This window comes from Akebia trifoliata, chromosome 16 (assembly GCF_017979445.1).
Source record: "Akebia trifoliata isolate Shusen 1 chromosome 16, ASM1797944v1, whole genome shotgun sequence".
NCBI lineage: Eukaryota > Viridiplantae > Streptophyta > Magnoliopsida > Ranunculales > Lardizabalaceae > Akebia > Akebia trifoliata.
Genome location: NC_141390.1, coordinates 4,384,097 through 4,455,846, shown reverse-complemented (window position 1 = coordinate 4,455,846; position 71,750 = coordinate 4,384,097). Strand labels below are relative to the sequence as shown.

At 35.2% G+C, this 71,750-nt stretch overlaps 5 protein-coding genes and 1 long non-coding RNA gene across 13 annotated transcripts; 2 read left to right on the top strand and 4 right to left on the bottom strand.

Moving 5' to 3' along the window:
- Positions 1–10,353: 10,353 nt before the first annotated feature.
- On the top strand, positions 10,354–10,728 carry LOC147382375 (BAG family molecular chaperone regulator 3-like). The gene is made up of 2 exons (XM_086428540.1): positions 10,354–10,543; positions 10,589–10,728. The coding sequence occupies exons 1-2, from the start codon at positions 10,354–10,356 to the stop codon at positions 10,726–10,728; spliced, it is 330 nt and encodes a 109-aa protein (XP_086284666.1).
- Positions 10,584–14,378, top strand: LOC147382374 (uncharacterized). Of its 3 annotated transcripts, none has more exons than XM_086429213.1 (8): positions 10,584–10,740; positions 11,068–11,132; positions 11,224–11,291; positions 11,897–11,996; positions 12,081–12,412; positions 12,683–12,760; positions 13,334–13,385; positions 13,955–14,378. In XM_086429213.1, the coding sequence occupies exons 4-6, from the start codon at positions 11,919–11,921 to the stop codon at positions 12,696–12,698; spliced, it is 426 nt and encodes a 141-aa protein (XP_086285339.1). In that variant the 5' UTR covers positions 10,584–10,740; positions 11,068–11,132; positions 11,224–11,291; positions 11,897–11,918; the 3' UTR covers positions 12,699–12,760; positions 13,334–13,385; positions 13,955–14,378. The 3 variants fall into 3 exon arrangements, with proteins under 3 accessions (XP_086285339.1, XP_086285337.1, XP_086285338.1); XM_086429211.1 differs by having other exon boundaries at positions 10,584–10,891; XM_086429212.1 differs by having other exon boundaries at positions 10,584–11,132.
- A 16,251-nt stretch (positions 14,379–30,629) lies between these two features.
- Positions 30,630–32,044, bottom strand: LOC147382373 (uncharacterized). The gene is made up of 3 exons (XR_015173961.1): positions 31,897–32,044; positions 31,228–31,307; positions 30,630–31,145 (listed from the first exon to the last, which is right to left on the bottom strand). It is a non-coding gene; the product is annotated as an uncharacterized LOC147382373 (long non-coding RNA).
- Positions 32,045–41,851: 9,807 nt separating this feature from the next.
- On the bottom strand, positions 41,852–44,296 carry LOC147382372 (putative pumilio homolog 8, chloroplastic). The gene is made up of 5 exons (XM_086428539.1): positions 43,273–44,296; positions 42,683–42,851; positions 42,437–42,600; positions 42,089–42,338; positions 41,852–41,983 (listed from the first exon to the last, which is right to left on the bottom strand). Exons 1-5 carry the CDS (start codon positions 44,256–44,258, stop codon positions 41,852–41,854), a joined length of 1,701 nt encoding a protein of 566 aa, XP_086284665.1. The 5' UTR covers positions 44,259–44,296.
- Positions 44,297–51,380: 7,084 nt separating this feature from the next.
- Positions 51,381–66,476, bottom strand: LOC147382371 (lysine-specific demethylase JMJ13-like). Of its 6 annotated transcripts, XM_086428999.1 has the most exons (10): positions 63,672–66,411; positions 63,006–63,085; positions 62,646–62,923; positions 60,744–61,089; positions 60,022–60,132; positions 58,816–59,755; positions 58,495–58,553; positions 56,877–57,072; positions 52,717–52,894; positions 51,381–51,945 (listed from the first exon to the last, which is right to left on the bottom strand). In XM_086428999.1, exons 8-10 carry the CDS (start codon positions 57,039–57,041, stop codon positions 51,911–51,913), a joined length of 378 nt encoding a protein of 125 aa, XP_086285125.1. In that variant the 5' UTR covers positions 57,042–57,072; positions 58,495–58,553; positions 58,816–59,755; positions 60,022–60,132; positions 60,744–61,089; positions 62,646–62,923; positions 63,006–63,085; positions 63,672–66,411; the 3' UTR covers positions 51,381–51,910. The 6 variants fall into 6 exon arrangements, 4 of the variants coding, with proteins under 4 accessions (XP_086285125.1, XP_086285126.1, XP_086285127.1 ...); XR_015173876.1 differs by having other exon boundaries at positions 51,381–51,938; positions 58,495–59,755; positions 60,771–61,089; positions 63,672–66,414; XR_015173877.1 differs by lacking the exon at positions 58,816–59,755 and having other exon boundaries at positions 51,381–51,938; positions 60,771–61,089; positions 63,672–66,410.
- Positions 66,477–67,304: 828 nt separating this feature from the next.
- On the bottom strand, positions 67,305–70,070 carry LOC147382370 (putative pumilio homolog 8, chloroplastic). Its single transcript, XM_086428907.1, has 4 exons — positions 68,986–70,070; positions 68,395–68,563; positions 68,149–68,312; positions 67,305–68,050 (listed from the first exon to the last, which is right to left on the bottom strand). The coding sequence occupies exons 1-4, from the start codon at positions 69,969–69,971 to the stop codon at positions 67,738–67,740; spliced, it is 1,632 nt and encodes a 543-aa protein (XP_086285033.1). The 5' UTR covers positions 69,972–70,070; the 3' UTR covers positions 67,305–67,737.
- Positions 70,071–71,750: the final 1,680 nt, after the last annotated feature.

The following is a 71,750-nucleotide window of genomic DNA, read 5'->3' as shown; positions in this document are numbered from 1 at the left end:
TGAATCTGATTATTTATTTCCATGAAATCTATAAGGCTATGGTATTGGATTGTTGATTTGGTAATCCATTTGAGTTCAAGGACTCTTAGTTAAATTTGAAATCTTACAAAGTTGTAAGAAAAGTGCTTCTTTTCACAATACACATACCTCATCCAAGTCACAAAGGAGTTAGGAGATGAAGGAGAAATAAAAATGTTGGACAGTCCAGCGATTTCAATAAACGTTAAAGGATTAAACGTGTTAAATCATTTTTTGTAAGTTGTTAAAAATAATAATTTTTAATAATTAAATAATTTATTTTTAATCTTTCTTAGTTTTTTTCTCTAATTTTTATTATATCATATAATCTATAAACACCTAAAATTTGGAGCAAATTGAGCCCTTGAACTAATTCCAATCATATCAAGTGGCACCATTGATTTCTGACCATTTGATTCAAACATTTTACAGTGGGAGTTATGGATATATGAGGTTCGAAGGAAAAGATAGAAAAAAATTTTCATTAGGTTTGTTAGTCAACTAATTAATAAATGAAAATATTAAAAGATGGTATGTTGGCATTGTTGGATACAAAATCTTGATAATATATATCATAGAGTGGGACTGCTGTCCAATTGATATGTTGATGAATGAAATTTGTCATTCTCTTTTGAATTTTGGTAATAAGCTTGGAAACAATAAACCTCCTTAAATGGCTGAGCTTTGGGCCAGTTAGAAACCAATACTTGTATCGATTATGGGGTATATTTTGTAAAATTTTGAATGATCTTATTAGTTGGGAGTGAGTATTGATCAATAATTTTTTGATGTTTTCCTGTGCTTTTGTTTGTAATGTTGTACAAAGTAGAAGTTTCTTTCACCACAATTTATAAGATTGACATGTTATTCTATTAAATGGTTTGTATTTTATATTTCATCTCTGCATAACCTATTATTAATAGAAATGTTAATGGAATTAATAGACATGTTAATGGAATCTCTTTGCAAATCTTTGGATTCCAAATTTTTTTATAATACAAGATATTAGATTTCAATACCTATACTTCATATGATTATCTAAAAGTTATACATCTACAATATTTTGAGAAGATTGATCCTCTTATTGTGTCTTTTTTCGATCTATGATGATTCTTAGCCTACTCTCATGTAGTGTAGGAGTTAATACAGACTAGCGCAAATCTAAGATAGGGAAATGACATCTTTAGTTTCAAGACCCCCATATTTAAACCATTCCTTTTTAAACTAAATTGACAGAGCATAGGATGATCAATAATATTTCAATTAGAACTAAAAAAATAAAAGGGTAAATTACCATTTCTTGAGCCGAATTTGTTGAATTTATGATTTTGGGTAACTGTTTATTTTAATTACCAAAACATGAAAATGCAAAATCGTAGGTTTTTCAAGCGACGAGATCACAGGTTTGAAGTGAGAAACTCGTTAGTTTTTTTACCCCAAAGTGACAATCTCATTGGTTTTTATAGTGATAATCTCGCTAAAAGTATAACCTACAAGATAGTCACTTGGAACCTACTAGATTGTCACTATAGATAGGTAGGCTTCAAAACCTTTGGGGGTTTGAACTCGTCTATATGGGTTTAGGAGTCGACACCATTCAATTAAGGTGTGAATAAATACCATAAAAAATGTTTTAAAATCTTTTTTTTTTCTTTGGCTTATGGTGACTCTCATATCCAAATGGATAGGGAAAAGATCTTCCTAGAGTATTGAGGATAATGAAGTTCGGTAAGAAGATGTTAGACACTTTGTCCCTCCTATCCTAAGATGGTTACTAATATATGACCAAATGACGTGATTAGAAAATTTTGTTTCCGATTTTTGAAGATAAAAAAATATATAGAAAACTAGGGAAAATTAACTATAATTTTATTTTAAAAAATGAATAAATCAATATGATGATCAAGCTCTTACTAGAAGTAGGTGCTTGCTGGTATTTTTTATGAGCTTGGTACTTTGATAGAAACCCACATGGATCTCATTGTTTCGAGTCCTAAAACTTCAAAACAAATTTATGTGCTCCTTAGGAAGACTTTATTTATTGGTTTGATCCTCTGGTAAGGTTCATGATTTGAACTACACCATGTAAGAATTAAAACTATATGCATGTGATTTGTCCATTTTTGGATTATTTTTGTTGGTTCTTAAGGTTGAATATAGGTCCATAGGGAAGATTATATTCTTGTTTGTAGTCATTTTAAAAATGAGTGTGTGTATTTGATGGACTTATCAAGAGAAGATTGCCTCCAAGGAGGGTTTACTCTCTAGTTCTACTATCATCAAAAGAAGCAAGATAAAAGACAATTGTTCTAAAATTGAAATTGAAAAGAATTAAAAGTATCTATGTTATAAAAATTAAATTGCATAAGAGTAAATGGAAGTAAAGCAACTTAATCTAATGCTCTTAAGGAGTTTATTGAGGGAGATTACCTTAAAGAGGGATTACTCTCTCTCCCCAAGTCTCTAGATTAAAGATTTAAGAGACCATATGAAAAATTATGAAATTAAATTTGCCAATAGGAAAAGTATTTAAAATAAAGAAGAGGTAATAAGAAAAAGGAGATTAGAGGATTTAATCCCACCTTAGTCTTCTTCTTCTCTTCTTTATTATTCTTTGTATTTTTCGGTTGAGCTTCTATGAATTTTTAAAGGGGTATTGAGAGAATAGGAAGGTTTAAAGAAGTTTGGGAAAGATTTGGACAGAATTATAAATCACCAGAGCTCTTTTATTTATTTAGGAAAAGTCTCCTATTTATGGGATTTGGGAGACCCTTAGGGATAAATTGATCCTAATTTTTCAAGTGCCCAATAATTTCACTAAAACTTTTATGAAAAACATCACTTCCACCTTTAAACTTAGCTTTGATAGTTTTTATCCTCTTGATGGATCTCATCAATCTTGATCATCAATGGGTATATTGAGAAAATCCAAAGTTCGAGAGAATTCTTGATGAAGGTTAGAATGGTCTTAAGACCTTGACCTTGAGTCAATTGTGAAGGTACCAAGTCAAATGACATGTCATTAGATAGGTTTTTAGTCTCTTTGGTCATTTCTCTTGAGAAAATTTCTAATAAATTAAGGTTAGATTGACCACTAGGCACAAATTTTAGAGAATTCTCTAGGAAAGATAAAGTGTTCATGGATTTTAGAAATTAGTCAAATTCATGGACTTCAAATACCCAATAATTTCACTAAAACTTTCATAAAAGATATCACTTCCATCTTCTAACGTTAACCTTGATGGTCTTTATCCTCTTATTGGGTTTCACCAATCTTAATCATCAATGGGTATAATGGTAAAAATCAAAAAGTTCAAGAAAATTTGTGATGGAGGTTAGAATGATCTTAAGACCTTGACTTTGAATCAATTGTGAAGAAACCAAGTTAAATGACATGTAATTAGATGATAGGTTTTTGACATTTTTGGTCATTTTTCTTGAGAGAATTTCTAACAAATTAAGAATAGATTGATCATTAGACACAAATTCTAGAGAATTTTTCAAGGAAGATAAAATATTCATGGACTTTAAAAATTGGTCAAATTACATTGAATGCTATAAAAACTCTTTGAGTTTTGAAGAATATAGGAATGATAGAAGAGGGATTTGCCTTTGATGAATTTCAACAAACTAAGGTTAGCGGAGGTAATTGACCTTGAGTGAAACCAAGCAAGACTAAAAGTTTTTATTAAAAGAAAAAAAGAATTTACAAGAAGAACATGATGATGGGTTTGTTGAAGAATTAAATGGTGGCAAAAAAGTAAAATGAAGGAATTTTCTTGAAGAAAAAATGATTAAGGAGTGAGTTAAATGTTAATTATCCTTAACCAAATTCGAGCACACATGGGTTTATAACAAAATTAACCTTGGATGAACCAAGGCCTAAAAAAAAATTATAACTAGTCGTGGGTCACCCTTGGACTAGACAAAAATACTCTTAGACATGGGTTACCCTTTGCCAAGCAAAAAATATGCTTGGCCAAAGTTGAGGTACGACCAGGTTAAACTCAAAATCTGAAAAATGACCTTCAGACCTTGTGATTGCTTAAAAATAAGGTTTTTGAACCCTCTTGAAAATTACCTTGGATCAAACCCTTTTTCGAAAGATTTTTGGTGCTCTTGAACTCAGTCTAGCAAAAATGAGGTATCTACAATCACTTTAAAACTTTCGCTATCGTTATTGTTTGTATTTTGATAATTAAAATGACTAATAAATCGAAATCATAAATTTAGCAAAAGATGGTCACATTTTTGTAAATATCTCAAAATAAAATATTTTTTTTAACACAGGCAAGTATTTTTTGTGATTTCTTATTTATGAGGGCTGATTTACTTAGACTTGTTAATTCAAGTTGGAATACCAATTATAATGTAGTGTATCAAGGTGCATCAAGATACACCATATCATTATCTTATGATTAGAATGTCCAGTTAGACCGTAGTTATAAGGTTATCTAATTTCTGCATCTAATCTTTGATCTATATATAGGATTGGGAGATGTAATGCTCAGAAATTTTAGTTATCAAATCTTTCCACGGTATCAAAGCCATGACAGGCAGATCTTGAGATCAGGCCTTAGTTTCTAAACCCAATAAATTTGTCATCGAAGAGGAGATTTCACCTTGTTGGCCATAAACTTCAATGCACATCCACACACTTTGTTTCTCACATTTTCACTGAGATCATACAACAAACCCGTTCTGTGCATTTTGGATTTTTTTTTTTTTTTTTTTTTTAAATCTTCCACCTTTCGTAAAAATCATCCAACAACCAACGAAAGAAAATAAGAGGAGAAAGAAATAAAAGAGATCTCATAATCACTTGACGGATCTGAATCCATTGTTTTCTTCGTACAGGAAACTCCATTACCTTCAATTGCATGAGAAGTTATTGTGTAAGCATGGTGACCGCTAAATGAAACCAAAAAATTCACAGAAATACTTGATTTTTTACTTATACTTTGTGATGATCAAACTCTTTCAATCTTCACATCCCAATTGCCCTTTTTTTTTCGTTATTTAAGCCCAAAGCCCAACTGGGTTCCCACTTAAGACTATCAAGTCCTTATGCATTGTGTCTTTGATGGATGTTTTAAATAGATTAATGGGCCTTTCTTAAGCCCAAGCCTAAATCCTTTTCTAGTTCACATTAGAAACTTCTGCCATGCATCAAATCCCATAGACTCATGACTAGTGGGTCCAATGCCCAATTCTTTCTCTTCTTCTTTTGTGAGAGAGATTTAACAAAAAAAAAAAAAAGAAGGTATAAAGTGAAATGTTTTTGCCATTAATGCTCATGGGTACCATGAGTAACCCAATTTGGCCCATTGAGGCTATTCTCCTTTAAAGTTCCACAAAGACCATAGTCAATGATCGAGCTCATGGTAGAGCAACATTTGGCCTCTTAATTGGTCCATTTTAGACAATTTGTAATTCTTAGATTAAAATCTATCAGGTTTTGGTCTAGCCTAAATTGAAATTGGCCAAATTTAAGTCCATTTGAGTGGACTTAAATGCTCCTCGTCTTTATACACTTTGGCATATCATTCATCTTTTCTCTCAAGCAACAATCAAGAATACCTCTTCATCTCAATTAAGGACACACAATTGGGAATCAGATTCGTCAACAAATCGGTAGGCATTGATATTATGTTAATCGATAGCACATTCCTTCTTCAAAAGAATATGCGATTGCAGGAGGGTGATAGAATATCAATTATGATGTAGTGTATTAAGGTGCATTAAGATGCACCGAAACATTATCTTATGATTAGAATGTGTAGTTAGGATGTAGTTATACAATTAGGTAACTTCCCTATGTAATTTTATCTATTAATAGAATTTCACCTAAGATGTAATGATCCGAAAATTTCAGTTATCAAATCTTTTCATTGCCTTAAAAATGTTCCTTGTTGTGTATTTCTTTCTCACAACAAGAAACATAATTTATTGTGTCTTTTTTCGATCTATGATGATTCTTAAGTTGTGTATAAAAGTTGAATGGTTTTCTACAAATATTTCTGAAATCAATAGAGGCAAGGCTAACCAAATACAATTATGTACTTCCCCATATTATTAGAGAAATAAGTTAATACAGTAAATGTTATATCTATCCTTTCTTAATCCTTCTTCTTTTTTTTCGATAAGTATAATATATTTCAAGAGAAGAAGCAGAATACATAAAGAGTTCTCTCGTTCCATCTAAAGAACAAGAGAAAACAGAAAACACAAGGAAGCCGAGGAAGCCTCACAATAAACAATAGAGAAGAAGAGCAAAGAACATCAATGGTTACATAAAGAGTTCCATCTAAAAACAAAATCATCGAACGAAGTCCCCACGATCTCCAAAAAAACCTGCATAAGAATTTCTAATCTTGCCATTGAACACCCTGTTATTTCTTTCATTCCAAATTCCCCAAGCAATAGCCGAAGGTAGCATAGCCCATAAGTAACGTTTTCTAATGTGAAAGACATTACTAGTCCACTCTTCCAACAATGAGGAAAACTTACGAGGAAATACCCAAGTCATACGGAATAAACTAAGGAAACTTGACCAGATATTATAGGAAAAAGGGCAATTAATTAAAATGTGATCAATAGATTCCCCTTCCAACAAACAAATGGGACAGCAATTGGGAGTGATCCAACCCCGACCAATCAAATTATCTATCATAAGAATCCTACCAAGGGAAGCCAACCAAACAAAGAAAGAGATTTTAGAGGGCACTGACCTGAACCAAATGATGGGAGCCGAGATAGCTCGCTCAGCACTATGAGTGAGTCACTTATGGAAGGATCTAACAGAGAATCTCGAATCCTTAGCTCTAGTCCATTCCCACCTATCCTGTTTACTTACGTTGTGATGAAACGTATGCAGGAGATCAAGAAAAGATGTAACCTCAATTAACTCCCAATCATTAAAATTTCTCTTGAATCCCACATCCTAAGTAAAACCGAACTCGTTACGAATCAAACACTGCTGGATTGAATGATTCTTCTTAATAGAACAGGCGTATAAAGACGGAAATTGAGACGCCAACGACGATGATCCGCACCAACAATCTTCCCAAAATCTAATTCTGTCCCCCACACCCGCTTTGAATCTAATCCCTTGCTCAAAATCCCTGCTAACTTTCAGAATCCCTTTCCAAATGCTACACCCATACGAGGCTTTAAACTCGTCGCTATACCAACCTAAACTCCTCTCCCCATATTTAGTCATAATTACCTTTCTCCTCAAATTACCCCTCTCCTCGCCAAATCTCCAAGGCCACTTTCCTAGAAGCGCTCTATTGGCTAATGAAGACCCCTTATGCCTAGTCCTTCATTCTTCTTGGACATGCAAATCACCTTTTATCTAACCAAATAATATTTCTTCCTACCGCTCGTCATTCCACAAAAAGTTCCTCATCAGCCTTTCCTATCTAATTTCGACGGACCTCAATAGCGTGAAAAGAGAGAGAAAGTAGACTGGAATACTCGTTAAGGTACTTTTAATTAAAGTCACTTTCCCTCCCTTTGAAAGATAATTAGCCTTCCACATACTCAACCTTTTCAATCTCTCAATCACATCATCCCAAATTTTGGTACTATTGTAGGGTGCACCCAGCGGTAATCTCAAATAGGATGTGGGCAAAGTATCATACTCACAACCCAGAGTTGTAGCCATCAATTGAATATCATTAACCTCTCCTACCTCAAGAAGTTTGCTTTTTTGTAGGTTAGTATGTAAACCTAACATAGCCTCGTAGTAACACAATAACACTCGGAGCACCCTCACTTGATCCCTCGAATCCTTCAAAAAAGTAAGGGTGTCATCCGCAAATTGAAGGTGAGAAATCAAAGGACCGTCATTCACCCTAAAACCCGAAAGCTTACCTAAATCCACCGCTCTTCTAAACAATCTCCCTAAAGCTTCGGCTACAATCAGAAACAAAAAGGGAGATAAGGGATCCCCTTGCCTCAACCCTCTCGACCCTCTAAAAAAATCGGCCAGACTCCCATTGACGAGAATCGAGTAAGATACCTTCATAACACATTTTATTATCCAACTTATCCACCTCGAACCAAAACCCATCATCCCCATCATATACTCCAAGAACTCCCAACTCATATGGTTATAAGCTTTTTGTAAATCAATTTTTCCTATTAACCCCTTTTCCTTGTTTTTGATCTTAGAATCAAGACACTCATTAGCGATCAAAATGTCATCTAAGATCTGTCTACCCTTGATAAAAGTCCCTTACTCGTCCCCGATAAGATTAGGGAGAACAGTTTTCAACCACGACACTAGCACTTTGGATATAATCTTATATACCGAACCCACCAGACTAATGGGTCTAAAATCTCCTAGCTTATCCGCTTCGACTCTCTTAGGGATCAAAGTCACAAAAGTGCTATTAAGGCTATAATCCAAGCACTTCTTCTCTTGCAATTCCTTGATGACCTCCATAAAATCTCTCGAAACGATATCCCAACAATGTTTAAAGAACTCCATATTAAACAATGTTGCTCCCCCAATTGTAGAGAAGGAACAACAAAATTTTTGGTTGTTTACTTGTCAAGTAAAAAAATAAAAATAAAAATTAAGGATGCTTATGAGAGCAAAAACCTCGAATGAATGTTAGTTGGATGAAGGAACCTAAATCAATATGCCAAAAGGCCTATACCTGTTGAAAGGCATCAAATTTAAGTCCTTAACCACTTAGGCACATAACAAACTACCACTCCTTAGGAATTTCTCGAGGTTTTTCTCAAGGTTTTTTTGGTAGCCCTGTAGTCCGTTTAGGTAGCTTTTTTCCATGACTCAAACCCGAGAGGTGGGTTTGGCAATGATACCACATGCTAGGAACTTAAATGAATACACACCAAAAGGCCTAGACTTTTCGAAACGTGTCAAATATAAGACCTTAACCATTTAGGAATGCACCAGCTCATTGTTTATTTTTTAATGAGTGGTTTTTAAACTAGTTTAGAAAAAATTGGACAACCAGCGAGATTGTCACTTTGAAAAAAAATATTTGCGATCTAGCTATTTTATAGCTGTGAGAGGGTCTCTTGAAAAACCTACAATATTGCTATTCATGAATTTTGGGAATTAAAATGAATAGTGAGATGGATGGAATTTCATCAAAAGTTGATCACGTTTTGGAAAATTTCTCTAGATTTTCTCACTTCTAGGTTTTTTATTTATTAATAACAAATTCACACTCCTATTTTATGAATCAAACTTGAAAGGACCGTAGGAAATTTGGTCACAGATATTGACTCATGATTCATATTAACGTAAAAAAATTTAATAATACCCGCTATATTTTTTTTCGCTTTTATCCCCTTAATCCCTCTTAAACTTTATTGTCTTCAACCTGAAACTCTTGTACGTATATTAAAAACATGACTGTAGGGCGCATTTTTGCGGGAGAATAAAATTTGTTGGTCATTTGCTGATGGAAGTGGTATCACTAGTTCGATAACCACTCAAGTTTCAACCATAGACACTTAGCTTATCGAACCAGCAGAAGGCAATGTAGATGCAAATGTTAGATCCTTGTCTGATTTTGAAGGTTTTTCTTCATATTGTCTTTCCTTCAGATTAATGTGCACAAATTGTTTGTAAAAATTCCTATGAGAATCAAATCCATTACAACTAGTGCATATTCATTTAATCTAAACTTTTTTTTTTCCTGAATTGGTCATACCTGTAGTTTTGTTTTAACTTTGAATCATATTTAAGTGATTTGGGTGAAATGGAAGATAAATCTGAAAAAAAAAAAAACTATCCTTATTGATATATAATTAGTTAGTTTTTTCTGTTGAACCCAATAAACAGTCTAAGGTGGTCCCAACCTACTTGCATCAAATCAACTCCATCATCTGTAATTAAGCTATTCTTAATTTAACAACTATAATAGTGATTTTCAAGCAACCAAAACAGAATACATTGCTAAACACTTGCTATTTACAGATTTCTTCCTTTATCAATGGATGCTAGTCCCTTATATTGAATAACATTGGTGCATCAAGCCAGTATACTTAATTTTATTGGACCAAAAGATAACTATAACACATTTTACTCATAAGAAAATCATCTAATAACCCATGATCCAAAGCTACACTTAAGAATCAACTCCTCATTAGGCTCTAATGACTATCTGGATTTATACCTTGTCCACTTTCCTATAGCCACGAGGCATACTGGTGATTTCCTACTTGCCATTACATTTTCACATTTGTTTTTTACTGATAGATATGTTATATATTGATTTGTACATAACTTGGAAATTACTGATAGGATAATAGTCAAACAATGTTCTGCTTACTGAAGAATGCTTGCTTATGGTGGGTGTGAAGGACATGTCAAAGGTGGTACTCTTTGAGGATCCAGCAAGCAAGGAGAGGAAACTTGACGATATGAAGAAGGATCATGGCATATCGAAAGCCTGTGAAGCTGTCACAAAAGTTAGAACTGAGGTTGATAAACTTGCGGTGAAGGTAGACCCAAATATCCCAAACATCTACATTTGGCGTTGTTCCGTTTAGATTTGTGGGGTTTTTTATTTTTTGGTCCTAGGTCTCTGGCTTGGAGTTGGCTGTGCTGTGCACAATGGATACAAGGTTACAGAGAAGGAGTTCATTGCGTTGACAGAGTTGCTCATGTTGCAGTTGCTGAAACAGGACAACATTGAGGCTGAAGGAGAAGTGAAAGTGTAGAGGTGGATTGAGGTTAGTGATTGATTTGTCATCATTTCAAATTAACCAAGTGAAACTTGTTCGCATGGTGGGTAACGTTCAAACAATTTTCCTTGTTGGTTGGCGACTTTGCAAGCTTTATGAGTCGGGAAAGATGACAATAGGTCATGCTAGTCTGGGAAAGGTAACAAGGCTGCATCAAATACATACTTTTGAAAGTAATACTGATTCCAGTATCAAGTAATAACATATATCTTAATGTCTAGGCTTGGATTATCTTAATGTCTAGGCCTGAATAATGTTTATCTATCTTGTTAAAATATGGTTTTTGATGTGCTCACTTTTTGTGTTGATTCACAGACTATGGAGTGGATAGCTATGACATCGGAATAGGCTTCAGACATTTTGCAATTGCTACTCAAGATGTGTGTGTTGTTCTATAATTTAAGTTTTAGAAACATGATTATGGTTGTGTATTGTAGAACTTAAGGACTGTTTAACTTCATGGCTGTGCAGGTCTATAAAATGGTTGAAGACATTCGGGCTAAGGGGGAAATATCACTCGTGAACCTAGTCTAGTTAAGGTGGGTCATCAGATCCTTGCATTAGCACTACTAATATGTAATTTTTTTTCAGTTAAAATGCAATATCTCTATGGGGCAGTACCCAGGGCTAGCCCTTGGGAAATAGGTGATTTCAAATCCACCACTCATTCTTACGCTGTTAGGGTCTGCCCCATGAGTACCTTAAACTTGGTGTTTACTTATTAGGTGTAAAAAGGAAGTCTTGGGACTTCTTTAGTTCTGTTCACAGTTTGCACAGGATAACAGTGTCTTCATAGAACATTGTTCTTTGAAATTCAGGCAATAGTCATAAATCTTGCGAGCTTTCTCAACAAGGGACATTCAGAGAGAACAACTCCTTTTGAGTGGTTTTATTGAACAAATTATAAAAGGAATGAAGACATTAAGATTATATATTAATGATTGAGAAATGAAGTCTTTAAATCATGTATTTTTAATCATTAATTTAAAGTTTTAATCATGAGGAACTTAAAGTTTTATTAATATTTGAAGATCTCAAAATATATCTAGCCTTTCCATAAATGACGAAGTTAGTTATGAGTTATGACAAAAGATCCTGGGAAATATAGGACTGAATATAAGTTATATTGATGTGAGTTCATCAGGTCAGGATTAATCAAAGATTTCATGAAGACATATGGTGAACGGCTTCCCTCCATAGATACCAAGCCACCACGAATCCGTGATTCAGACGCAATCATAGAGGTAATCAAACCAATGCTTAAATTCCATTTATAATGCCTAGGTCCGTATAATAAGTATACCTAACTGAATGTCTTTGGTGAACAGATTGTCTTGCAGGACTCTGTGGATGATGGTCCCATCACAGCTAATGGTTCCCTTGAGAAACTAGGAGATCATCTTGAAGGAGGAGGCAATGAAGAAACTAGCGGGCTGACTAACACTGAAGGTTTTGACCGTTTTCCACAAACTTATAGTGGTAAGAAGAGAGAAATGGTGGGTAGAAGAGAGCCCTTTATGGATCCTGTTTACAATAATATGCATGAAGGAGATGGCATTTTGCCATTCCCTCCAGAAGCACCCCTTCAATATCATCCTGGCTCTAAAGGCCGAACCATCGTTTACCCTGGTGGGAGTTTTGGCACACCTCATGATGGAAGGTACTAATGCTTTAGAATAGTTTAATGAAATGGATAGTGATATATAGAGGTTCTAATGCTTTAGAATAGTTTGATAGATGTGTCTAATCGTTTGTATTTTTATATAGTTTTTCAATTTTAGTTTTGAAGGTGACAATATCTCGTAGGTAAAATGGCTGCTTTGATCTCTACAACTGAATTAGACTGTTCATATTGAATCCTGCATTGCAGCTTATGTGTAGCTTTCAAGTTGAACTTATTTATTTTTGTGTTTCATGGTGTACCTATCAGAATTGGACTACCGTAGCACAGTGTGTCCATGACATTCTTAAAGACTAATCACGTCTGCGTTTAACTCATGGGCAGAAGGTATTTTACTTAATGACTTGAAGATTGTCTTCTACTTCATGTTATTTCCCCCCTTCATTTGGCAATACTGTGGTTGCCAATAACAATATTCAAATGAAAACGGATAAAGTGAATGAGAAAGGGAGAGGAAAGCTTACACAATTTGGTAACTTCATCTTCCATGAAACTTCAAACCAACTACAGATGTCAAGAATAAAAAGAAGAGAGATCCAGTCAGATGGCACCCCCATTTGGATGTGTTGTGGAATGATGAGTATGGGAGTTATAGTGTGAAAGATTATCTTGATATAGCAAAGGAATTGATTAGGCTTGATGGTGGACCACCTAGGTGGTTTTGCCCTGTTGAGTGTGGGTGTCCTATAAAAGATTCTCCTGTTCTTCTTTTTTTGCCTGGTAATTGTTCCCTGGCCAGTAGTTGGTTGGCTCTGATGTTAGCTGCTAGTTTTTCATTGACAAGAGATGGATTCTATTTTTCTATTTGTTCTTCCTTTACATTTAATTTAATTAAATGTGTGTGTGTGGGTAAGTAGGAGATTTCATTATTGGGTTCTAATTGTCAATTGACTTGAGCAGGAGTGGATGGTGTTGGATTGGGGCTCATTTTGCACCACAAAACTCTAGGAAGGTAAGTCAGGTTTTGAACCTTGCAGAATTATTGAGTATTAAATCTTTTGGAGTTACACGACTTAAATATCTACTATGTTTTTTATGTGGCCATCATAGCAACGTACAGTGTCTATGTGGCACATTCTTCGGGCTGTATGCCATGAAGAGAAGAATGGCTTAGTTAGGAGTCCAATGTGTTTTAAATTCAAACTAAAATATGCCATGTGGACACCGTTTCTAGAATGGAACACCTTACCTGATCCTGATTCTTACTTATAACACACCCAACAATGGAAATAAATATGTCATCTGAGGTGCGGATAACTATTATATTGTTTTAATGACTGCTCCACCTTGTCATTTACTTCTCTCGAGAGGCTCTTCAGTTTGGATTTTCGAGCTCTAAATGTTGCCATTGCTCTGTTCTTCCTCTTTGTTTTTATCCTTTTTGTCTCTAATTGTTTGTTTGGCATGTTATAAAAATAGTTGGTGTGCCAACTATTTGACAAACACGATTTGTCATATATATGATACTGAGATTCATCACTTTCTCTGTCTTAAATTCAATTATGGGTGTCTGGTGAACAGATATTGCAAGCATGCAGGCCGGTGATGAAGACCATAGGGTTGTGGGGTTCTGTCAAAGCTCTAGCGAGGGGTTGAGTACGTGTTGGCATTAGTGATATTTACATGACTTGAGAGTGCAGGGAGCTGCTTCTTGTTGTCGAACTTATATGCGGATAATGGCGATTGGGGCGACGTTGAAAGGTTGAAGAAGATGATGAAGAGGAGGTTGAGAAGAAATAATGGGTGCAGTTGGATAGAGATTAGATAACAAGTGCAGAGAACATTATCTCCCTAATTTCTTCTATAGGAATCTGTACTCAACCTATTATGGAACCATTTTCATTAAGTGATACTCAAACTATTATAATCGAGGGGAAGTCATTGCCGTATCCCCTTAATTTGTTGTGACATTGTAGGATCTTCTATTGGATCTCACATTCTTTTTAATAAAAAAATTATTACATTGAAATCGATAATAGAAATGATGATGCAGCCTCAATTTGCACTTTTTAGATATTGAATAATTTTTTAATTAAAAAAAAAAAAAACTCGTATTGTGAAAAAACAACTGTTAAAGACCGTCGTTTTTCCCGACTGTCATTGACAGTCGTTTTTTCTTGACAGTCGTTTTTTGCCGACTGTCAAGGACAGTCGTTTTTTAAAAACCACTCCTTTTTAAAGGACTTTTTTCCCGACTGTAGGGGCTGTCGTTTTTTTCAAAAACGACTGTCTTGGACTGTCGGTTTTGACGCATTATGACGTAGTGGTAGTTTCTTTTGTAATCTGTCAGGGGTGTGCCTAAAGAGGATGCTCACTTAATCAACAAAAAATTTCTTCGTCTGAGATTAGGACCTTGAATGACTTCATGATAGTCTAGGATGAGCTGAACCCTCCAAAAAAATTCTATAAGATAAATAATGAAAATCATCTAATTAGGAAACTCATATCATACATGACTATCCAACGAATCTTCCTTGCAAAACAGTAGTATATATCACTGAATTTCAAATCTATTCAAAGTTTTAAAGAATTCCAGTACATTATGATCGAAAATATAACAACAATTTTTTTCTTAAAAGAAAAACATTTTTAAGAAAGTCCAACATAATAAAATTGGAGGATTCAAAGAACTACATAACAAGAACATCAGGAGCAACAGTTCCTACCCCACCCCAATCCCCAAATACCACATTCTACAATGAGGAAAACCCAATTTATAAGAAACGTCCCGTCGCTGTAGGGTTTCTTAAAAAATATATATATTAGGTATTTAGCTACGGTCATGCTGTCCTGCAAGAACTTTTGAAAAAAAAAAAAAATTGATTTTATAACTGCCCCCCTCACATGTTGCTGAATATTGGAGATACCCCTATGTTTTGCAATTGATGACCTAAACCCCAACTACCACCATGAAAAGACCCAAATGCCCCTTGTCTTCAACTTTCATAAATCTAATTGCCAATCCAAATTCTAGTCTACAATTTGAAACTCCTGCACTAAGCACTCCAAATGCCACACTCTAAGAAAACATGATTGACATGACAATAGTTGGGCTAAGATTGTTTTGGCGGTATATTCTAACACCACTTACATACAATACAACCTCCCTTCTTCGTTATCAAATTGCAAGTTCGTCTATTTTGATTAGTAGAATATAAGTAAGAAACTATCGGTATCGTGCCTCCCTCAAATCTGCAATACTTCGTCTTACCTGTTCACCACGATATTCAAGAACCTGGATACAGTCACAGAAACGGTGCACCCTTAAGGATTGTATTTCACTGTTGATGAACTATGAACTAAAACACAAAGAGGTTGGCAATTTAGTCATTTCACAAAGAACAGGAGAAAAGGAAGAGAGAATCTTGGGAATCTCTTTAGTTGTTCTACAATTCTTGTAAAAAAAAAAAAAAACCAAACCACACCTATGGTTGTCTTTCTCTGTGGACAAGAAATGCCCATTAATGTCTCACAGTGATGATGCATTTCTTAAGATCTTGCATGTCTTTTTCTTATTTAATTTTCTCAATGTGTATAAAAGGGCCATTCCAACGATAAACACAGATAAAGTTGAGAAAAGATCCATAACATCTGAAGGGACCCTTTTACTTTTGAGATGATATGGTTGTGACACTGTTGGAATACAAGGACTTGCTTTGGATATGCTGCAGTTGCACCAATATGAGGTTACTAGGCATATCTCAATAATTTGTTCCCTTAATGTAAGTTGTACAGGAACTATCTTGCGTGCATTTTGATTGATATGTAGGTTACAGTGCTGGAAAATAAGGCATTTTTAAGACTGGACAATGATAATGCTGATTAATTAGTTCCAAGTTACCACGACTTAAAAACCAAGCAGATGCCACTATCCATCCTAACATAAATGTGAGCAACAATTCTACCTAAACTATAATTCAAATAAAGACGGCATCACAGACTGGAAAAAGTAGAATTTTGATGCAAATTAATTTAATAAGGGCTGCACTTGAATAGTTGCTTTCCGTAATGTGATAAAATGCTTTCTAGCAATATATGCATATTTTCTGTTGAATACATTTGGCTGCATGCTAAGCACCTTTGCTCTCTGTGCATCTAACTCTGCCATCTGATCACCCCTTAAGAAAACCTTTGTTTTGCCAATCTGCAAACCATTTGGTGATCCTTTCAATAAGTAAAAGCATTTGCATTCACAAAATGTAACTAGATATATGAGAATTCATCAAAAAGAAAGAAAAGGTTGTGCATGGAACATGCATACAAACAACATTAACACGACTAAAAAACAGAAATTTTTAATCTCAAACATAAAATTTATGAACCCTCAGAAATTGGTACTTCAAACAGAAGCCATGCTGGATGGGCATCACTAACAAAAGAAATAATGGCAGAAAAACAATTAATTCAGTACTGCAGTAGACGTAGAAGACAATGGGAAGGAATCCAAGCATATGGTAGTACCTGAATTGGACGGCCGGTCTAAATTTGGATCATTATTGTTAGAATCATGGTTTAAATTATCATACGGTTTTAGAAAGTACTGACCAATACAAACAATTATTTGAATCCTCCTATGTGAAACCTATCTAGGATCAAATTTTCGATGAATGTTCTGTCTGTGTTGGTTTGTCTCGAAATGTTCTGGAAATGTCCCAGAATGTTTCAATAGAAACATTCCAAGACAAATCAAAACATAATGAAACTAAATCAAAAGAGAGGATCACTTTCTCAGTGACCCTCCTAATTAGAGTTTCCAACTGAAATTGTACCATGAATTCATGTCAATAAAAAGGCCTGAGCGAACAAAACAATATGCAAGTTCGCTGCACCCTACTAAAAAAATCGATGATAATGCTTGGATTTTTTCCCACCCAGTAAGTACCTACAATAAACTGTAATGATATTAGTTTGAAAGCCTGCATTATTATCCAAGAATGAAACTTAGACCAATTACAAAAAGCTGTTTCACCACATGAGTGGACATCCAAATAATATTTCAATTATACATTGCACATGTGTATCCAATGTTGAGAGAAAAAGCCTATTCTTATGCATTTCTTAGCAAGAATGCACTCAAAATGTCAATAAAATGTCACAAAAGAACACTACTCTCTTGCTCTAAGTATATATATATATATACTAGACAGTAAATGTGGCCACCAACTAGGGCCATCCAATCCCTAACTCCAAAATCAAAACAGATTGATAATCCTTGCATCCCAATAAGCCAGCGATGGTCAGCTGGTATGTGTAACTTATAAGTTATGACCATGCTATGTTTTCTTAAAAGGTAAATGATAATACCTCTGTACCACTGACAATAATTACTGGCAAAAATGGCAAGTTGTGTAACAGTTGTCACACATCCTTGAGAAAAGAAGTAAAAAACTTGAGCTTGGCGTGATCAAAGAGTTTCTGCCAGAAGTAAATGCAAAAAGAGGATTTAAATATGTTGGCAAGAAAAATAAAGATATAACAGGTACCAATGCAGACTTGTAGAGGCTCAGCAAAATGGCAGAAAAAAGCACTTTGACGGCACTCTCTTATGGAATTCCATAGAGAAAAATGGAACTTCAAAGCTTATATTGAAAAAAAAAAATCATGTGCAGATTACTAGTTAATGGACAGTGATTAGATAGAGGAGCAATACTCATATCAGTACAAGATGGTTGAAATGATTTCACATGCCTTTTCCATACACGAGGCTGAAAGCGCCCTCGATCCGCTGGGTGCGCGGATCCGCTTTTGACCCTTGAGGTTTGGGAGTCGCCACCTAGTTATTACGGTCTAGGAACCGATCAATGACTCTAAACGGATAAAAACTAATCTAAAACCAAAAAAAACTGAATTCGGGGAACAAGTTACGGGGTTGGAAGGTGTAAGGCACCAACCCCGCCCGGCCACAGCCGGTCTCTACTAAATTCCCAAGTAAATTACATTGCTAAAACCTAGATAAGAAAATAAATAAAAATAAAAGATTTACCTTTCCGATGGCAAGGACTTGGTTCCCTCAGATCTGACAAAAAGAACTCCTTGTACCGTGCTCCCTTGCTTCGTTCTGCTTCCGGATTTGACTTCGGATCTCCGAGGCAAGGTATCTCCTTGTTTTTGAATCTGAACTCTTCAAGTTCGTTGCGGATTTGAGGATGTTTTTAGAAGGTTTTTGGGTGTTTTCTAGACTAAAATTGAAGGAGGGATGTTAGCTAAGGACTTGGGGCTCCAAAACTAGGGTTTATGGGGGGCTAGGGGAGCTTCTAGACCTACTTCTCTTAGGGTTTATCATTTTATCCGAAAATAGGGTGTGAGCACCTCTATTTATAGATGTTTTTAGGGGTTGATTTGGATAGAGTTAGTGTTTAATTAGAGATCTTTTAATTAGAGTTGTGTTTTAATTTGACTTGTTTTAGGTAGAATTGTATTTTAATTAGAATTGTTTTAGGTAGAATTGTGTTTTAATTCAAATTGTTTTAGGTAGAATTATTTTTAAGTTAGAACTCTATTAGATAGAGTTATTATTTAATTAGAATTCTATTATGACTTTTGGTCTTATTTGATTGACTTTTAATGTTTTGACTTTAGTCTTAATTGATTGACTTGACTTCAGTCTTGCTTAATTGACTTTAATTTTGACTTCAGTCTCACTTGATTGACTTTAATACCTTGACTTTAGTCTTGCTTGATTTACTTTTAATGTTTGGAGAAGGCCCCTTTCATTATTTCTTTAATTCTTTGGACCCCCAAATTGAGGGGTTCTTAAAGAAATATCTCACGAACCCTCAACAATTTTGCCTGAGAACCCGATTGATCGATTTTTTAGGTTCAAAATTTTAAATTAATTTCATTAATGTTTCACTTTAATTATTTAATATTTATTTATTAATTTCGAAATTTTTAATTATGAAAATTGTGAAATTACCGTTTTGCCCCCGGAGAGGACTTTTCACGTTTCAAGTCGGTTTTTAATGTTCCAGGATGTTTTAGAATCGATTTTTCGTAAGGAATTCAATGGAAATATTAGTTTTTGTTATTTATGAAGTTTTTTTGTGTGAAATGGTTGTGAACTTTACGAGGGGCATTTTCGTAATTTTGTCAAATTCTGTTAAAATTGGTGAAATGATTTATTTGGTTCCGATTTGTTATTTTATGTGTTCGAGAGAGTTTTCCTAAGCGTAACGTAGGCTCTAGGGTTGTTTTGAGGTTAGGGATATTTTGGTAATTTGGTAATTTTTAGTGATTTTTATCGTGAAGTTTCTTTCTGGTCTGCAAGATGATGATTTCTATGTTTCTGGGGTCGTATTTTCCTAGCGTAGCGTAATTTCTAAGGTTTTGTCAGTTCGAGATACCTCATCCGGATTTCTGAAACATATCTGGTAACAAAATAAAGCATTGGAATACACATCCATCATTGGGAATCATTGCAATCGGGTTGACGAGTTGATTAATCAGGCGGATGCAAAAATGGGGTGTCTACAGATGCCCCTCTTTGGCAGAGGGTTGAAGCAAACTAGATAGCAAATCTATTTTGGTAGATAGTGCGATATCTGAATGCCAAAGCTAGTGACAGTTCATTTTGCAGCCTGATTTAGCAATTCGTCAGGGTGTTCGGATCCTTGAGCGTAAAACTCTTCCCGAACTAAAAGGTTGTCAGGTCCTCGAGCTTGAACTCTCACTGACGATGTCAGATCCTCGAATTTTAGAAGATTCTCCCTGACTGATGCAAAAGTGCACGTGTGTGCAATGGTGTGATGCTGTGTGAAACTAAGTAAAAATGTGCCAGGTCCTAGAGATCTTCTCTCACTGACAATAATGATTCAAAATTGAGATGCACTTATGCAACGAAAACAATCATAGCAAGGTTTAACAAAGGTAATTGGAGTTATAACATTGTAGGAACTTCGTTAAATCCTATTTGAAATTCTTTTTAGAGTTCGAAAAAGTTTGAGTCTCATTTATCGGACTGAAGCCTATTGTAGCCAAGCTTCTCAGGCTAAGGAACTTAAATAATCCTATTAATTCAATATGATTTCAAACAAAGCTGGAGTCTCGTTTCTCGGACTCTGGCTAAGGTTTGCAGGAACTTAAACAATCCTATTAAAATTGAAGTCTCGTTTCTCGGACTCGAACTAAGGTTAATAGGCACTTCAAAAAGCCTATGATTCAAAACGTTGGAGTCTCATTTCTCGGACTCGAACTTAGGTTTATAGGCACTTCAAAAAGCCTATATATTATTCAAAAAGTTGGAGTCTCGTTTCTCGGACTTGAACTTAGGTTTGTAGGCACTTCAAAAAGCCTATTCATTCTATGATTCAAAAATTGGAGTCTCGTTTCTCGGACTCGAACTTAGGTTTGTAGGCACTTCAAAAAGCCTATTCATTCTATGATTCAAAAAGTTGGAGTCTCGTTTCTTGGACTCGAACTTAGGTTTGTAGGCACTTCAAAAAGCCTATTCATTCTATGATTCAACAAGTTGGAGTCTCGTTTCTCGGACTCGAACTTAGGTTTGTAGGCACTTCAAAAAGCCTATTCATTCTATGATTCAACAAGTTGGAGTCTCGTTTCTCGGACTCGAACTTAGGTTTGTAGGCACTTCAAAAAGCCTATTTATTCTATGATTCAACAAGTTGGAGTCTCGTTTCTCGGACTCGAACTTAGGTTTATAGGCACTTCAACAAGCCCATTCATTCTATGATTCAAAAAAGTTGGAGTCTCGTTTCTCGGACTCGAACTTACTAAGCCACGTTTCTCGGGCTTAGATTTATAGGAACTTAAACAATCCTATTAATTGATTATATGATTCAAAATCGAGCTCAAAGTTTGAAAGATCAGGCCTTTATTGGCTTATCATGCATCTGGATTCGTAATTATCATTGGGTTTCGCCGGACTTTTAAGCTTTTGTATGATTTTCTTTTTATCATGTGATTAAGAACAAAAATTTTGGAATTAAATGACCTTCAAAAATGCCCCTAGTTTCAAGGTTGGCTTTAATTGGGACTTGACTACGAGACTGATGGAATGGATTACGCTTGAAAAATATGGACTCTGATGTATGATAGATAGAAGAACTGACATTCTCTTAAATTTAAGACTCTTAAGATTATCATATGTGCAATAAAGAATTGATCATTTTCTTTCGAATTTCTTTTGAAAAATGCTTGAGCTGGACTTAAAAAATCTTGATAAATATTAGAATAAAAGATCTTCCTCTTCAAAGTGGTTGATGATTCTACATCTTCCATTAGCGAACACTTGAACAAGTAAACATACTTTTGAAGATCCTACAATGTTCAAGATGACTTCTGATTTTTTCCGACTTCAATATTGTCTTTGTCGGATGTGAGCTCTTGGCTAAAAGACAAATATCGTGGCTTGAATGGTTCTGCAGTTTCTGCACAAGCTTCCTTCTGAATTTTTCTTCTTGACGGGACCTTTCCTCCCATTTGATGATGCCCTAATTTTTGCCTAGATCGCCTCTTTAGATTTTCAATCTAGCGGGCTTTGCTCTTTCTTTTTCTGATGATACCTTGATTTTTGCCTAGGTCGCCTTTTCAGGTTTTTCAACCTAGCAGGCTTTCTTTTTTATGGTTATGCCCTAAATTTTGCCTAAGCCACCTTTTTAGGTTTTCGACTTAGCGGGCTTCTTGATGATCTTGTGTAACCAAATCGACGATTTCTCAGTTTCCTGCACCTTAACCGAGTCAATTAGCCTTCAGGAGGACTTAATAGGTGGGCTTAGGATATGGTTTAGAAAGAAAAGGTATAAGGCTCAACTTCCCAAAATGCCCCTAGTTTGATATTCTCTCTTTTCTATCAATTATTTTGATTTTTTTTTCTAAATGCCCCTAGTTTGGCATTCTTTTCTTTTTATCAATTTTTCTGATTCTTTTTTCTAATGCTCTTAGTTTGGCATTCTTTTCTTTTGAACATTTCAATAGTAGATTTCTCTTTTGGATGACACTTTCCTTAAGAGAATACATTTTTCTTTTAATGACCGGGCCTGAAGTAACTTCTCAGGTTGCCTACGTACCCCAAATATTTCTTCTTTTCCTTTTAAGATCAGGTCAAAACGTAGTTCATACTAAGATTCCCTCCCAAGGTTGGTTGGTGTGATTTAGAAAGAAACAGGCTATTTGATTTTTTTAGAGGCTGCAAGGGGCTAAAGAAGATTATCTTTTTCTTGGTAAGACAGGAAAATGTTCGACCAATGAAGGCCTCCTTTTGTGAATGCTGCTTAACTCGGTCAAAGTTTTAGGAATTCGATATCTAGATTACTCTGTCAACTAAGATTTCCTTTTGGAGAATGAATATTCTTCAGTCTTATTCTACGGAGTTGAGTGAGACTGAGTTCTTTGTATTTGACATTGACTCGTTCAACTATTTCCAAACTTCAAAAGAAATCTCATATTCTTTTGTGAATGAGAACTTTCTTTACTTGAGTGAAAAACATGGTAGATCCACTTGTAAGTCTTAGCATCTTTGTTGATGCTTTTAACTATATCATCTTTGACAGATAATCTTTGACTTTGAAATCACTCTTGACTTGATCTATATTTTTGTGTAATTCATCCATATATCCTTATGAGATCATGCAAGAACGTTGTTGAATTTCTCAAGTAAATTTATTATTCTTCTCATGTTCTGCTAAGGAAAATGTAGTACCCATTTGCACTTCTTAAGTGTACTCTTTAATTCTAATATTTATTAAGTTTGATTAGTGAGCTCTAAGTCAATCCTCATGTTAGATATTATGCTCAAATCATTATTACACGTATGATAATCAGAAGCTTCTATATTTTATTGGAATTGAAAAACATTGATTGACAAACTCGACTACTGGATTTAAAGAATGACAAAAACTGGATTGAAACTCAAAGAAAACTCAGGGACAATTATCTACAAAGAGAGAAGGTCCTTTTGGGTGGATGGACTACTTGAACTTAACATTGGTACTTTGACTAGACGACTCTTTTGACGGACCCAAAATGACATAGATGAGGATTTAAAATATTTGGGACCAATTATCATCCGATTGGAAGTAAATCAAGGTTAACCATTGACTCTAAAGGTTTGACTCTTAACCACATGATTAAAGTTTCGATATAGAATAGTCCAAGTTCGATGGAAAATATCGAATGCAAATGCACTATAAGTCTATGGTGACCAAGAAAGTGAGAAAGATTAGGCACGGGTCTACCCCTGATTGGGATTGAACCTTTGATCAGACAAATTAATTTGATCTTAAGATCGAATCTTTCTATATAAAGTGGTCTGGATCTTTAAAAGTGAAACCAATTAGTCCAACTGATTTGGTATTGATCAGTTTGATCCATTTGTTAATTGGGCCAACTGGTTTAAGTGATTCAAATTAATTGGTACATTTCACCGATTGGGTTGGACCGATATTGCGAGTTCTGTTTGATTATTCTGGATCGGTCCGACCACTTACCTGTTGGTTGGATTGAATAAAGCAACCCAGGAATACCCATAGTCAGTTCGGGTCGTGACCTACAAGGAAGGTTTCTAGACTCTAAGCTTACTACGTGCAATGCATTTCATCTGGCCACCCTTACCCAAATACACCTATATACCTCTCAATACGTGGTGACTTGGTTTGATATACCGTATATGTGATAATCTAAAACCTCAACTCACTTCTCTGAAGCCAAAAATAACCAGTTTGATCTCCAGTTGAGAGGTGGCGCACAATGCTGAGCAAGGGCCCACTTAAATACCTCTCGTCTAAAATAGACGTAGTCTATCCCCCTCATACAGTAGGGTACAGCGGGGCAAGATCTTGCTTAGGCACCGGTTTTGACCAAGAAGTGCAATTGATATACTTAGATTATCTTTTTATACCTACGGGTACGAGTCAAGAGTTGTAGCTTTCATAAATGGTTTGGCATCCCACGAGGGGACCGACCACGTATTAGTACTACGTTGGCAATCGGGACATGTGACTGTGTGGCTTACAATAGGACAAAGGCTCAGGTTGCCCCAGCCTGGGTGCATCAATATATCTCTCAGAATCACCTGATCAGACGGTATTAATGCCCCCAGTTTGATATACCCTAAGGTACGTGACTGGAGTTGTGGGTTTCATGAATGACGTCGCATCTCCGAAGAGACCGGGCCACGCACTAGTGCCACGTTGGCTAAATGGGACGTATAAGTGCTCAAAACAGTAAACGTGCATGTGGTGTGTGCAAAACAGGGTGGGGTGTGCCCGGGACCTTTTTCAAACAAATGGGCCCATGGATCTAATCAAACCAATCATACATTTAATCAAAACCAAAATCATTCAAATCATATGAATATTCAATTAAGATCACATTATTCCCATCACATAAGCACATTAACATTACGATCAACATCAATCATGTATTTCAAGTAAGATCATAGTAAATTAATCAATAAATATGGCATATGATAATGATCAAACAAACATTGCAATAGGCATAATTTTTATAATTTTTAAGGTCCAATCAATAATCACTTTTGGGTGATCCAAAATAAATCGAGATTCCAATAGGTGTTACATTGATGATAGAATGACAATGGTTGAGATGAGCTCACTCTAAAGAACATTAATTGTGCCAACATTAGATAAATTCAGATTTTCTGTAAATTAGGAAAATACAATCTGAACTTGCATCGATGATATCTAAGGCTCCCGATAACGAAATCGAGTGAACTCAAGTTTTAAATTAATCTACTCGACGAGATCTACATTTTATTAAGAGGTTCCCAGACTTAATTCTCACTAGAATATTCTGTAAAAAAGTTTTAACGTTGCTGTCCCAACTTTCATTCAGAAATAATTCCAGATTTACAGATTGAACTTGCATCGATGATATCTAAGGCTTTCGATAACGAAATTGAGTGAACTCAGATTCTAAATTAATCTACTCGACAAGATCTACGTTTTATTAAGAGATTCCCAGACTTAATTCTCACTAGAATATTCTCTAAAAACGTTTTAACATTGCTGTCCCAACTTTCATTCAAAAATAATTCCAGATTTACAGATTGAACTTGCATCGATGATATCTAAGGCTTCCGATAACGAAATTGAGTGAACTCAAATTCTAAATTAATCTAATCGACGAGATCTACGTTTTATTTAGAGGTTCTCAGACTTAATTCTCACTAGAATATTCTGTAAAAAAGTTTTAACGTTGCTGTCCCAACTTTTATTCAGAAATAATTCCAGATTTACAGATTGAACTTGCATCGATGATATCTAAGGCTTCTGATAACGAAATTGAGTGAAATCAGATTCTAAATTAATCTACTCGACGAGATCTATATTTTATTAAGAGGCTCCCAGACTTAATTCTCGCTAGAATATTCTCTAAAAACGTTTTAATATTTCTGTCCAACCTCCATCATTCCATCATTTTCATAGGTTAATTTGAATCTTTCATTATTTAGGAGTCATAAAAAAGTGATCCTTAATTGGGAAAAAAATGCAATACCCAAAATCATCTACAATAAAGATAAAAAAATAAATAAAGAGAAAAACTAAATAAAATAAATCCAACTAAATAAAAAAAAACTAGGTCATCTTGGCAATGCTCCCATACTTGGGGTTTTTCAAGTTTGATCCTCAATAGTCCCCAGTGGAGTCGCCACTGAAAGCGCCCTCGATCCGTTGGGTGCGCGGATCCGCTTTTGACCCTTGAGGTTTGGGAGTCGCCACCTAGTTATTACAGTCTAGGAACCGATCAATGACTCTAAACGGATAAAAACTAATCTAAAACCAAAAAAAACTGAATTCGGGGAACAAGTTACGGGGTTGGAAGGTGTAAGGCACCAACCCCGCCCGGCCACAGCCGGTCTCTACTAAATTCCCAAGTAAATTACATTGCTAAAACCTAGATAAGAAAATAAATAAAAATAAAAGATTTACCTTTCCGATGGCAAGGACTTGGTTCCCTCAGATCTGACAAAAAGAACTCCTTGTACCGTGCTCCCTTGCTTCGTTCTGCTTCCGGATTTGACTTCTGATCTCCGAGGCAAGGTATCTCCTTGTTTTTGAATCTGAACTCTTCAAGTTCGTTGCGGATTTGGGGATGTTTTTAGAAGGCTTTTGGGTGTTTTCTAGACTAAAATTGAAGGAGGGATGTTAGCTAAGGAGTTGGGGCTCCAAAACTAGGGTTTATGGGGGGCTAGGGGAGCTTCTAGACCTACTTCTCTTAGGGTTTATCATTTTATCCGAAAATAGGGTGTGAGCACCTCTATTTATAGATGTTTTTAGGGGTTGATTTGGATAGAGTTAGTGTTTAATTAGAGATCTTTTAATTAGAGTTGTGTTTTAATTTGACTTGTTTTAGGTAGAATTGTATTTTAATTAGAATTGTTTTAGGTAGAATTGTGTTTTAATTCAAATTGTTTTAGGTAGAATTATTTTTAAGTTAGAACTCTATTAGATAGAGTTATTATTTAATTAGAATTCTATTATGACTTTTGGTCTTATTTGATTGACTTTTAATGTTTTGACTTTAGTCTTAATTGATTGACTTGACTTCAGTCTTGCTTAATTGACTTTAATTTTGACTTCAGTCTCACTTGATTGACTTTAATACCTTGACTTTAGTCTTGCTTGATTTACTTTTAATGTTTGGAGAAGGCCCCTTTCATTATTTCTTTAATTCTTTGGACCCCCAAATTGAGGGGTTCTTAAAGAAATATCTCACGAACCCTCAACAATTTTGCCTGAGAACCCGATTAATCGATTTTTTAGGTTCAAAATTTTAAATTAATTTCATTAATGTTTCACTTTAATTATTTAATATTTATTTATTAATTTCGAAATTTTTAATTATGAAAATTGTGAAATTACCGTTTTGCCCCCGGAGAGGACTTTTCACGTTTCAAGTCGGTTTTTAATGTTCCAGGATGTTTTAGAATCGATTTTTCATAAGGAATTCAATGGAAATATTAGTTTTTGTTATTTATGAAGTTTTTTTGTGTGAAATGGTTGTGAACTTTACGAGGGGCATTTTCGTAATTTTGTCAAATTCTGTTAAAATTGGTGAAATGATTTATTTGGTTCCGATTTGTTATTTTATGTGTTCGAGAGAGTTTTCCTAAGCGTAACGTAGGCTCTAGGGTTGTTTTGAGGTTAGGGATATTTTGGTAATTTGGTAATTTTTAGTGATTTTTATCGTGAAGTTTCTTTCTGGTCTGCAAGATGATGATTTCTATGTTTCTGGGGTCGTATTTTCCTAGCGTAGCGTAATTTCTAAGGTTTTGTCAGTTCGAGATACCTCATCCGGATTTCTGAAACATATCTGATAACAAAATAAAGCATTGGAATACACATCCATCATTGGGAATCATTGCAATCGGGTTGACGAGTTGATTAATCAGGCGGATGCAAAAATGGGGTGTCTACAGAGGCACACATCCAAGGTTGCCATTCAAGATCATATTGATCTTTGTATACAACTAACCATATGTACTGGAAAGAAGCATAATCTGTGATTACCGCTAATCAGAACAGTCGACTAATTTGCTTTGATATATGGCATTGACAGTGTATAAAATTATTAGATCAGCTGTTCAAAGCCAATAAAAGAACACCAAACAAAGTATAACTTTCAAGGATCAAAGCCAAATACAGTCATTTGAAATCAGCAAATGCATTAATTTCCATGCATCTAAAGATATTGATTATCAAAAAAGAAAAGAAAAAATGAATTTGAAAGCCTCTTCCTCACCATCTTAGCCATCACGTTTTCACTCACCATCTCCCTCATCTCAACCATGTTTTCATCCCCCATTCATCTTCATCTTCATCTTCTCCAGTCAATCGAACACCTCACCATTAAGACTAGCCCCCTCCATGATTCTCCTACCGCACCTCCTCGTGCTTAAAGCAGAATTTTCTGGTCTGTTAATCAATGGAAACCATGATAAATCAATGATTTGTTATGAGGGAGGTAATGTGGGTCTGCAAAGAGAAGAGCAGCCAATGAAAAAGCATCGATGGTTCCTATCCACTTTCACGTTAAGATGTGCAATATGTGGTCTAATCTTGGGTTCCTATCCACTTTCACCTGTTATGCAAAAGAGGTGTCAAAGATCTATAAAAACCGTCGCCACAGAAGAATTTAAAAAAAAAAAAAACATGTAAATTAATTAGAAATGAAATTGAAACATGGAATCATCAAACATGGAAACATATAAAAAAAATTCAAGAAGTCCCTTATTGGCTCCACCCCTGGACCTGGGCTCAATTCCCGCCAGCACTGAGTTACTGATCTCATTAAAATTTTCTTCTGTTGTGGATTGGCAGAAGAAAGAATAACTTATGTTGTTTCCGAAGATCGGTCTTCCCTGCTTACTTTTGTTTAGTTGCAGTTCTTTCAACTATTTTCCTTGAAAACTGATTGTTGCAGGATAATGCACCAACATGTGTGCCTAACATGTAAAAAATGCTGTTGGTGGCATTTAGGTGTATGTTATACCCTAAGATTTCATTTTTTATTATTTCCTTTTATTATTTTTTCGCTATGTCTCTTAGTTCAACACTTAAACAAACAGCAAGTCACTGAGGACTGTGCTAGCAAGCAACACTCAACCCATTGCACAATTCTTTCTCCATAAAACTCAAGAAAACCACCTCAAATTCCAAACCTTGAACTAAAATGTTTTTTGTATGGTCTTTTTACTGAGTTGCAACAGTGAAACTCCTTTAAGGGTTTCTTTCAAGAATTATTCTAAGCTGTTTTAGTTCAAATAGCAATTAAAACTTCGTTTTCCTACTTGCGAAACAGATCAATGTTTTATCATAATTTTTCATAATTTTATTTTAATTGCACCAATTCTATACTTGGCCTTTTTTTGTTAAACCATGCTTGGGAAGCTTATGCATATCTTAACCCATCAAAGTGCCTCACCCCATGCCTAAGCGATTAAAAACATTGCATTGACTACTTTCATTGTTAGTCTGAGTGATGGGTAACAGTTTTAACCTCAATCAATTCTTAATACATGGCATGTTGAGTTCAGTAATTAATCGTGACCTACAAAGACGATTGCAAAGTGAAAATTGATATGTTTGGGGGTCCCAACTCAAAACCAATTTGCAGTGAGTTTGTCAGTAAAATTAATGCCAAAGATCTCAGCTGCCGTTGCTAAACAACAACAGCTTTCCAGAGAGTGTTCCCAAACGCAGCCTATACGTGCATTTGAGCAAGGAAGTCACAATATAAAACCATGAAAGTCTTCACTTAATGACCTGAAAATTCAAGTCCTAAATACACAACCATCGGAATATCAAATAGACACAAATCTTACTTCTTTAGCATTTCAGGTTCTTGGAAATAAAATTGAAACATAAACATGAAAAACTGAGAAAAAAGAGAAAACCTGAAAAAATCAATCTTGAGAGAAGAAGCTTCCATTTCTCAGAAAGAAGATGGATTTCAATCAATATTTCCATGCAAATTCTCTTCCATAGCTACTAGACAGAACATTATTGAGAGATCAATAAAAAAAGGAACAAAAGAACACAATACAAGTAAATATTCAGATAAAAAAGAATCCAAAAGAGGAGAAAGTAAAAAGAGAAATGCTCAAACGAAACCTTCGAAGCCTGGCAACCAATGTAAAGTGTCATCTCTGATTCTGGTAAAGTGTTATCTTATTTCCAAAATCTCACATGTCTAGGTTGCACATTCATTGAAATCTATTTTGTAAAACTATGTCAGAGTTTGTTTGTTATAAAGAGTGAAATACATATTCATTCACATGTATCTTAGTTTAGTGAGACACTAAAGAAAACATATCCAAACATTCATTTTGAAAGTATGAATTTATTAATTCCAAATATGTGCAGCAGCAGTTGCACCAACAGGAAAGAACTTACAATACTCGGAGCTGGGGTAGTAGAATTTTAAACCATGAATACTTAATTGTGGTTTTGAAAATGGACGGCTATAGAACTTCCATGGAACTCTGAAAATTTAAAATTAAAGTTCAACAGTGAAAAATAACTTTCTAATTTTTTTCTGAAGTTCATAGAATTTTGTCCCCTAGAACTCTGAGACATCGGATCATGTTTTTGCACACCACAAGGTGAAGTTAATGACCCTTTGTAAGAGTTGAAATCTTATTAAATTAGTAAGGCTAGTTGGACTCCACGAATAATAATTAAAAAGGTAATGCTAAAGAAAAATACAAGATGCCCATACCATGTTGAAGGCAAATGGGATGCAAATGTATAGCAAATATAGCAACCTCTCTCTCTCTCTCTCTTCTTCCTCAGATTTTCCCCCTAATTTGTCTAGATGCGCCTACCCATTTTTGACTATCATTTTTCATGGATTTCAAATTCTATGTAAATTGACTTTCCATGCAATCAAACAGACCCTAATTGAAAATTAACGAACACAAGTTTAGTAATAAATAATAACAGAAGCATCTTTACCATGAGTAAATCCTGCATGATATGCTCGAGGAAAGGTGATCACAAACTCCCCAGGCTTTTGGACAGCCTTATAGAGAGGAACATCATGATCTAACAAAATATTTGGAGGGAACACATTTGTTTTTCCCAATAGTGCATCAAACGCACCAGACTCTCCCTTGGTCGATAGAAAATCACAAGTGTACACATGTTCCCAAACTACCTTTTCAAACTCGGGAGCTACATGACTTGGAATCCTGTACAAAGTTTTTAAAGCTCCACAGTGCTCATAATTTATACTGCCAGGTTGAAATGCACTCTCAGCACAAAGAACACAAAAATTAGGAATAGATGTTGAAACTCCATGGAGACCATTATTACCTATACAAGAAATGATCTTCCACATGCCATTCATACATATTGAATAGCATACCAATGTAAAGCATATGCTCTGTTATTCCCTGAAATACACCCAACAAAAGTCACATAGAGACTCAAAGCATGACAGTTAGAAATAATACAAATATTATTTAACTGGGGCATGTTTTCCATTTTTCTATAATATAATTTGTATCTATAACAAAAAGACTCTTTACACCCCTCAACACAAATGCTTGAAACCTTGTCTACCACAAAAGAAGCTGATTTAGTGAGAAACTTTAAGGGTATTACCTAATTATGCAAACAAGTGTCCACAACACAAACTAAAAATCATACAGAGAGGGTGGTTGAGACGATACAAGGAAGATATTGCATGACCACAAAATAAAATTGAATTTTAAAGCAACTTTAGTAAAAACAAATTTGATTGATTAAGAAACTCATTTGTTTTTTTTGTTCTCTCTCTCTTTTTTTAATCTCAAATTGGAAAAGAGGGCAGTATTAAATCATTGAAAATAAAACAAAAAAAAAAATTTCTACCAAAAGAAAACACAAAAAAAGGAAGTAAAAATACAAAAATCAACACCTTCAGGTTCCATTTGCTTTTCCCAAGTTGATCCTTGGGTGAAGATGAAAATGCACTACCCTCATTATCTTATGCATACTCACTAGATTTAGTCTTGCCACCAGCTATTCCATGCCAAAATTCCTTTGTAAACTTGAAAATGTGACTTTGTCATCCAAATCCCACTCAGCAAGTCAAAGAGATTGCACTCTAGTTGTAAGCTTTCTCCATCATCAATACAATGCCAACATGAACTGAGGAAACAATCTTGCATATTCCTGAAATTCAATTTGTTGTGATTTAGTCTAGAAAAAAAGGAAAACATACCCCAATCCATAGTCTAATGACCTTTGTGATTTATTAATGTAGTACTACAGTCCCAAGATCCAAGAGATGAGCCAAAATACACTCTTCTGTTTAATAAGAAGTTTCAAACACGACATTGATTGATTATGCAACATAACACAAATTCGGAAAGGACTAAGGTTTAGCTGCACAAATAAACAAGGCCCAATAAAATCTAGAAAATAAATGCAGAGAAAAAAAAATTATTTCACTAAACAAGGGAAAACAAAGGTCGTCATATCTGCAGTTGAAAGTCATACAGTTCGACTAAATCTAAAGTGCAATTAGATATATTTGTCCATTTGACTTAAGAATATAGACTTTGATTTGAAATACATAAGACATCCGTTAAGCATTCAAGACATGCCCAGGTGTAACGACCATAACATCTGTCACCTAGAGTTAGGTGTAAGCTCGCCTTGGAGCTACCCGAGAGCACCCATGTAACAGTATGTAAGGCTCAATACGAAGCCATGTCAGCCCCCGTACCAGGGCATATCTATTAGCTTAGAGGTACATGTCAGCCCTGTGCCAGGGCATATCAGTTAGTTTAGTGGCATTTCTGTAATAAGGGAGTGTGACCGGCCTCCACTTTTGATGTTTCCTTCTGGAAACCTAGGAAAGACTTAGCGTACTCTTTGTAGGAAGGGTGTCTAGTACTTCCCAATCCCCAGCCTACACCCACGTTGATTGAAGCCCGCAAGCCTAGCTCTGTGGAAGTCCCGCGTGTCATAGGATCATCTATTACTTTGTAACGTACCTTTATGCTTTTGTAACGCGTTACCCCGTGTAATCAATATTATATCAACAAAGTTGCTTCCGAGCTTTGTCTCGTGTTGCCTCGTTTACTTGCTTGCTAGCTACGTTTGGTGTGTACAATCATTTTACAAGCTTGCAAGTGGATTTGACCCCATTGCGCCGCATGACCTTGTTTCGAAAGAAATACGGCCGTGACAGTTGGTATCAGAGCTACAAGTTTTTGAACATAGTTGGTATTTCAACCACGTTGGTCCAAGTTCACGTTGGTTTTACCCCTAGCTCTTCCCCCAGTTTCTATGTAGTTCACGCGAACGATGGCAAGAGGAGCTACAAGTACCGCAGACCAACCCGCTCCAAACACACCACCACCACGTACAAACAAGGAACGTATTGAGGTATTAGAAGATAAGATGGCCATGTTATCCGGTCTCATTGATAGAATTACGCAATTAGATGGTCGCCAACACACGCTAGAAGAAGAATCCGTAACCTTCAGAGCTAGAGTAGATGACCTCGAGGAAGATACCCGAAGAACCCTAGCCACCTTACAGGAACAAATTACAGAGCTCACTACGAAGGTAGGTCTCCTAGTCCAAGCCATCGCTAATGATCGGCTTACCAGTAGTGATGCTTCTCCCTTACGCTTGCGAGTACCCAAGCCACACACCTTCGATGATGTTCGCCATGCGAAAGAGCTCGAGAATTTCCTGTTCGACATGGAGTAGTACTTCCGTGCAGCTCGACCGGATTCAGAAGAGGTAAAAGTAACAACTGCTTCTATGTATCTTGCAGGTGACGCCAAACTATGGTGGCGAACTAAATACATCGAGATGGAAAGTGGCCAATGTTCCATTGATACATGGGAGGACCTCAAGAAAGAGTTGAAGCGCCAATTCTTACCAGAGAATGTGGAGTTCATTGCCCGCAGAAAGTTGAGGCAACTCCAACACACAGGTACAGTTCACAAGTACGTTAAACAGTTTTTCGCCTTGATGCTTGATATCTGTGACATGTCAGAGAAAGACAAGCTGTTCTCATTCCAAGAAGGACTCAAGCCTTGGTTTTAGACAGAGCTCCAACGGCAACATGTGCAAGGTCTCGTGTCTGCCATTGCAGCAGCCAAGCGGTTGACTGATTATACTCCCACAGAAGGGAGCCAATAGTGTATACCCTCAGTCGAAGGGGTACTACTCGCAGCAACATGGGCACACAAAGAAGTTCTCGAATGGCAAGAATGGAGGGCACAGACAAAGTTCTAGTCCGGGATCCTCACGGAATTCCTCCCCTTCACAGAGTAGAAGTACCTCACCAGTCAAGCGTCGTCACAAACACGTATATATGTTTTGTGTGGTGAGCCTCACAAGACATTTACTTGCAGTTCCGCTTTATGAGTTCAAAGTTGTCATTGGGATGGATTTCATGCGATAGAACAGGGTTGTACTGATGCCATTCGCCAATACATTGGGCATGCTAGGTGAATGTCCAAGCTTCGTTCCCGTCTCCACAGGCAAGGAAGAGGGAAAGTTGATTTCAGCCATTCAGGTGAAGAAAGGATCGAAGAAAGGTAAGCAAACGTACATTGCTTCCTTGAGAGTTGAATCCGAAGAATAGGACCATAGTTCAACTCCCACACAAGTTATACATGTTTTAGCAGAAGTTGATAACGTGATAGCAAATGAGCTTCCGAAGACACTACATCCACGTAGGTCGATAGATCATCAGAATGAATTGCTACTTAGTGCCACACCTCCTACAGAGAGGCCTTTCAGGATGAATCCTCCAAGACTAGCTGATTTAAGTAAGCAGCAGTATAGGCCTTTGCGACATTGTGTCGATTTTTGAGCATCGACGAAGATCACCATCAAAAATAGGTATCCTATCCAGCAAGTTGCCGACTTGTTTGATAAACTTGGGACAGCCAAGTACTCTTCAAGATTGGGTTTGAGATCAGGTTACTGCCAGATTCAAGTTGCAGATGAAGCCCCGCAGTTACTTCGTTAGAGTGTCAACAAGAATTGGGATGTGCCCAGCAGTATTGTCAGCGTCAGAGATTCAGGAGTCACAAGGAAGTTATGGGACGGACCGTGCAGATTACTTGGATTTTAGCTTGACTTTCCAACCAGTGTACATCATCAATCAGATTGGCCAGTGGAGAGATTTAATTCTGTGTTGGAGTATTTCAGGCATTTTGCCAATGCCGATCATGAGACTTGGGCGAATTTGTTCAATTCCACCTTTCATAAGAACTCTTCCTCCAATAAGAGTACTTTTAAACTTATCATAGGCCAACAGTGTTTAACTTCTCACACTATTGTTTCAGGCTACAGGAGACACAGTCCAGGGACGTACAGGTTTGCTAAACTCTGATTATCGTACAGGTTACGCAACATTCACTCTGTCATCCATGCAAGAAGTCTCAAGCCGTATCATGCAGATCCAAGATATCCCGCGTGCAGCATTCCAACACGTACATCTTCTCATTCAGCTATTCAGCCAGAGCGTGTTGTCGACAAAATTCTTGAAGATGTCAATTCAGCAGCAGTTCCATCCAGCAACAGCAGCAGCAACACGTGGAATACTTCGTCACACATGAAAACATGCCAGAATTTGAAGCTACACAGGAGAGTGCAGAGAACCTACAACCTTTCAAGCAGAAGATTGAAGAGTGTGCCAGGTCAATGAGACGAGGATATCTGCAGAATAGTGGGGGAGTCTGTAATGGCCATAACATTTGTCACCTAGAGTTAGGTGTAAGCTCGCCCTGGAGCTACCTGGGAGCACCCATGTAACAGTATGTAAGGCTCAATATGAAGCCATGTCAGCCCCTGTACCAGGGCATATCTGTTAGCTTAGAGGTACATGTCAACCCTGTGCCAGGGCATATCTGTTAGCTTAGTGGCATTTATGTAATCAGGGAGTATGACCGGCCTCCACTTTTGATGTTTCCTTTTGGATACCTAGGAAAGACTTAGCGTACTCTTTGTAGGAAGGGTGTCTAGTGCTTCCCAATCCCCGGCCTACACCCACGTTGATTGAAGCCCGCAAGCCCAGCTCCGTGGAAGTCCCGCTTGTCATAGGATCATCTATTGCTTTGTAACGCACATTTATGCTTTTGTAACGTGTTACCCCGTGTAATCAATATTATATCAACAAAGTTGCCTCCGGACTTTGCCTCGTTTACTTGTTTGCTGGCTACGTTTGGTGTGTACGATCATTTTACAGGCTTGCAAGTGGATTTGACCCCCTTGCGCCGCATGACTTCGCTTCGAAAGAAATATGGCCGCGACACCAGGGATATCAACCCCATGGAAAATATACAACCATCACAATACAAAGCACAATGACATATCCTCAATGAGGCTAAAACATTATTATCTAGAACCTATGCTGGACAGTTATGCCACAGCCATGTAATAAACAACTTGAACGCCAATTATCCAAGGACTCACAAGGGTGACTTGAGTTTTCTTCCTCTTTTGTTCATTTTCTTTTTCTTGATATGCAAAACATAAACCATATGTTGAGAGTCATAGCCTTCTAAATATAGAGTTTTTATATGAAAACTTACAATAAATGTCAGATCACATAAAGGCCTACATATTCTGCTATATAACTTTATTACCATTTGTAGACACCCGAATTTGAGCGGGCCCTCGACGCCAAAATACCCAAAAACAAAAATAAAAACCGTATTGGGCCCTCAAAGCCCATACCTTCAAAAGTCTTGTTTTCCTCAAAATAAATGGGCCAATCCTATTCACGTGGCCCATGAATCCCAAAACCATCTATTCCACCCAAGCCCAATCATTCTTATTAAATCCAAGTCCATCCTCATTACCATTCAATTCCCTATCCAAGCCCACACCCAAACCCAAACTACTTTATCCAACATTAACCCAACCCAATCTAAACCCAACTCCTAACCTAAGCCCAATTCACTACCCAAACCCAATCCAACCTAGCAATCTCATCAAACCAATCACCAACTAAATACACAAAATGGACACAGTCATCAGCTCCTCCACCTCCTCATCTAATCAACTCAACCCATAACCCTACCCTAACCTAACCTATTCCCCATCCTCTCATCATCAACCATCAATACCACAACCCATACCCTACACACCCTAACCTATTACCCATCCTCTCATCATCAACCACCAACATTACAACCCATACCCTACATACTCTAACACTATCAACCACCCACATCACAACCCATATCTCCCACACCTCAACCATCACTTTCCCTTAAAACACTCCCATAAAATCACCTCAACCCATACCTCAACCCATACCTCCCATACTCTTCTCTCTAATCATCCAACCACCATCACCAATCAACTAATCTCTTCATCCCAACATTTGCCACATGTCATCATCCCTTCAATCCTCTCAAAATCAAACCAATCACTACTCATCTCTCTAAATCAAACACCATACCTCTTCAACCATCTCAACACTCCTTCTCCAAACAACTCCCTTACACCACCATTCCTCCCATCAACCATCACTCATCTCACCCCACCAAACACTCTACCCAAATGGATTTGGGTAAGATCCAAACCATTTGGGTTAAAACACAACCCATTTCCCTCATTACAAAACTACCCTTATTTCTCCCTCAAATTGCATACCCCTCTCCTCTCAAACCCATGCCATTATCCATTATTCTCTTCATTCACCCTATTATACCCTTAAAATAACCTCCCAACCTCTATAAAAACCCCTCCATTCTCCCCTCACCACAACTAATGAAAATTTGACAAAAAACCCTCTAAAAAATCACAACTCACCACAACTCTCTCTACTCTCAACACCTCACTCTCAACTCAACTCAATCTTCTACAACCTCAAGCAAGTCCAAGTCAACTCAAGGGAAGACATACTTGAAGATCAAGATTGGGACAAGGTGGGTTCAACAAAAGGAACACCCCCTCCACATCCCCTCTTCTACTTTCCCCCTTTCCTACACACTCACACACACCCCATGGGTTAAATCACCAAAGGGCCCCTTCTTCATAAGGGTGCCCTTAATGATTGAAACCAACATTAAAAGTCCCTCACACTTGAGGGCACACATCGAATTTTTCTTCAATTTTATTTTATTTTTATTTTAAAATACCGAATCCGAGGTTACCACGTTACGTGGATGGAGTAGGGTGCCTAACACCTTCCCTACTCCATAAATGGACCCCCTTACCTTTGAATCAAGGTTGGACCAAATATGTACCCTATCCATACGAGAGTCATCAACATGTCAAAATGCCATTTTTTCAAAGAAAAACAATTTCGGGTGACCATTCACACCCCTTTCCGAAAATGAATGGTGGCGACTCCAAAACACCCCAAAGTGGAGGGATGTTTCAAAAATATTAAAAATCCCGTGTCCACACCATTAAAAGGAAATAATACGTCTAATCTCAAAATGTTCATTAAATATTTCTTGAGAACTTTCAAATGATGCTCATTGTTGACATTTTGAGGTGGTCCACTATTTCTTAAGCCTAAACTATAAGACAAAAATGTAAATCACTCTTGAACATGCATTAATACCATGGCTTAGAATGAAATATTTTAGAAAATGTTGGCATTTATACTCATCAAGTTTTTTACAGCAATTTTCTTCTATTAGTTGAAGGTCAACACCTCCTATAAAAGCAAGAGGGGAACTAAAAGCTAAAAGGAGGTGTAATCTTATTATGGAATAATATCACCCACTTATAGGCCCGAGTAGATTGCCATATTTCATTACTGCTCCTCAATGACCCCAAAAGACATAAAAATGGATCATGTCTCAGACTAATTCCAAGATTACCCAATCTTCTTCAAAACATACCCAATGATCTGATTGAACATGAAAGTGATTAGGTGAAGGCTTATAGACCCCGGATTTTTGGGATAAGGTTCTGATGATCATAAAGGTAAAACTGAAGCATCTAATTCAAGCTTCTCAAGTTTTCATATAATATTGGAAGGAAATGTTCACTTACCATTAGGAAGAAACACCACTAGTACATCAAAAATTAAATCGCCATTGCTAACATCCAAGATTCATCAATGGCAAAAAGGGGAACGAATCAGAATCTTGATTGAAATATAATGGAGCTTGGTTTTGAAGTCATGAAATAGAACTCAAATCAATCCCCAACACCGACTCAAGAACTCCAAATCCACCAATCTTTCTATTACAATCTCTCCGAAACCTCACCCAAAACTCATCAAATACACTCTCTATTCCTTTTATGTTTGATTGCATGAAAAGTGACTTTTCATGGAATTTGAAATCCATGGAAAAATAGTTGTGGAAAATAGGTAGGGTTGGAAAATCAAATTCTATTGTTTGATTTTACTTGGATAAAATAATGGGAAAATTATGAGGAAAAAGAATGAGAGGAGGAGGAGGAGAAAGAAGATGAGAGGAGAGGGAGAGGAAGAAGTAGATGAGGAGGATGTGGTGGTGGCGGCGGTGGCGGTGGTAGTGGAGGTAACGAAGAAGAGGGGAAAACATGGTGGTGGAGGTGGTGGTAGTGGCAGTAGGGACGGTGGCGGCAGAGATAAGTGATGAAGAAGATGATGAAGAATATGAGGGGCGAACATGGTAGCAAAGGAGGTGAGAGAAAGAGAGAAGGTCACTAGAGATGGTGATGACAGTGACAACGACGGCAAGGTTAGTGTGATGGTGGTGGTGGTGGCAGGGAAGAAGAAGATATGAGTGGGAAAGAATTAGGGATGGAAAATATGGGTGGACTTTTTGATTGAGGTGAAAAATGAATTTTCATTTCCATGGGCAATCAAACACTTGAAAAATGTCATTTTCCATGGAAATTGATTTTCCACCTTATTTTCCATGTGCAATCAAACATACCCTAAATTTCCAATCAAGTAACATATGTTGCATACTGTACAATGTGTTTATTAAATAACCTTTCCACCTAAGAATATCATATATCAACTATACAGATTCATATGGTACAGATCCATCCAACCTACATTGTTCCAAAATAATATAAATTACAAAAGAAATGGAGTTCAAAAGAAACCCTAAAATAATCGAATTTTTATATAATGGATCTCTGATCTAGTTTAACTTAAAAAGAGCTCTTCCGAACTCCATATTAACATAGTTCAAAAATGGTCTGAATCTATTATAATTTACTCATAAAAAATCAAAAATCTACTATCACAATCATTTGAACTAAAGAGAACCTTTATCATCGAAGAAAAACAATGAAGAAATATAAATAAATCAAAGACAAGAAATTGATACTTAAAACCATTACTAATCAAGATAGATCTATCAGATCTAAGAAAACAACAAGATTTACCATAGAGAATAACTGCTAACAAGATCAAAGACCCACGATTTCTTTAGTATCCATCCATGGTGTTAGGGTTTGTGTTCTTTCTCTCTCAGAGGTGGGAAATAGAATGATAGATCTCTCTCTTCAAGCAATTTTTTGAACTTAGGAAAAATAAGAACCCTAAAAAGATTAAACCCTCAATTGAGTTTGATTTGAAGATTAGGAGGAGAAGTCGAAGACGATGACTGAATCCATAAATTAAGGGAAAAATATGATTAGATAGACAAATTTAAAAAAAAAAACCCTATGTTGAGGAGAAACGTAATTGGAGTGGAGATCTTTGGGGAAAACCCTCAACCTTGCTCGATTGTGCGTATTAGGGCAAAAACGATTTGGAACACCTTATGTTCGACAGAGTAAAACGATTGTCCAAATTTGTCTTCCACAGCGACAATAAAGTTGAACGAAAACAAAGTCATCTTTCATGGGACAACTGATGAAGGTTGTCGTTGCAGAACCACTACTTTGGTAAGTCGTTAATACCGCTATTTAGATGTCGCTATTTGCTTCTTATGACGTGGTGAATATTTAATGGTAAGGTCGAATAGCTTAAACTTGAATGGTTTGGGGGATAAAATTCAAAGATTTTCAATTAGAGATTGAAAAAATGGGCATTTAAGTCATTTTTCATTAGCCTGTGAGAGAAGACCCAAGTCAAGGGGCAATGCCATCGGTTCAAAAACATAGATTATCACAAATATTCACCAAAACGCTTACATGCCCCCCTCAACCTCAGTCTTATCCATTAAACAAAGGTAAGTGATCTCAGTACACTCTTCAACCTAAAACCAAAAACCTTTCTAGCTCAATCTCTTCCCAAAACCAGTCATTTCAATCTCTTCGGTAAACATTTTTTACTTTAAATTTCAAAAGTTTAATCTAGCTTAAGCTTCAAATTAAAGAACAAGATAAGAATTTTTGAAGTAGAAGATGGTGAGAATTTTTATAGAAAATTTTAGGGTTTTATATAAGGCAATGACCAAAACAATGGATTGAGGCTGAGTTAAAAAATAAAAATTAATTTTCTATAGAGGTTGAAGTGCTTGAATATGATTGATTTTAGGGAGGAAAAAAAAAGTTTAGTTTTTTGGTTACAAGTTGAAAATGAGGGTATTACTGTCAATTTTTTTTGTTTAGTCTATAAGAAAAGAAATGGTCAAAGGGGCGTGATATTAGTTTGAAAACAAATGTGGGGAATCTCAACTATTCACAGAAGTGTAGAGAGGTGTCTAATAACTATAAAATTGTTTGTAACTCGGGTTTTCAGTCAAAATTGTGAAAAAAAAAAAAAAAACACACTATATCATCACCAAGAAACACTGCCCAACAATAAAAATAAAAAAAAATTAAGAACAATAAGAAAGCTTTATACTAACAGCCGAGAATTACATAGTGAAATTCATTTCAAACTATCTATCCTTGGAAAAAAAATAAAGACCTTATCCTACACCTAACTTACTAATTGACACAAAGTGTCATTTGCACACACACACTGACACACACACATACCCAAAAAAAATATATATATAGTATAAAACAAAGAAATATAGATTATTCGACATGTTCTAAATGTACTTGATCCTTCCAGTGATTAAATTATACTAATAAGATTGTCTTTGTTGATCAACTTAAACACATTTCTCCCATTTGGACAATTCTGAAATGTACGCACATGTGGGATTAAGGCATTTACAAGTCGTTTGTAAAGATCATAACGTTCCATCTGGAAAAAAAAAGCAATAATAGCTTTTTCTTTAGAACTTAAATCAATGTGCAAACTTAAGAAGGGTAAATTGAAAAAACAGAATAGGAAGCGGAAAAAAATTACCTTTGTGATCTTTAGTGCTGTTTGGATCACATAGTTCCCGTATGGATGTCCAACTAATTGATCCAATTTTTCACTGAAGAGGAGATCCACAACCACAAACTCCATTCCCATATATGTTAAGCATTTCTCTACGACGTGGCTACCATGTTTCTGCGTGGAAAGCTGCGCAAAGTTTCCTTCAAGATTTTTGCATATAATTCCTATGATGTATGGGTTCTTGACATCAAGGACACTCTGCACTACATAATTCCTGTAGGAAAAAAATAATTAAACGACCAAAGAAGTCTAGGAAGAAAATCAAATTTATACTCGAAATTGAGTTTTATTTATAGGAAATGTGTTTAATACCCGTAAGCATCCTCCGAGAGAAACAAAGAGTTGTTTGATATCTCCATTAGAAGTTCTTCCCTACGGGGACTTGGTATGGTTTTGATGACATTGTTGAGGGTGATGCAACCCTGTTCATGTGTCGCCAATTCGATACAATTCTTGATTGCCACAATGTATATGTACTGCAATCAAATAAGATTGAGCTTCAAAAATTGGTTAATGAGACAAAAATGAGTGGTAAGAATATTAGGAAACTAAAATTACCTCGTTTTGTCTATAATCAAGGTGATTTAAGCAATACTCGATCAAATGGAACCCTGTTTTGCTTTTCATCAAACATTTCAGTCCAGGCACTAGGGACTCCATCACATAAGGTATTAATCGTTGATTTAGTGTTTTAAGCCTTTTGATGAGCTTCTGAACAGAACATGTTCTGTGTGAATGTGGGAAACCATTAGTATAACATGATCTCTACGCAAGTATTAGGTTAAAATATGGAAATAAATAAAAGTTTTGGTAAATATATGTAACCAGATGCAATTTAAAAATATTAGAATTTATTCGGTTACGCTAATAATTTTTTTATACAAATGAATACAATTGTACGGTTCAAGTTATAAATAAACCTTTGTACCCCTTTGGTTTTATTAGAACGAATGTAAGATATACAGATAAATTTACACTTCGATTTGTACAATTTAATCTGCTTGTGTAAAAAATTATTTACATAACAGGGTAAAAATTCTAACATTTTTATAAATATTTCACATCTTATTTGATTATGTAATTTTTAAACACTTTTATCAATCTACGAAAAAAACTCGTAGAACAAATAAGCTATATAGGATTCATACCCGTATTGATCATCTGCCACGACGTAAAGACCTTCTTGTGTTGTGAGTTTGTACACAATCCTTGTTATATCAATATAATTGCAGAATTCGAGTAGTTTTTGAAAGAAATAATTCCCGACTTTGTCACACATAATAACAAATATGTAATGGATAATTCCATCGATAATCTTCTCTATGCTTGAAGGGTATCTCTCAACCAAAATTCTCTGCAAAAATTGAGATCCGATTTGATTCTCAACCATCATGACTATGTCATTCCCTTGTAGTTCGTCGAATAAGCTCAGGTCTCCAAGTAGGAGTTTATAAACCTTTTCATACGACCAACCACCCAAATCCATCAGCTTGTACACAAGAAATCGATTACTTGAAACCTCCTCCTCAATGGATCCATTGGATTCAATTCGGGTAAAACCTCTATAATTCAAAAATCTAGTTGAATTCAAACTGTTTCGTTCCATGGTTGAATTCATGGGCCTAGACAAATTGGGTGTCATTGGAACCAGACCCGTTCTTTCTGTAATCCTGTTTCGATCAAAAGGGTTTGGTCGATTTCTGAAAAAATAGTCATTACCACTACTAACCCGATTCTCGGGACCACCAAGATCATATCCCATACTTAAAATCGGAGAATCTCCAACCGGATAAGTAAAAGTATTGTTTACAGAGTTACCTCTACCACGAATATTGTAAGTCATCGGAGCTGTCAATGATCCCTGAAATTGCCTATTTGGCATGATTTCATGCTCTACTGATGGAATTTGAGTCAAACCCGACAACCTAGTTTCTGAGTTTTGAGCCAAACCAGCTTCAGAACTTGAATCAAAATTGGTTGAATTGATCTGTAAATTAGTACCATGAGCAGGAACATTGTTGTGACTGCGAGACCAAAGATTTTGAAACATATGTAGAAGGTCGCTGTAGTCCCGAGATTGATTAAAGGTTCCTGACTGAGAAGACGAAGACGGAAGATGGCTATGGTCCTCCATGATTGTTGCAGAGAGGAGAGAACAGAAGAGAAGGGCGAGAGAAGTTGATAGAAGGCAAGTTTGAGAGGGAAGAATGTCTATAATTCTATTTATAATTCAGAGTTTGTTTTCCGTTATTTGGTGGGAGTGGGAAGCCTAGTACTACTGCGCTGCTACTTGCTGAATTCTACGGTACTTTTTTAAATTAAAAAGACAGAAATAACCTCTGTGGTTTAGCCTAAATTTTCTGAATTTAATGGTGTAAACCGACATTTCATTAGCAAAATTTGAACATAACGATATTGCTTGATTTTGTTTAAGTCTCTAAAAGCTTTCCTAATTTCATATTTTAGTTTCTTTAAACTATTCATTAAAGAATTCGGAAAGAAAGTATCGTATTATAGTGCAAGTGGCATTGAATGATGTTTTTGAGAATGGAATTTTAGTAATACCCCTTTAAAAAGTGATAATATTAGGCTTACCTCCTTGCAAATTAGGGGTACACATTGGAGCAGGTCAAACCGAGAATCGAACCGAACCAAAGCCTTTTGGATTAGATTGGATCAGTTTTAGCATGATTCGGTTCAGTTCTGGATTGTAAAAAAAATATCGATTGATTTGGTTTGATTCCGATTTAGAGGTATAATAGAATCAAACTTAACTGAAAATCGAACCAATATATGTATATTTATTATATAATATTTATATTTATTTTAAAATAAAATAAATCCAAAGACAAAACATCAAACCTATCTTTTTTTCATCTATTCTCTTTTCTTCAAGTACTATGAAGACATACCCTTGCCGTCGTCTCCCTCACCAACCGAGTCGCCACCTTGTTGGAAAATCGAAGAGGTAACCTAACTCTCTCTATCTCTCATTGATATGTCCAACATGTTAGGATTCTTTCAGATTTGAGGATGAAAAGGGGAGCTAGCCTAACTAACTTAGTAAGATTTGAAAACTTACTAAAGATTGTTAAACTCATCTTGTGGCATCCAAAAATATGGTCGACCTCAAAGATGTAGAGTACAAAATTCTATGATCATTCAAAAAAAGAAAAAATATATTTTTTTTTTATTGTTACATTTTAATTTTAAAATTAGGAGTTCGTGAGAATTTAGTAACCGCGCATCCATTTTAAAACCTTGGATCAAGCTCAAAGATCATTTTTTAAAAATATATTTTTATTGAATTTGATATTTTTTTTTTCTATGAAATCTATAAGGCAATGATATTGGATTGTTGATTTGGTAATCCATTTGAGCTCAAGGACTCTTAGTTAGATTTGAAATCTTACAAAGTTGTAAGAAAAGTGTTTCTTTTCACAATACACATACCTCATCCAAGTCACGAAGGAGTTAGAAGATGTAGGAGAAACCAAAATGTTGGACAGTCCAGCGATTTCAATAAACGTTAAAGGGTTCAACGTGTTAAATCAGTTTTGGTAATTTGTTAAAAATAATAATTTTTAATAATTAATTAACTTTTTTAATCTTTCTTAGTATTTCTCTAATTTTTATTACATCATATAATCTATAAACACCTAAAATTTAGAGCAAATTGAGCCTTTGAACTAATTTCAATCATATCAAGTAGCCCCATTGATTTCTGACCATTTGATTCAAACATTTTACTGTGGGAGTTATGGATATATGAGGTTCAAAGGAAAAGATTAAAGGAAAAAAAAATTCATTAGGTTTGTTAGTCAACTAATTAATAAATGAAAATATTAAAAGATGGTATGTTCGCATTGTTGGATACAAAATCTTGGTAATATATATCATAGAGTGGGACTGTTGTCCAACTGCTATGTTGATGAATGAAATTTGTCATTCTCTTTTGAATTTTGATAATAAGCTTGGAAACAATAAACCTCCTTAAATAGCTGAGCTTTGGGCCAGTTAGAAACCAATACTTGTATCGATTATGGGGTATGTTTTGTAAAATTTTGGATGATCTTATTAGTTGGGAGTGAGTATTGATCAATAATTTTTTAATGTTTTCATGTGCTTTTGTTTGTAATGTTGTACAAAATAGAAGTTTCTTTCACCATAATTCATAAGATTGACATGTTATTCTATTAAATGGTTTGTATTTTATAGTTCATCTCTTCATAACCTATTATTAATAGAAATGTTAATGGAATCTCTTTGCAAATCTTTGGATTCCAAATTTTTTTATAATACAAGATATTAAATTTCAATACCTATACTTCGTAAGATTATCTAAAAGTTATATATCTACAATATTTTGAGAAGATTGGTCCTATTATTGTGTCTTTTTTCGATCTATGATGATTCTTAACCTACTCTCATGTAATGTAGGAGTTAATATAGATTAGCGCAGATCTAAGATAGGGAAATGACATCTTTAGTTTCAAGACTCCCATATTTAAACCATTCTTTTTTGAACTAAATCGGTAGAGCATGGGATGATCAATAATATTTCAATGAGAACTGGAAAAATAAAAGGGTAAATTACCATTTCGTGAGCCGAATTTGTTGAATTTACGATTCTGGGTAACTGTTCATTTTAATTATCAAAACATGAAAATGCAAAATCGTAGGTTTTTCAAGCAATGAGATCACAGGTTTGAAGTGACAAACTCGTTAGTTTCTTCCCCCCAAAGTGACAATCTCATTGGTTTTTATAGTAACAATCTCGCTAAAAGTATAACCTCCAAGATAGTTACTTGGAATCTACTAGATTGTCACTATAGATGCGTGGGTTCGAAATCTTTGAGGGTTTGAACTCATTTATATGGGTTTAAGAGTCGTCACCATTCAATTAAGGTGTGAATGGATACCATAAAAATGTTTTAAAATCTTTTTTTTTTCTTTGGCTTATAGTGACTCTCATATCCAAATGGATAGGGAAAAGGTCTTCCTAAAGTATTGAGGATAAGGAAGTTCGGTTGAAGGTCAAGAAAGGTGTTAGGTACCTTGTCCCTCCCATCCTAAGATGGTTACCAACATATGACCAAATGACGTGATTAGAAAATTTTGTTTTGGATTTTTGAAGACAAAAAAAACTATAGAAAACTAGGAAAAATTAACTATAATTTTATTTTGAAAAATGAACAAATTAATATGATGATCAAGCCCCTACTAGAAGTAGGTGTTTGTTGGAATTTTTTATGAGCTTGGGATTTTGATAGAAACCCATATGGATCTCATCGTTTCGAGTCCTAAAAATTCAAAACAAGTTTATATGCTCCTTAGAGAGACCTTATTTATTGGTTTGATCCTCTAGTAAGGTTCATGATTTGAACCACAACATGTATGAATGAAGACTACATGCATGTGATTTTTTCCATTTTTGTTGGTTCTAAAGGTTGAATATAGGTCCATAGGGACTTACATTCTTGTTTGTAGCCATTTTAAAAATGAGTATGTGTATATAATGGACTTATCAAGAGAAGATTACCTCAAAGGAGGGTTTACTCTCTAATTCTATTGTCATCAAAGGAAGCAAGATAAAAGACAATTATTCCAGAATTGAAATTGAAAGGAATTGAAAGTATCTATGTTATAAAAATTAAATTGCATAAAAGTAAATGGAAGTAAAGCAACTTAATATAATGCTCTTAAGGAGTTTATTGAGGATTTATTGAGAGAGATTACCTTAAAGAGGGATTACTCTCTCTCCCCAAGTCTCTAGACTAAAGATTTAAAAGACCATATTAAAAATTATAAAATTAAACTTGCTAATAGGAAAAGTGCTTAAAATAAAAAGGGAGTAATAAGAAAAAAGAGATTAAAGGGGGAGAATAGAGGATTTAACCATATCTTAGTCTTCTTTCTTCTTCTTTGTATTTTTGGATTGAGCTTCTATGAATTTTTAAAGGGGTTTTGAGAGAATAAAAAGGCTTAAAGAGGTTTGGAAAAGATTTGGGCAGAATTTTAAATCATCAAATGAACTTCTCTATTTGTCTTGGAAAAGTCTCCTATTTATTGGGTTTTAGGAAACCCTTGGGGATAAATTGGCCATAATTCTTCAAGTGCCTAATAATTTCATTAAAACTTTTATGAAAAGCATCACTTCCACCTTTTAACCTTAGCTTTGATGATCTTTATCCTCTTGATGAATTTCATCAATCTTGATCATCAATAGGTATGATGGTAAAAATTCAAAAGTTCGAGAGAATTCTTGATGAATGTTAGAATGGTCTTAAGACCTCAACTTTGAGTCAATTGTGAAGGTACCAAGGCAAATAACATGTAATTAAATGGGTTTTTGGTATCTTTGATCACTTCTCTTTAGAAAATTTCTAATAAATTAGGGATAGATTGGCCATTAGGCACAAATTCTAGAGAATTCTCTAGGGAGGATAAAGTATTCTTGGATTTTAGAAATTAGTCAACTTCATGGACTTCAAGTGCCCAATAATTTCACTAAAACCTTCATGAAAAACATCACTTCTATCTTCTAACGTTAGTCTTGATGGTCTTTATCCTCTTATTGAGTTTCACCAATCTTAATCATCAATGAGTATAATGGTAAAAATCTAAAAGTTCTAGAGAATTCGTGATGGAGGTTAGAATGATCTTAAGGTTAGAATGATCTTAAAACCTTGACTTCAAGTCAATTGTGAAAAAATCAAACCAAATGACATGTAATTAGATGATAGGTTTTTGACCTTTTTGATCACTTCTCTTGTAAAAAATCATCCAACAACCAACGAAAGAAGATAAGAGGAGAAAGAAATAAAAGAGATCTCATAATCACTTGATGGATCTGAATCCATTGTTTTCTATGTACAGGAAACTCCATTACCTTCAATTGCATGAGAAGTTATTGTGTAAGCATGGTGACCGCTAAATGAAACCAAGACATTCACAGAAATACTTGATTTTTTACTTATACTTTGTGATGATCAAACTCTTTCAATCTTCACATCCCAATTGCCCTTTTTTTTTCTCCATTGTTACCGCCCAATGTGACCCATTCAGACCTTTCGAATTTCTTAATTCTTCTGTTCTCATTGAGTTGAAGTTGTGGTTGAATAATGAAGACTTGACTGTTGACTATTTTTCACAATCTTTTAGAAGGTTAGTGGCGTTATGAGTTTAAGCCCAAAGCCCAATTAGGTGCCCACTGAAGACCATCAAGTCCTTATGTTTTGTGTCTTTCATGGATGTTTTAAATAGATTAATGGGCTTTTCTTACGCCTAAGCCTAAATCCTTTATTAGTTCACACTAGAAACTTCTAACATGCATGAAATCCCATAGACTCATGACTAGTGGGTCCAATGCCCAATTCTGTCTCTTCCTCTTTTGTGAGAGAGATTTAAAAAAAAAAGAAAAAAAAAAAGAGAGGTGTGAAGTGAAATGTTTTTGCCATTAATGCTTATGGCTATTCTCCTTTAAAGTTCCACAAAGACCACAGTCAATGATCGAGCCCATGGTAGAGCTAACATTGAGCCTCTTAATTGGTCCATTGTAGACCATTTGTAATTCTCAGATTAAAATCCGTCGGGCTTTGGTCTAACCTAAATTGAAATTGGCCAAATTTAGGTCCATTTGAGTTGATTGAAATGCTCCTCGTCTTCTACACACTTGGGCATATCATTCATCTTTTCTCTTAAGCAACAATCAAGAATACTTCTTTGTCTCAAGTAAGGACACACAATTGGCAATCAGATTCGTCAACAAATCGGTAGGCATTGATATTATGTTAATCAATAGCACATTCCTTCTTCAAAAGAATATGCGATTGCAGGAGAGTGTTAGAATATCAATTATAATGTAGTATATTAAGGTGCATCAAGATGCACCGAAACATTATCTTGTGTCTTTTTTCAATCTATGATGATTCTTAAGTTGTGTATACTAAGTTGAAGGGTTTTCTACAAATATTTCTCTGAAATCAATAGAGGCAAGGATAACCAAATACAATTCTGTACTTTCCCATATTATTCGAGAAATAAGTTAATACAGTAAATGTTATAGCTATCCTTTCTTAATCCTTCTTCATTGTTGCTCCCACAATTGTAGAGAAGAAACAACAAAAATTTTGGTTGTTTACTTGTCAAGAAAAAAAATAAAAATAAAAATTAAGGATGCTTCTGAGAGCAAAAAACTTGAATGAATGTTGGTTGGATGAAGGAAATAAACAAGTAGACGCTCTGATATTATAGGCATGAATACGTGCTTCTTGGGTACATGCCCTTTGTAGCTGGAGGCTCCTCGTTCATGTCAGGAACCTAAATCAATATGCCAAAAGGCCTATACCTGTTGAAAGGCATCAAATTTAAGTCCTTGACCGCTTAGGCACATAACAAACTACCACTCCTAAGGAATTTCTCGAGGCTTTTCTCAAGGTTTTTTTTGGTAGCCCGTAGTCCTCTTAGGTAGCTTTTTTCCATGACTCAAACCCGAGAGGTGGGTTTGGCAATGATACCATATGCTAGGAACTTAAATGAATACATGCCAAAAGGCCTAGACCTTTCAAAACGTGTCAAATATAAGTCCTTAACCATTTAGGCATGCACCAGCTCATTGTTTATTTCTTAGTGAGTGGTTTTTAAACTACTTTAGAAAAAATCTGACAACCAACGAGATTGTCACTTTGAAAAAAAAATATTTGCGATCTACCTACTTTATAGCTGTGAGAGGGTCACTCGAAGAACCTGCAATATTACTATTCAAGAATTTTGGGAATTAAAATGAATAGCGAGGCGGATGGAATTTCATCAAAAGTTGATCATGTTTTCGGAAATTTCTCTAGATTTTCTCACTACTAGGTCATTTATTTATTAATAACAAATTCACACTTCTATATAATGAATCTAACTTGAAGGAACTTTGGGAAATTTGGTCACAGGTATTGACTCTTGTATATATAGTAAAACATGACTGTAGGGTGCATTTTTGCCGGAGAATAAAATTTGTTGGTCATTTCCTGATGGAACTGGTATCACTAGTTTGATAACCACTCAAGTTTCAACCATAGACACTCTGCTTATTGAACCGGCAGAAGGCAATGTAGATGCAAATGTTAGATGTCATGTGATTGAAGATGATGAAATTGAAGAGCTTGTTCGAATAGCATGGAATGTAAGTCTTTTTTTTTTTTTTTCACTTAATTGTTTGCATTCGTTTGATGAATGTTTTACTTTGCCCTTAGGATCATTGTTTTGAACAGTTCTTTTTATGACTAGGAGAACCAGATGGGGTAAAAATGTTTGAAGAAATCAAATGTTTGGTCTGTTTGTCAGAAAATTTTAGAAGTGTTTACTTTCTTTTGTAATCTGTCAGGGGTGTGCCTAAAGAGGATGCTCACTTAATCAACGAAAAATTTCTTCATCCGAGATTAGGACCTTGAATCACTTCATGATAGTCTAGGATGACCTAAACCCCAACTACCACCATGAAAAGACCCAAATGCTCCTCATCTTCAACTTTCATAAATCTAATTTCTAATCCAAATTCTAGTCTACAATTTGAAACTCTTGCAATAAGCATTCCAAATGTCACACTCTAAGAAAACATAATTGATACGACAATAGTTGGGCTAAGATTGTTTTGCCGATATATTCTGACACCACTTACATACAACACAACCTCCCTTCTTCATTATCAAATTGCAAGTTCGTCTATTTTGATTAGTAGAATATAAATAAGAAACTATCGGTAGCGTGCCTCCCTCAAATCTGCAATACTTCGTCTTACCTGTTCACCACGATATTCAAGAACCTGGATACTGTCACAGAAACGGTGCACCCTTAAGGATTGTATTTCACTGTTGATGAACTATGAACTAAAACACAAAGAGGTTGGCAATTTAGCCATTTCACAAAGAACAGGAGAAAAGGAAGAGAGAATCTTGGGAATCTCTCTAGCTGTTCTACAATTCTTGTAAAAAAAAAAAAAAAAAAAACCAAACCACACCTATGGTTATCTTTCTCTGTGGACAAGAAATGCCCATTAATGTCTCACAGTGATGATGCATTTCTTAAGATCTTGCATGTCTATTTCTTATTTAATATTCTCAATGTGTATAAAAGGGCCATTCCAACGATAAACACAGATAAAGTTGAGAAAAGATTCATAACATCTGAAGGGACCTTTTTACTTTTGAGATGATATGGTTGTGACACTGTTGGAATACAAGGACTTGCTTTGGATATGCTGCAGTTGCACCAATATGAGGTTACTAGGCATATCTCAATAATTTGTTCCTTTAATGTAAGTTGTACAGGAACTATCCCGAGTGCATTTTGATTGATATGTAGGTTATAGTGCTGGAAAATAAGGCATTTTTAAGACTGGACAATGATAATGCTGATTAATTAGTTCCAAGTTACTATGACTTAAAAACCAAGCAGATGCCACTATCCATTCTAACATAAGTGTGAGCAACAATTCTACCTAAACTATAATTCAAATAAAGACGGTATCACAGACTGGAAAAAGTAAAATTTTGATGCAAATTAATTTATTTAGAGCAAGAAAAGTAATTTGGATGGGCTACCTCTACATAAGGCCTGCACTTGAATAGTTTTTTTCCGTAATGTGATAAAATGCTTTCTAGCAATATATGTTTGTATTTTCCGCTGAATACATTTGGCTGCATTGCTAAGCACCTCTGCTCTCTGTGCATCTAACTCTGCCATTTGATCAGCCCTTAAGAATACCTTTGTTTTGCCCATCTGCAAACCATTTGGTGATCCTTTCAGTAAGTGAAAGCATTTGCATTCACAAAATGTAAGTAGATATATGAGAATTCATCAAAAAGAAAGAAAGAAAAGGTTGTGCATGGAACATTTATACAGCATTAACACGACTAAAAATAGAAATTTTTAATCTCAAACATAAAAATTATGAACCCTCAGAAATTGGTACTTCAAACAGAAGCCATGCTGGATAAGCATTACTAACAAAAGAAATAATGGCAGAAAAACAATTAACTCAGTACTGCAGTAGACGTAGAAGATAATGGGAAGGAATCAAAGCATATGGTAGTACCTGAATTGGACGGCCGGCCTAAATTTGGATCATTATTGTTAGAATCATGGTTTAAATTATCATATGGTTTTAGAATGTACTGGCCAATACAAAAAATTATTTGAATCCTCCTATGTGAAACCTATCAAGGATCAAATTTTCGATGAATGTTCTGTCTGTGTTGGTTTGTCTCGAAATGTTCTGGAAATGTTCCAGAATGTTTCAATAGAAACATTCCAAGACAAACCAAAACATAATGAAACTAAATCAAAAGTGAGGATCACTTTCTTTGTGACCCTCCTAATTAGAGTTTCCAACCGAAATTGAACCATTAATTCTATGAGTAACATGTCAATAACAAGGCCTGAGCAAACAAAACAATATGCAAGTTCACTGCACCCTACTAAAAAATCGATGATAATGCTTGGATTTTTTTCCCACTCAGTAAGTACCTACAATAAACAGTAATGATATTAGTTTGCACACCTGCATTATTAACCAAGAATGAAACTTAGACCAATTACAAAAAGCTGTTTCGCCTAGGGACAAAAGCAAAAATTAGATACCAAGGGATATACACATGAGTGGACATCTAAATAATATTTCAATTATGCGTTGCACATGTGTATCCAATGTTGAGAGAAAAAACCTAATCTTATGCGTTGCTTAGCAAGAATGCACTCAAAATGTCACAAAAGAACACTACTCTCTTGTTCTAAGCATCCCAAACACCCCAATCCTTCAAACTTAACCAATAATATTATGCACAAAACCCACAAACACAACATCATAGAAGAAGGCCTTATCCTACTACTGTCCATGGTATATAAAAAATAATGCTTGATTGGTTTTAAACTGAAAATCTAACTAAACCCAACATCCCTTTTATAATGTTTTCTTTTCCTTGCTTACACAGTGCTGATGTGGTAGTGGACAGAGAACCCTTGATTTAAGTTTATTTGTTATAATCTCAAAGCAAAAAAATCTATGGTTATTCTATAAAAGTGAGTCAACTTGCCATAATATGGATAATTAAAGGAATTTATTTGATCCGAATATCCGTTTTGCTATTATTATACATACATTTTAGATATCTAATGAAGATCTATCCATTGTAAAAGAAGCTAGTTGTTTTAAAAATCATCATAGTCAACCTTGACACTTGAACTTAGCCCTTGCAGCTTGGATCATCAAAAGTTATGCTCTGATCCAATTCCAATCTTGGTCAGAGTATAACTTTTTTTATCTTCTTGATGTTGCCGATTTTTAAAAGCTTAAGCTGCTTTTCTAATGGATAGATCTTAACAAAAAACCTAAAATGCATATATAATATTAGTAAATTAAAACGGACACTCGGATCAAAAATTATATCTAAATATTCAAAATTATAAGTATGTTCGTTGTCATATATAAATTCTAAGAATAGATCCAAGTTATATAAAATTACTTCTTTAAAGAAGTAAAATGTTCTAACTTCAAGTGATAAAAACATTGAATCTAGATACAAAGCAAATTAACCTCGTGAAAACTTGTAAAAGTTGGAGCATATTAAACATTCAAGGAATATCGCATAACTGGATAAATAGTGCCATGTTGTCAACAAGGACTGAAGGTTATGACCCATTGTAGATACCTCATTTTTGCACTCGCCTGATTAATCAACTCGTCAACCCGATCGCAACGGTTCCCAATGATGGATGTTTATTCCAATGCTTTATTTTGTTACCAGATATGTTTCAGAAATCCGGATGAGGTATCTCGAACTGACAAAACTGTAGAAACCATGCTACGCTAGGAAAATATAACCCCAAAACCTTAGAAATCATCATTTTTCAAACAAAAAGAAACTTCACGATAAAAATCACTAAAAAATTATCAAATCACCAAAATACCCCTAACCTTAAAATATCCCTAGAGCCTACATTACGCTTAGAAAAACCTTTTTGAACACATAAAACAACAAATCGGAACTAAATAAATCATTTCGCCAATTTTCATAAAATTTGATGAAATTACAAAAATACCCCTCATAAAGGTCACGATCATTTCACACAAAAGATTTCATAAATGATACAAACCAATATTTCCATTGAATTCCTTACGAAAAATCAATTCTAAAACATCCTAGAACATAAAAAACTGACTTAAAACGCGAAAAGTCCTTTTCGAGGGCAAAACGGTAATTTTACAATTTTTATAATTAAAAATTTTGAAATTAATAAGTAAAACATTAAATAATGTAAAGTGAAACATTAATAAAATTAATTTAAAAATTTGAACCAAAAAATCGATCAATCAGGCATTCAGGCAAAATTGTTGATGATTGCTAGGATATTTATTCAAGGACACCTCCATCTGGGGGCCCAAAGAATTAAAGATATAATAAAAGGGGGTTCTCCAAAAATTAAAGTCAATCAAGTAAGACTAAAGTCAATATATTAAAAGTCAACCAAGAAAGACTAAAGTCAAAGTAATCAAGTCAATCTCATAAGACTAAAGTCAAAACTCTAATCTAAACTAATCAAGTCAATCTCAATCTCATAAGACTAAAGTCAACACCCTAATCTAAACTAATCAAGTCAATCTCATAAGATTAAAGTCAAAACCCTAAATTAAAACCCTAAAGACTAAGTCAATCTCATAAGACTAAAGTCAAAACCCTAATTAAAACCCTAAAAGAAACCCTAATCAAACCCTAATTCTTCTAAAAAAAACTATATAAATAGGAGCCTCCACACCCTATTTTCGTATCCAAGAAAAAACTCTAAGAGAAGTAGGTCAAAAAGCTTTCCTAGCCTCCCATAAACCCTAATTTTGAAGCCCTAACTCCTTACCTAATACCCCTACCTCAACTTTAGCTCAAAAAACACCTAGAAACCCTTCAAAAATACCCAGAAATCCATAAACAAATCCGAAGAATCCAAATCTAAGAAAGAGATACCTTGCCTCGAAGCTCAGAGATCAGATCCGGAGACAAAACAAAGCGAGGAATACTACATGAGGAGCTATTCTATCAGATCTGAGAGAACAAAATCGTTGCGTTCGGAAAATGTGAGTATTTTTATTTTTTTTATTATTATTTAGGTCTTGTTAGCAATGTAATTTTATTTGGGAATTAAAAGAGACCGGCGTTTGCCGGGCGGAGTTGGTGCCTAACACCTTCCAACCCCGTAACGTGATCCCCGGACCCGTATTTTTCTTTCGTAGATTAGTTTATTTGCCTTTTAGAGTCAAAGTTCGGTTCCTAGACCGTAATAACTAGGTGGCAACTCCCAAACCTCAAGGGTCAAAAGCGGATCCGCGCACCCCGCGGATCGAGGGCACTTTCACCCATATGAGATATAGAGCTCTCAGCTTGAAGGTGTCAGCTAGCTTAGTTGGGAAAGTCCATATAAGAAAACTACTTAGCTTCCTTGTTTTCCAAAATGAAAAGGTTCATGTAAACATAAATAGTGGAAATAATCATGTTTGTTAGAAGCTTAGAATCACTTTAAACCAACCCTAAATTTTTACGATGGTTAATATTTTCTTATGAAGAATTCAACCACAAAACAATATCAAGCATACTACATTCACAAACAATGTAAAGTATAAAAAAAAATAATGAAATAAAGAAATACAACATAACAAGCCAGAAATTTTTTCAGGACAGATCATTTAATGAGAGTGTCTTAAAAAAGATAGCACCTCATAAACTCCCGGGTTCATTAGCAAGAGATCAAAACTTCCAGAGATCAACTGCCAAACAAGACCCCTTAAACAATCAGGAATTCCCTTTCTTATACGCCTTTTGACCACATGAGGTTTCCTTCTGGCATAGAGCTTCCAATCACTTCCACCAACACTAATCATTTTCCTCCACTTTCTAACCCTTTTTTCCTTCCTGAGAATTTCAACAAGCGTAATGTGAACTAAATGAAATACACATAATGTATGGGGGAAAGGTACTCCAATAGAAAAAATAATATCCCTTGAAGAATTTTTATCAATCAAACAGAATAGAGTTTCTCAAGATGATTAAACTCCGAGATTTTCATCGTTTTGATCACAAAGGGAAGTGCTAAAATAGGTTGGTTGGTCATACCAAAACAAAATGAAAGTACCTATAACAAAAAAAAAAAGTAATTTTCTAATACACATTAGGGATATTAGTAGACTACAATTAAAAAAGTTCTCCTGAAATACTGGATGAAAACCACAAATAGAGGAAAGGAATTAAAATTAGACAACGTAGAGAATGGGGAAGAGGAATGGAATTAAAAAATTTACAAATAGGAAATATGTTAATATCCAAAAATTATAGTACTACACAAGGATAAATTGGTGGTACCAAAGGTGAATCAAATGCAATATGAGATATTAGGACTCTGGTTTTGAAGCAGAATAGGAAGCAAAGATGAGATTTTGAACTAGAAGTGGCACCTCGGGTAAGGCCATTCCTATATCTTCAAAATCAATGTCTAATACTAGCATGATTATAACATATTAGTAGCCACCAACTTCATCATTTAAAATTTTAAGATACATATAACATCAAGATCAACACCAAGAAAATCAGTATCTAATTGTTACCAAAGTATTGCTGAAAATCTAGGCAAAGATTAACACCAAGAAAATCAGTATCTAATTGTTACCAAAGTTATTGCTGAAAATCTAGGCAAAGATTAATACCAAGAAAATTATCTATCTCATAAAATCTAGTCAAGGGTCACTCGCATTCACTTAACGGGTTATTTTCGTCAAGTTCTTGATTAGATCCATTATATCAATTCCTAGTATACACACATTACCAGCTATCTTGAGATTCCAATGATGACGGGTTTCATCCCTTTTGGATTTATTGGTCTTCATCTTATATCCTTGTGAGCAACATACGAACCAGTGAATATTTTGCAAAAGAGTGTTATTATATGACATATATGACAATTTTCAAGTTATATGGAATGAAATGTTGGAAAAAATCCAACCTTCAACTATGAGAAATCAATTGAAGAGAACAAACAAGAAAACAATAACCAAGAAATCAACCACAACACAAGCCACACTGATTTCACTGTGTTCAAAAGCCAAAAATGAATTACAATGTTTCTCCCATAGGAAAATGGTAAAAATACCCCTAACAAATTAGGGTTAGGAAACTACTAACAGAAAAGTATGGTCATTTGATGGTTTGAATAAGAACACTAGAATCTTAAAAACATAGACTTGAAGAGATTGGAGAGAAACAATTTTTAGAAGCCAAAGCTAACAACTAATATAACTAAAAACTATTTAACCAATACATGACAACACGAATCAATGATACCTTAGTAGAAGAACTTTGGATCGTATTTGCTAAGGGCAACCAAATCTGATTATCTTCATCTGTATTCAGTACATTTCCATCAATAACAATTCAACTGGAATGGAAAATTAAACAAAAAAAGGTGCTATAATTTCATCATAAAAGCAAAGAAATTTGCCACATTCAGGTGTCCAAAGCAATCTCCTTTCCGCATTTTGAAACACAACCAAATTGTCTCTCTGTCCCTTTCTCTTCCTAAAATACGTCCTAACCACATCATGCCATAATCATTTTGGGTCCAGAAACCCTAAGTTTGATCCGTGGCACAAAATTAATAATCACCTTCGATGTAAACTCTCCAAGAGAAGAAATTGCAGCCAAAGAGATTGTCACGAACATATCATCCATAAAAAACAGTGGATAATCGGGGATAGAACATAGAAACACAACAAAATTTGGCGACGCTTTGAACAAGCCACACCTCGTGGTGAGTTCTGTAAAACGAGATGCCATGCTTTCTCTCTCTCTCAATCTCACTAACAGTCTAGTATTCTGAATATGTGAGGTAAGTTACCGTGGCGTCTCTCTTTAATCGAATTCACTTCCACTGAAAATTAAAGATGGGCTGAGATCAAGATTCCTTCATGAAAATTAGCGGATTTTTAATCCAATTCATTTGGTTTTGAGGTCCATAGAGAATGATACCAATCTGAATTGGGAACAAAAGGAGCAAATTCGGTTTTTTTGTTGATTGCAGAGTGCAGAATGACAATTAGGTTTTTTCAGAAATGTTGCAAAGAGGTTTACTAAGGATTTGGGAATGTATTTGAGCGATTTATAGAAAACTTAGCGAGACTTAGGAGGTTTTTTTGTTTGAGAGAGAGAGAGAGAGACACTACATCATAATGTGCAGAAAACAACAATCCAGAACAGTCGTTTAAAAAAAAAAACGATTGCTCTTAACGTCGCAAAAGCAGTCGTTTTTCAAAGGAGTGGTTTTTTAATTCTGACAGATGAAAACAATCGGAAAAAACGACTGTCTTTGACAGATGAAGGATGCTCTGTTATAATCTGAGCATCAGGGACCTTGGTGGTTGACCTCAGAAAATGAACCAAAGGCTGACCATATGTGTGAGGAAAAGACCGGCTGATGGTGTGGGCACCAGAGGGATCAGCAGCAATAGTTGCATCACCGAATTCTACCGACTGTAGTTCCCTATGTTCCACAACGTGAAAAAATCCTATATTTAACGGGGCCAAATGTCCAACTGTCTTTAGCTTCCTGTTTAAAAAGAACGTTCAATCAATTGGATTGGATCTTCAAACCCAAATATCTCTATATATATATATATATATATATATATATATAGATACATATATATACTAGACAGTAAATGTGGCCACCAACTAGGGCCATCCAATCCCTAACTCCAAAATCAAAATAGATTGATAATCCTTGCATCCCAATGAGCCAGCAAGGGTCATCTGGTATGTGTAACTTTTAAGTTATGACCATGCTATGTTTTCTTAAAAAGTAAATGATAATACCTCTGTACCACTGACTACAATTACTTGCGAAAATGGCAAGTTGTGTAACAATTGTCACACATCCTTGAGAAAAGAAGTAAAACACTTGAGCTTGGCGTGATCGAAGAGTTTCTGCCAAAAGTAAATGCAAAAAGAGGATTTAAATATGTTGGCAAGAAAAAGAAAGATATAACAGGTACCAATGCAAACTTGTAGAGGCTCAGCAAAATGGCAGAAAAAAGCACTTTGATGGCACTCTCTTATGAAATTCCATAGAGAAGAATGGAACTTCAAAGCTTATATTGAAAAAAAAAATTCATGTGCAGATTACTAGTTAATGGACAACTATTAGATAGAGGAGCAATACTCATATCAGTACAAGATGGTTGAAATGATCTCACATGCCTTTTCCATACAAGAGGCACACATCCAAGGTTGCCATTCAAGATCATATTGATATTTGTATACAACTAACCATATGTACTGGAAAGAAGCATAATCTGTGATTAGTGCTAATCAGAACAGTCAACTAATTTGCTTTGATATATGGCACTGACAGTGTATAAAATTATTAGATCAGCTTTTCAAAGCCAATAAAAGAACACCAAACAAACTATAACTTTCAAGGATCAAAGCCAAATATAGTCATTTGAAATCAGAAAATGCATTAATTTCCATGTATCTATAGATATTGACTATCAAAAAAGAAAAGAAAAAAAGGAATTTGAAAGCCTCTTCCTCACCATCTTAGCCATCACGTTTTCACTCACCATCTCCCTCATCTCAGCCATGTTTTCATCCCCCATTCATCTTCATCTTCATCTTCTCCAGTCAATCGAACACCTCACCATTAAGACTAGCCCCCTTCATGATTCTCCTTCCGGACCTCCTCGTGCTTAAAGCAGAATTTTCTGGTCTGTTAATCAATGGAAACCAAACAAAGGATAAATCAGTGATTTATTATGAGGGAGGTAATGTGGGTCTGCAAAGAGAAGAACAGCCAATGAAAAAGCATCGATGGTTCCTATCCACTTTCACGTTAAAGATGTGCAATATGTGGTCCAATCTTGGGTTCCTATCCACTTTCACCTGTTATGCAACAGAGGTGTCAAAGATCTGTAAAAACCATCGCCACAGAAGAATTTTAAAAAAAAAAACATGTAAATTAATTAGAAATGAAATTGAAACATGGAAACATATAAAAAAAAATTCAAGAAGTCCCTTATTGGCTCCGCCCCTGGACCTGGGCTCAATTCCCGCCAGCAATGAGTTACTGATCTCATTAAAATTTTCTTCTGTTGTGAATTGGCAGAAGAAAGAATAACTTATGTGGTTTCCGAAGATCGGTCTTCCCTGTTTACTTTTGTTTAGTTGCAGTTCTTTCAACTATTTTCCTTGAAAACTGACTGTTGCAGGATAATGCACCAACATGTGTGCCTAACATGCAAAAAATGCTGTTGATGGCATTTAGGTGTATGTTATACCCTAAGATTTCATTTTTTATCATTTCCTTTTATTATTTTTTCGCTACGTCTCTTAGTTCAACACTTAAACAAACAGCAAGTCACAGAGGAATGCTAGCAAGCAACACTCAACCCATTGCACAATTCTTTCTCCATAAAACTCAAGAAAACCACCTCAAATTCCAGACCTTGAACTAAAATGTAAATTTTTGTATGGTCTTTTTACTGTGTTGCAACTGTGAAACTCCTTTAAGGGTTGCTTTCAACAATTATTCTAAGTTGCTTTAGTTCAAATAGCAATTAAGACTTCCTTTTCCTACTTATGAAACAGATCAATGTTTTATCATAATTTTTCAGAACTGTATTTTAATTGCACCAATCCTATACTTAGCCTTTTTTTGTTAAACCATGCTTGGGAAGCCTATGCATATCTTAACCCATCAAAGTGCCTCGCCCCATACCTAAGCGATTAAAAACATTGCATTGACTACTTTCATTGTTAGTCTGAGTGATGGGTAACAGTTTTAACCTCAATCAATTCTTAATACATGGCATGTTGAGTTCAATAATTAATCATGACCTACAAAGACGATTGCAAAGTGAAAATTGATATGTTTGGGGGTCCAACTCAAAACCAATTGGTAGTGAGTTGCTCAGCAAAATTAATGCCAAAGATCTCAGCTGCCATTGCTCAGCAACAACAGCTTTCCAGAGAGTGTTCCCAAACGCAGCCTAAATGAGCATTTGAGCAAGGAAATCACAATATAAAACCATGAAAATCTGCACTTAATGCCCTAAAATTCAAGTCCTAAATACACAACCATCGGAATATGAGATAGACACAAATCTTACTTCTTTAGCATTTCAAGTTCTTGGAAATAAAATTGAAACATAAACATGAAATACAGAAAAAAAAAAAGAGAAAACCTGAAAAAATCAATCCTGAGAGAAGAAGCTTCCATTTCTCAGAAAGAAGATAGTTTTCAATCAATATTTCCATACAAATTCTCTAGATGCAATTGAACAATGGAAATTAATTTTCCAACCCTACCGATTTTTGACCACCATTTTTTCATGGATTTCAAATTCCATGTAAATTGACTTTCCATGCAATCAAACAGACCCTAATGGAAAATTAACGAACACAAGTTTAGAAAGAAATAATAACAGAAGCATCTTTACCATGAGTAAATCCTGCATGATATGCTTGAGGAAAGGTGATGACAAACTCTCCAGGCTTTTGGACAGCCTTATAGAGAAGAACATCATGATCTAACAAAATATTTGGAGGGAGCACATTTGTTTTTCCCAATAGTGCATCAAATGCACCATACTCTCCTTTGGTCGATAGAATATCACAAGTGTACACATGTTCCCAAACTACCATTTCAAACTTGGGAGCTACATGACCTGGAATCCTGTACAAAGTTTTTGAAGCTCCACTGTGCTGATAATTTATACTGCCAGGTTGAAATGCACTCTCAGCACAAAGAACACAAAAATTAGGAATAAATGTTGAAACTCCACGGAGACTATTATTACCTATACAAGAAATGATCTTCCACATGCCATTCAAACATATTGAATAGCATACCAATGTAAAGCATATGCTCTGTTATTCCCTGAAATACACCCAACAAAAGTCACAGAGAGACCCAAAGCATGACAGTAAGAAATAATACAAATATTATTCAACTGGGGCATGTTTTCCATTTTTCTATAATATAATTTGTATTTATAAAAAAAAGACTCTTTACACCCCTCAACACAAATGCTTGAAACCTTGTCTACCATAAAAGAAGCTGATTTAGTGAGAAACTTTAAGGGTCTTATCTAATTAAGCAAACAAGTGTCCACAACACAAACTAAAAATCATACAGAGAGGGTGGTCAAGACCATACAAGGAAGATATTGCATGGCCACAAAATATAATTGAATTTTAAAGCAACTTCAGTAAAAACAAATATGATTGATTAAGAAACTCGTGTTTTTTTTGTTCTCTCTCTCTTTATTTAATCTCAAATTGGAAAAGAGGGCAGTATTAAATCATTGAAAATAAAACCTAAAAAACATTTCTACCAAAAGAAAGCACACAAAAACGAAGTAAAAATACAAAAATCAACACCTTCAGGTTCCATTTGCTTTTCCCAAGGTGATCCTTGGAAGAAGATGAAAATTCACTACCCTCAATATCTTATGCATACTCACCAGATTCAGTCTTGCCACCAGCTATTTCATGCCAAAATTCCTTTGTAAACTTGAAATGGTGACTTTGTCATCCAAATCCCACTCCGCAAGTCAAAGAGATTGCACTCTAGTTGTGAGCTTTCTCCATCATCAATACAATGCCAACATGAACTGAAGCACTCAAAAGGGAAGCAATCTTGCATATTCCTAAAATTCAATTTGTTGTGATTTAGTATAGAAAAATGGAAAACATTCCCCAGTCCATAGTCTGATGACCTTTGTGATTTATTAATGTAGTACCACAGTCCCAAGATCCAAGAGATGAGCCAAAATGCACTCTTCTGTTTAATAAGAAGTTTCAAACACAACATTCATTGATTATGCAACACGGCACAAATTCGGAAAGGACTAAGGTTTAGCTGCACAAATAAACAAGGCCCAATAAAATCTAGAAAATAAATGTAGAGAAAAAAAAATTATTTCACTAAACAGGGGAAAACAAAGGTCGTCATATCTGCTGTTGAAAGTCATCCAGTTCGACTAAATCTAAAGTGCCATTAGATATATTTGCCCATTTGACTTAAGAATATACATGGTTCATTTTATACTTTGATTTGAAATACATAAGACATCCATTAAGCATTCAAGACATGCCCAGGGCTATCAAGCCCATGGAAAATATACAACCATCACAATACAAAACACAATGACATCTCCTCAATGAGGCTAATACATCATTATCTAGAACCTATGCTGGACGGTTATGCTACAGCCATGTAATAAACAACTTGAACGCCAATTATCCAAGGAATCACAAGGGCGACTTGGGTTTTCTTCCTCTTTTGTTCATGTTCTTTTCTTGATATGCAAAACATAAACCATATGTTGAGAGTCATAGCCTTCTAAATATAGAGATTTTATATGAAAACTTACAATAAATGTCAGATCACATAAAGGCCTACATATTCTGCTATATAACTTTATTACCATTAATAGGAAATAATACGTCTAATCTCAAAATGTTCATTAAATATTTCTTGAGAACTTTCAAATGATGCTCACGGTTGACATTTTGAAGTGGTCCACTATTTCTTAAGCCTAAACTATAAGACAAAAATGTAAATCACTCTTGATCATGCATTAATACCATGGCTTAGAATGAAATATTCTAGAAAATGTAGGCATTTATACTCATCAAGTTTTTACAGCAATTTTCTTCTATTAGTTGAAGGCCAACACCTCCTATAAAAGCAAGAGGGGAACTAAAAGCTAAAAGGAGGTGTAATCTTATTATGGAATAATATCACCTACCGATTGCCATATTTCATTACTGCCCCTCAATGACCCCGAAAGACAGAGAAATGGATCATGTCTCAGACTAATTCCAAGATTACCCAATCTTCTTCAAAACATACCCAATGATCTGATTGAACACGAAAGTGATTAGGTGAAGGCTTATAGACCCCAGATTTTTGGGATAAGATTCTGATGATCATAAAGGTAGAACTTAAGCATCTAATTCTAGCTTCTCAAGTTCTCATGTAATATTGGAAGGAAATGTTCACTTACCATTAGGAACAATACACAACTTGCAAGGAAATGATACTTACATTTGGCTCAAAATTAGAGTTGATGGTGAGGTTTCTCATCACTAACACCACCAGCACATCAAAAATGAAGTCACCATTGCTAACATCCAAGATTCAACAATGGAAAAAAGGGGGAAAGAATCATAATCTTTATTGAAATAGAATGGAGCTTGGCTTTGAAGTCATGAAATGGAACTCAAATCAATCCCCAACACAGACTCAAGAACTCCAAATCCACCAATCTTTCTGCTACAATCTCTTCGAAACCTCTCCCAAAACTTATCAAATACACTCTCTATTCCTTTTATGTTTGATTGCATGAAAAGTGACTTTTCATGGAATTTGAAATCCATAGAAAAATAGTGGTGGAAAATAGGTAGGGTTGGAAAATCAAATTCTATTGTTTAATTTTACTTGGATAAAATCATGGGAAAATTATATGAGGAAAAAGAAGAAGGAGAGGAGGAGGAGGAGAAAGAAGATGAGAGGAGAGAGAGAGGAAAAAGTAGATGAGGAGGAAGAGGGAGGGGGGAGGATGTAGTGGTGGTGGCGGTAGCGGTGACTGTAGCAGTAGAGGTAACGAAGAAGAGGGGAGAACATGGTGGTGGTGGTGGTGGCAGTGGCGATGGTGACGGCGGAGGTAAGTGAGGAAGAAGATGAGGGGAGAACGTGGTGGTGGTGGTGACGAAGGAGGTGAGAGAGAGAGAGAGAGAGAGAAGGTTGCTGGAGATGGTGATGACGACGAGGTTGGTGTGATGGTGGTGGTGGTGGTGGTGGCAGGGAAGAAGAAGATATGAGTGGGGAAGAATTGGGGATGGAAAATATGGGTGGGAAAGTGAAATCCATCCATATATGGATATATGGGTGGGAAAGTGAAATCCATGTTTTAGTGGAATTGTTTATTGAGGTGGAAAATGAATTTTCATTTTCATGTGCAATCAAACATGGGAAAAATATGACTAGATAGACGAATTTCAAAGAAAGCCCTATTTTGAGGAGAAACGTACTTGGAGTTGAGATCTTTCGGGAAAACCCTCAACCTTGCTCAATCATGCATATTAGGGCAAAAACGACTTGGAACACCCTATGTTCGACGGAGTGAAACGACTGTTCAAATTTCTCTTCCATAGCGACAATAAAGTTGAACAAAAACAGAGTCGTCTTTCATGGGACGACTGATAAAGGCTGTTGTTGCAGAACCACTGCTTTGGGAAGTCATAAATACCGCTATTTGCCTCTTATGACGTGGTGAATATTTAATGAAAATGTTGAATAGCTTAAAGTTGACTGGTTTGGGGGATAAAATTCAAAAATCTTCAATTAGAGATTGAAAAAATGGGCATTTAGGTCATTTTTCATTAGCTTGTGAGAGAAGACCCAAGTCAAGGGGCAATGCCATCGGTTCAAAAACATAGATTATCACAAATATTCACCAAAACAATTACATGTCCCCCTCAACCTCAATCTTATCCAATAAACAAAGGAGTGATCTCAGTACACTCTTCAACCTAAAACCAAAAACCATTCTAACTCAATATCTTCCCCAAACCAGTCATTTCAATCTCTTGGGTAAACATTTTTTACTTTAAATTTCAAAAGTTTAATCTAGTTTAAGCTTCAAATTAAAGAAAAAGATAAGAATTTTTGAAGTAGAAAATGATGAGATTTTTTATAGAAAATTTTAGGGTTTTATATAAGGCAATGATCAAAACAATGGATTGAGGATGAGTTAAAAAATAAAAATTAATTTTCTATAGAAGTTGAAGTGCTTGAATATGATTGATTTTAGGAAGGAAAAAAAAAGTTTAGTTTTTTGGTTACAAGTTGAAAATGAGGGTACTACTGTCAATTTTTTTTTGTTAGTCTATAAGAAAAGAAATGGTCAAAGGGGCATGACATTAGTTTGAAAACAAATGTGGGGAATCTCAACTATTCACAGAAGTGTAAAGAGGTGTCTAATGACTAAAATTGTTATGATATAAAATTGTTTGTAACTCGGGTTTTCACTCAAAATTGAGAGAAAAAAAAGAATGCTATATCATCACCAAGAAACACTGCCCAACAATAAAAATAAATAAAAATTAAGAACAATAACAAAGCTTTATACTAACAGCCGAGAATTACATAGTGAAATTCACTAGAATATCAAACTATCTATCCTTGGAAAAAAAATAAAGACCTTACCCTACACCTAACTTACAAATTGACACAAAGTGTCATATGCACACACACACACACACCAAAAAAATATATATATATTATAAAACAAAGAAATATAGATTGCTCGACATGTTCTAAATGTACTTGATCCTTCTAGTGATTAAATTATACTAATATGATTGTCTTTGTTGATCAAATTAAACACATTTCTTCCATTTGGACAATTCTGAAATGTACGCACATCCGGGATTAAGGCATTTACAAGTCGTTTGTAAAGATCATAGCATTCACTCTGAAAAAAAAAAAAAGCAATAATAGTTGTTGTTTTAGAACTTAAATCAATGTGCAAAGTTAAGGAGGGTAAATTGAAAAAATAGAAGAGCAAGCGAAAAAAAAATTACCTTTGTGATCTTTAGTGCTGTTTGGATCACATAGTTCCCGTATGGATGTCCGGCTAACTGATCCAATTTTTCACTGAAGAGGAGATCCACAACCACAAACTCCATTCCCACATATGTTAAGCATTTCTCTACGACGTGACTACCATGTTTTTGGGTGGAAAGCTGCGCAAAGTTTCCTTCAAGATTTTTGCATATAATTCCTATGATGTATGGGTTCTTGACATCAAGGACACTCTGCACTACATAATTCCTGTAGGAAAAAAATAATTAAACGACCAAAGAAGTCTAGGAAGAAAATCAAATTTATACTCGAAATTGAGTTTTGTTTATAGGAAATGTGTTTAATACCCGTAAGCATCCTCCGAGAGAAACAAAGAGTTGTTTGATATCTCCATTAGAAGTTCTTCCCTACGGGGACTTGGTATGGTTTTGATGACATTGTTGAGGGTGATGCAACCCTGTTCATGAGTCGCCAATTCGATACAATTCTTGATTGCCACAATGTATATGTACTGCAATCAAATAAGATTGAGCTTCGAAAATTGGTTAATGAGACAAAAATGAATGGTAAGAAATTTAGGAAACTAAAATTACCTCGTTTTGTCTATAATCAAGGTGATATAAGCAATACTCGATCAAATGGAACCCTGTTTTGCTTTTCATCAAACATTTCAGTCCAGGCACTAGGGACTCCATCACATAAGGTATTAATCGTTGATTTAGTGTTTTAAGCCTTTTGATGAGCTTCTGAACAGAACATGTTCTGTGTGAACGTGGGAAACCATTAGTATAACACGATCTCTACACAAGTATTAGGTTAAAATATGGAAATAAATAAAAGTTTTGGTAAGTATATGTAACCAGAAGTAATTTAAAAATATTAGAATTATCCGGTTACCTAATAATTTTTTTACACAAACGGATACGATTGTACGGTTCAAGTTATAAATAAAACTTTGTACCCCTTTGATTTTATTAGAACGAATGTAGGATATACAGATAAATTTACACTTTGATCCGTACAATTTAATCTACATGTGTAAAAATTTATTTACATAACAGGGTAAAAATTATAACATTTTTCTAAATATTTTCACATCTTATTTGATGATGTAATTTTTAAACACTTTTATCAATCTACGTAAAAAAACTCGTAGAAACAAATAAGCTATATAGGATTCATACCCGTATTGATCGTCTGCTACAACGTAAAGACCTTCTTGTGTTGTGAGTTTGTACACAATCCTTGTTATATCAATATAATTGCAGAATTCGAGTAGTTTTTGAAAGAAATAATTCCCGACTTTGTCACACATAATAACAAATATGTAATGGATAATTCCATCGATAATCTTCTCTATGCTTGAAGGGTATCTCTCAGCCAAAATTCTCTGCAAAAATTGAGATCCGATTTGATTCTCAGCCATCATGACTATGTCATTCCCTTGTAGTTCGTCGAATAAGCTCAGGTCTCCAAGTAAGAGTTTATAAACCTTTTCATACGACCAACCGCCCAAATCCATCAGCTTGTACACAAGAAATCGATTACTTGAAACCTCCTCCTCAATGGATTCATTGGATTCAATTCGGGTAAAACTTCTATAATTCAAAAGTCTAGTTGAATTCAAATTGTATCGTTCCATGGTTGAATTCATGGGTCTAGACGAATTGGGCGTCATTGGAACCGGACTTGTTCTTTCTGTAACCCTGTTTCGATCAAAAGGGTTTGGTCGATTTCTGAAAAAATAGTCATTACCACTACTAACCCGACTCTCGGGATCACCAAGATCATATCCCATACTTAAAATCGGAGAATCTACAACCGGATAAGTAAAAGTATTGTTCACAGAGTTACCTCTACCACGAATATTGTAAGTAATTGGAGCTGTCAATGTTCCCTGAAATTGCCTATTTGGCATGATTTCGTGCTCTACTGATGGAATTTGAGTTAAACCCGACAACCCAATGTCTGAGTTATGAACGAAACCAGCTTCAGAACTTGAATCAAAATTAGTTGAATTGATCTGTAAATTAGTACCATGAGCAGGAACATTGTTGTGACTGCGAGACCAAAGATTTCGAAACATATGTAGAAAGTCATTGTAGTCCCGAGATTGATTAAAGGTTCTTGACTGAGAAGTCGAAGATGGAAGATGGCTATGGTCCTCCATGGTTGTTGCAGAGAGGAGAGAAGAGAAGAGAAGGGCGAGAGAAGTTGATAGAAGGCAAGTTTGAGAGGGAAGAATGTCTCTTTATAATACAAAGTTTGTTTTCCGTTATTTGGTGGGAATGTGATTCCTAGTGCGACTGCGCTGCTACTTTCTAAATTCTAATTAGACGGTACTTTTTTAAATTAAAAAGACAAAAATACCCTTAATAAAAAAATTGATAAATTCTCTTAAAAATTTTTAAATGTAAACCGAGACATTTCAATAGCAAAATTGAACCTAATTGATTTTGTTGTTTAAGTCTCCTAAAATTTTCCTAATTTCATATTTTAGTTTTTTTTAATTATTCGTTAAAGAATTTGGGAAGGAAGCTTCGTATTATAGTGCAAGTAGAATTGAGTGCTTGTTTTGAAAATGGAATTTTAGTAATACCCTTGAAAAAATGGTAATTTCTGATTTACCTCCCTGCAATTAGGGGTACACATTGGATAAGATCAAAGTGAGAACCAAACAAAACCAAAGTCTTTTGGACTGGATTGGTTCGATTTTAGCATGATTCAGTTCGGTTCTAGATTGTAAAAAAAAAAATTCAATTGATTTGGTTTAATTCCGATTTAGGGGTATAATAAAATTGAACTAAACTGAGAACCGAACCAATATATGTATATTTATTATATAATATTTATATTTATTTAAAAATAAAATAAATCCAAAGATAAAACGTTAAACCTATCTTTTTTTCATCTATTCTCTCTTCTTCTTCAAGTACTATGAAGACATGCCCTTACCGTCGTCTCCCTCACCAACCGAGTCACGACCTCGTTGGAAAATCGAAGAGGTAACCTAGTTCTCTCTCTCTCTCTCATTGATATGTCCAACATGTTAGGATTCTTTCAGATTTGAGGATGAAAACTTACTAAAGATCATTAAATTCACCTTGTGGCATCCAAAAATACGGTCAATGCCTCAAAGATGTAGAGACAAAATTCTATGATCATTCAAAAAAAGAAAAAAAAAAAAAACATATATATATATATGGGTCCCGTTCAGCAACAAACATTTTTCAAAACATGGGTTAGAGGTCTTGGAATGGGCTGATTTTTGGTGAGAATGATCTCTACGGTGAGGAGATCATCCTCACCAATCAGCCCATTCAAAAACTTCTAGCCCCAGTTTACAAGCTGAAAAATTGTGGACCGTCCATTTTTTGTTAACCATTTTTGATGGCGTTAGAAGTTTTGGAATGGACTGATTTTTGGTGATGATGATCTCCTCGCCGTAGAGATCATCCTCACCAAAAATCAGCCCATTCCAAGACCTCTAACCCATGTTTTGAAAAATGTTTTGCCAAAATGTTTGTTGCTGAACATTTCCCTATATATATATATATATATATATATATATATATATATATATATATATATATATATATATTTTTTTTTTTTTTGTTACATTTTAATTTTAAAATTAGGAGTTCGTGAGAATTTAGTAACCGCCCATTATATATATATATATATATATTTGTTACATTTTAATTTTAAAATTAGGAGTTCGTGAGAATTTAGTAACCGCCCATTTTAAAATCTTGGATTAAGCTCAAAGATCATTTTTTAAAAATATATTTTTATTGAATCTGATTTTTTTTCCATGAAATCTATAAGGCTACGGTATTGGATTGTTGATTTGGTAATCCATTTGAATTCAAGGATTCTTAGTTAGATTTGAAATCTTACAAAGTTGTAAAAAAAGTGTTTTTTTTTTCACAATACACATACCTCATCC

Coding starts and splice junctions, on each gene's coding strand:
- LOC147382375 (XM_086428540.1), top strand. CDS start 10,354: ATGGTGGGTGTGAAGGACATGTCAAAGGTGGTACTCTTTGAGGATCCA. Junction 10,544..10,588: donor CCCAAACATCTACATTTGGC/GTTGTTCCGTTT, acceptor TTTTGGTCCTAG/GTCTCTGGCTTGGAGTTGGC.
- LOC147382374 (XM_086429213.1), top strand. CDS start 11,919: ATGAAGACATATGGTGAACGGCTTCCCTCCATAGATACCAAGCCACCA. Junction 11,997..12,080: donor ATTCAGACGCAATCATAGAG/GTAATCAAACCA, acceptor TTTGGTGAACAG/ATTGTCTTGCAGGACTCTGT.
- LOC147382372 (XM_086428539.1), bottom strand. CDS start 44,258: ATGGAGGACCATAGCCATCTTCCGTCTTCGTCTTCTCAGTCAGGAACC. Junction 42,852..43,272: donor GTGGCAGATGATCAATACGG/GTATGAATCCTA, acceptor ACATTCACACAG/AACATGTTCTGTTCAGAAGC. Junction 41,984..42,088: donor CAGCACTAAAGATCACAAAG/GTAATTTTTTTC, acceptor TTTTTTTTCCAG/ATGGAACGTTATGATCTTTA.
- LOC147382371 (XM_086428999.1), bottom strand. CDS start 57,041: ATGATTAGTGTTGGTGGAAGTGATTGGAAGCTCTATGCCAGAAGGAAA. Junction 52,895..56,876: donor TGAACCCGGGAGTTTATGAG/GTGCTATCTTTT, acceptor AATGGTTTGCAG/ATGGGCAAAACAAAGGTATT. Junction 51,946..52,716: donor AGTGCAGGCCTTATGTAGAG/GTAGCCCATCCA, acceptor TTTCTGTGACAG/TATCCAGGTTCTTGAATATC.
- LOC147382370 (XM_086428907.1), bottom strand. CDS start 69,971: ATGGAGGACCATAGCCATCTTCCATCTTCGACTTCTCAGTCAAGAACC. Junction 68,564..68,985: donor GTAGCAGACGATCAATACGG/GTATGAATCCTA, acceptor ACGTTCACACAG/AACATGTTCTGTTCAGAAGC. Junction 68,051..68,148: donor CTCTCGGAGGATGCTTACGG/GTATTAAACACA, acceptor TTTTTCCTACAG/GAATTATGTAGTGCAGAGTG.